Source organism: Rana temporaria, chromosome 6 (genome assembly GCF_905171775.1).
Source record: "Rana temporaria chromosome 6, aRanTem1.1, whole genome shotgun sequence".
NCBI classification, from domain to species: Eukaryota; Metazoa; Chordata; class Amphibia; order Anura; family Ranidae; genus Rana; species Rana temporaria.
The window spans coordinates 223,269,840-223,327,924 of NC_053494.1; the positions used below are offsets into that span (position 1 = coordinate 223,269,840).

Below are 58,085 nucleotides of genomic sequence, written 5' to 3' on the forward strand. Positions count from 1 at the left end.
AGGGTCTGAGGTATGTGAGTGGGAGGGTCTGAGGTCTGTGAGTGGGAGGAGTCTGATTCCTGAATGGGAGGAGTCTGAGGTATGTGAATGGGAGGGGTCTGATTCCTGAATGGGAGGGTCTGTGGTATGTGAATGGGAGGGTCTGATTCCTGAATGGGAAGGTCTGAGTTCATGAATGGGAGGGGTCTGAGGTATGTGAATGGGAGGGTCGGATTCCTGAATGGGAGGGGTCTGAGGTATGTAAATTGGAGGGTGTGATTCCTGAATGGGAGTGTCTTATTTATGTGAATGGGAGGGGTCTGATTCCTGAATGGGAGGGGTCTGATTCTTGAATGGGAGGGTCTGATTCTTGAATGGGAGGGGTCTGATTCCTGAATGGGAGGGGTCTGATTCCTGAATGGGAGGGTCTGAGGTATGTGAGTGGGAGGGTCTGCTTCCTGAATGGGAGGGGTCTGAGGTATGTAAATTGGAGGGTCTGATTCCTAAATGGGAGGGGTCTGATTTCTGAATGGGAGGGGTCTGATTCCTGAATGGGAGGGTCTGATTCTTGAATGGGAGGGGTCTGATTCCTGAATGGGAGGGGTCTGATTCCTGAATGGGAGGGTCTGAGGTATGTGAGTGGGAGGGTCTGCTTCCTGAATGGGAGGGGTCTGAGGTATGTAAATTGGAGGGTCTGATTCCTAAATGGGAGGGGTCTGATTTCTGAATGGGAGGGGTCTGAGATATGTGAATGGGAGGGTCTGATTCCTGAATGGGAAGGTCTAAGGTTCATGAATGGGAGGAGTCTGAGGTATGTGAATGGGAGGGTCTGGTTCCTGAGTGGGAGGGTTGTATTCCTGAATGGGAGTGTCTTATTTATGTGAATGGGAGGGGTCTGAGGTATGTGAATGGAGGGGTCTGATTCCTAAATGGGAGGGGTCTGATTTCTGAATGGGAGGGGTCTGAGATATGTGAATGGGAGGGTCTGGTTCCTGAGTGGGAGGAGTCTGAGGTATGTGAATGGGAGGGGTCTGAGGTATGTGAATGGGAGGGGTCTGAGGTATGTGAATGGGAGGGTCTGGTTCCTGAGTAGGAGGGTTGTATTCCTGAATGGGAGTGTCTTATTTATGTGAATGGGAGGGGTCTGAGGTATGTGAATGGAGGGGTCTGATTCCTAAATGGGAGGGGTCTGATTTCTGAATGGGAGGGGTCTGAGATATGTGAATGGGAGGGTCTGGTTCCTGAGTGGGAGGAGTCTGAGGTATGTGAATGGGAGGGGTCTGAGGTATGTGAATGGGAGGGGTCTGAGGTATGTGAATGGGAGGGTCTGATTCCTGAATGGGAGGAGTCTGAGGTATGTGAATGGGAGGGGTCTGAGGTATGTGAATGGGAGGGTCTGGTTCCTGAGTGGGAGAGTTGTATTCCTGAATGGGAGTGTCTTATGTTTGTGAATGGGAGGGGTTTGAGGTATGTGGATGGGAGGGTCTGATTCTTAAATGGGAGGGGTCTGATGTTTGTGAATGGGAGGAGTCTGAGGTATGTGAATGGGAGGGGTCTGATGTTTGTGAATGGGAGTAACTCCATTTGTGGTGGTCTCTGTACATTGCAGGGATTCTCCCTTTTGTTGCTCTGAAGAAATATCTGCGTCCCTTTAGAAGTATTTAACCCTCGGGGAGAATCTCACCAAAGCTGAACTTCCTATTGCAGGAGATGCCAAAAACCTGAGTTGTGGGAAAATCTGTGAGCCAATCACAGCAGCAGGAAATGACATTTCTGGGGGCGTTCTCTATGCCGATCCTCCTCAGAGCGCCTCCAGGCGGCCATATTTCATTTTACACTGCGGATTGGAAAGGGAATGTTGAGAGAGACCTCCGCCTCTCGGGAATGACCAATAAGAGGCGCTCTCCTCCTGCCCGCCACAGTGCGGCGCTATCGCTTCTCATCCATCCGATCGCCGGACACGTTCTGTCAGAATTCCAGAGAAATCTCTGCGTCTGGATTTCTGTCACCTGCAGACACTTTGGGGACATTTCTGTGGAATAACATTGTGTGTGATGGATGGGTGGGGGAGGGGAGGGGGGGTCATTGTGCAATGTTCCTCCTGGGGAGGCCCCCCCCCGGCATCGTTCTCACGGTGGAGGAATTCTCCGCGTCTCCGCAGGGCCTGGGATCGATAAACCTTCTGCCGTCACAAAAAATCTGACAAATCGCACGCTGGGAGCTGCTGAGGTCATGTGACCGACGCACATTTGGCGACTGGCGTCATCCGGCGAGCGCAGAAAGGGGTCACAGGTCCAGAAAATCGCAGAGAATGTTCCAGTAAAAAAAAAATAAAAAATCTGATGACTCAGAACGATCGTATCCAGGGGTAAGTTGTACTCAGTGTCGCCCCCCCAGGGGTAAGTTGGTCTCAGTGTCGCCCGCCCAGGGGTAAGTTGTACTCAGTGTCGCCCCCCCCCCCCCCCAGGGGTAAGTTGTACTCAATGTCGCCCCCCAGGGGTAAGTTGTACTCAGTGTCCCCCCCCAGGGGTAAGTTGGACTCAGTGTCACCCCCCCAGGGGTAAGTTGGTCTCAGTGTCGCCCCCCAGGGGTAAGTTGGACTCAATGTCGCCCCCCCCAGGGGTAAGTTGTACTCAGTGTCGCCCCCCCAGGGGTAAGTTGGTCTCAGTGTCGCCCCCCCAGGGGTAAGTTGTACTCAATGTCGCCCCCCCCAGGGGTAAGTTGTACTCAATGTCGCCCCCCAGGGGTAAGTTGTACTCAGTGTCCCCCCCCAGGGGTAAGTTGTACTCAGTGTCGCCCCCCCAGGGGTAAGTTGTACTCAGTGTCGCCCCCCCCAGGGGTAAGTTGGTCTTAGTGTCGCCCCCCCAGGGGTAAGTTGTACTCAGTGTCGCCCCCCCAGGGGTAAGTTGGTCTCAGTGTCGCCCGCCCAGGGGTAAGTTGTACTCAGTGTCGCCCCCCCAGGGGTAAGTTGGTCTCAGTGTCGCCCCCCAGGGGTAAGTTGTACTCAGTGTCCCCCCCCAGGGGTAAGTTGTACTCAGTGTCGCCCCCCCAGGGGTAAGTTGTACTCAATGTCGCCCCCCAGGGGTAAGTTGTACTCAGTGTCCCCCCCCAGGGGTAAGTTGTACTCAGTGTCGCCCCCCCAGGGGTAAGTTGTACTCAGTGTCGCCCCCCCCAGGGGTAAGTTGGTCTCAGTGTCGCCCCCCCAGGGGTAAGTTGGTTTCAGTGTCGCCCCCCAGGGGTAAGTTGTACTCAGTGTCACCCCCCAGGGGTAAGTTGGACTCAGTGTCACCCCCCCCAGGGGTAAGTTGGACTCAGTGTCACCCCCCCAGGGGTAAGTTGGACTCAGTGTCACCCCCCCAGGGGTAAGTTGTACTCAGTGTCGCCCCCCCCCAGGGGTAAGTTGGTCTCGGTGTCTCACCCCCAGGGGTAAGTTGGACTCAGTATCGCCCCCCCAGGGGTAAGTTGGACTCAGTGTCACCCCCCAGGGGTAAGTTGGACTCAGTGTCACCCCCCCCAGGGGTAAGTTGGACTCAGTGTCACCCCCCCCCAGGGGTAAGTTGGTCTCAGTGTCTCACCCCAGGGGTAAGTTGGACTCAGTATCGCCCCCCCAGGGGTAAGTTGGACTCAGTGTCACCCCCCAGGGGTAAGTTGGACTCAGTGTCACCCCCCCCCAGGGGTAAGTTGGACTCAGTGTCACCCCCCCCCAGGGGTAAGTTGGACTCAGTGTGGCCCCCCCCCCAGGGGTAAGTTGGACTCAGTGTCTCCCCCCCCAGGGGTAAGTTGGACTCAGTGTCGCCCCCCCCAGGGGTAAGTTGTACTCAGTGTCGCCCCCCAGGGGTAAGTTGGACTCAGTGTCACCCCCCCAGGGGTAAGTTGGACTCAGTGTCACCCCCCCAGGGGTAAGTTGGACTCAGTGTCACCCCCCCCCCAGGGGTAAGTTGGACTCAGTGTCACCCCCCCCCCAGGGGTAAGTTGGACTCAGTGTCGCCCCCCCCAGGGGTAAGTTGTACTCAGTGTCGCCCCCCAGGGGTAAGTTGGACTCAGTGTCACCCCCAGAGGGGTAAGTTGGACTCAGTGTCTCCCCCCAGGGGTAAGTTGGTCTCAGTGTCGCCCCCCCCCAGGGGTAAGTTGGTCTCAGTGTCTCACCCCCAGGGGTAAGTTGGACTCAGTGTCCCCCCCCAGGGGTAAGTTGTACTCAGTGTCGCCCCCCCAGGGGTAAGTTGGACTCAGTGTCCCCCCCCAGGGGTAAGTTGTACTCAGTGTCGCCCCCCCAGGGGTAAGTTGGACTCAGTGTCTCCCCCCAGGGGTAAGTTGGTCTCAGTGTCGCCCCCCCCCAGGGGTAAGTTGGTCTCAGTGTCTCACCCCAGGGGTAAGTTGTACTCAGTGTCGCCCCCCCAGGGGTAAGTTGGACTCAGTGTCACCCCCCCAGGGGTAAGTTGTTCTCAGGAAAGGTGTTTTATTCAGATATTTTCTCAGCAAATTCCAATAAGATAAGAATTAGCAGTGGGTGTGGCCTGTCCAGTGCTGGTTCCGCCTCCTCCCGGCGCACACAGTGACTGTTGTTGGGACACACAAGGCCACCGGCCAATCCCATCAGGAGATAAATGAGCCAATCAATCAGCGGGGTGCCAGGAGACTCTGCGCGGTCCGAATACGCCGAATTCCAGAGAGACGCCGGACACAAAGGGACAGGAGCCACCCCCACCTTCATAGAACAATCCGGGGCCCCACCTTCCCCCTACATAGAACAATCCGGGGCCCCCACCTTCCCCCTACATAGAACAATCCGGGGCCCCCACCTTCCCCCTACATAGAACAATCCGGGGCCTCCACCTTCCTCATACATAGAACAATCCGGGGCCCCCACCTTCCCCCTACATAGAACAATCCGGGGCCCCCACCTTCCTCATACATAGAACAATCCGGGGCCTCCACCTTCCCCCTACATAGAACAATCCGGGGCCCCCACCTTCCCCACACATAGAACAATCCGGGGCCCCCACCTTCCCCCTACATAGAACAATCCGGGGCCCCCACCTTCCCCATACATAGAACAATCCGGGGCCCCCACCTTCCCCCTACATAGAACAATCCGGGGCCCCCACCTTCCCCCTACATAGAACAATCCGGGGCCCCCACCTTCCCCCTACATAGAACAATCCGGTGCCCCCACCTTCTCCCTACATAGAACAATCCGGGGCCCCCACCTTCCCCATACATAGAACAATCCGGGGCCCCCACCTTCCCCCTACATAGAACAATCCGGGGCCCCCACCTTCCCTCTACATAGAACAATCCGGGGCCCCCACTTTCCCCCTACATAGAACAATCCGGGGCCCCCACCTTCCCCCTACATAGAACAATCCGGGGCCCCCACCTTCCCCATACATAGAACAATCCGGGGCCCCCACCTTCCCCCTACATAGAACAATCCGGGGCCCCCACCTTCCCCCTACATAGAACAATCCGGGGCCCCCACCTTCCTCATACATAGAACAATCCGGGGCCCCACCTTCCCCCTACATAGAACAATCCGGGGCCCCCACCTTCCCCCTACATAGAACAATCCGGGGCCTCCACCTTCCTCATACATAGAACAATCCGGGGCCCCCACCTTCCCCCTACATAGAACAATCCGGGGCCCCCACCTTCCTCATACATAGAACAATCCGGGGCCTCCACCTTCCCCCTACATAGAACAATCCGGGGCCCCCACCTTCCCCATACATAGAACAATCCGGGGCCCCCACCTTCCCCCTACATAGAACAATCCGGGGCCCCCACCTTCCCCATACATAGAACAATCCGGGGCCCCCACCTTCCCCATACATAGAACAATCCGGGGCCCCCACCTTCCCCCTACATAGAACAATCCGGGGCCCCCACCTTCCCCCTACATAGAACAATCCGGGGCCCCCACCTTCCTCATACATAGAACAATCCGGGGCCCCACCTTCCCCCTACATAGAACAATCCGGGGCCCCCACCTTCCCCCTACATAGAACAATCCGGGGCCTCCACCTTCCTCATACATAGAACAATCCGGGGCCCCCACCTTCCCCCTACATAGAACAATCCGGGGCCCCCACCTTCCTCATACATAGAACAATCCGGGGCCTCCACCTTCCCCCTACATAGAACAATCCGGGGCCCCCACCTTCCCCATACATAGAACAATCCGGGGCCCCCACCTTCCCCCTACATAGAACAATCCGGGGCCCCCACCTTCCCCCTACATAGAACAATCCGGGGCCCCCACCTTCCCTCTACATAGAACAATCCGGGGCCCCCACTTTCCCCCTACATAGAACAATCCGGGGCCCCCACCTTCCCCATACATAGAACAATCCGGGGCCCCACCTTCCCCCTACATAGAACAATCCGGGGCCCCCACCTTCCCCCTACATAGAACAATCCGGGGCCCCCACCTTCCCCATACATAGAACAATCCGGGGCCCCCACCTTCCCCCTACATAGAACAATCCGGGGCCCCCACCTTCCCCATACATAGAACAATCCGGGGCCCCCACCTTCCCCATACATAGAACAATCCGGGGCCCCCACCTTCCCCATACATAGAACAATCCGGGGCCCCCACCTTCCCCCTACATAGAACAATCCGGGGCCCCCACCTTCCCCCTACATAGAACAATCCGGGGCCCCCCTTCCCCATACATAGAACAATCCGGGGCCCCCACCTTCCTCATACATAGAACAATCCGGGGCCCCACCTTCCCGGGAAATAGAAGATTGTGTGAGGTGCAGGTCCTGAGTTCTGGAATTCTCGCTTCCTCTTGAGCGCAATATTTCCCTTAAAGACCCCGCCCCTTCCGTACACACAATCAGATTTTCCGTCGGAAAAAAGTTGGATGGTTTTTCCGACGGAAAATCTGACTGTGTGTACGGAGGGGGCGGAGAATATTGGATCTCCTCTCTGTACCCTGATTGGTGGATGTGTGGGGGGTTACCGGGCAGAACGACCTTTGTGGGCGGAGACTCTGGCAGCACATATTTTGGGTGAAATGTATTTTTCCTTTTACAATTTGCTCGCCCCGCCCCCATCGCCTCCGTCTGATTCCGCTCTCATCGCCATCGCCGGCGCGGTGAATAAATCTCCCGGCAATTAGCGGGATAATGAAGAGAAAACACTCAATACTCTCCAATTATATCCGTATTTTCCGACTTCACGTCCGCCGGAGCGGGGGTGGCGACATTGCGTGCGATCGGAGCGCTTCATCACCGAGCGCTAATCACATCACAAGTGCTGCGCACACACCCGCCATTGATTGGACTGTCAGCGGTGAAAAATCTGAGAATCACGACCATTAGAAAGAGAAACCGGACCGCAAATTTACCGCTCCCCCACCCAGAACACCATCTCCAGCGCCGGAGCCGAGACGCGGAACATTCGGGGCCCTCAGTGACTGGATCAGGGACCCGACATCTGTCTGCCATCACGTCTCTCAATAAACCCCGCCCCCCTTACTGTATAACCCCACCCACCATGTCTCTGTATAACAGGAGTGTGTAATGTACAGAGTGCAGGGGTCAGGAGTGTGTAATGTACAGAGTACAGGGGTCAGGAGTGTGTAATGTACAGAGTACAGGGGTCAGGAGTGTGTAATGTACAGAGTACAGGGGTCAGGAGTGTGTAATGTACAGAGTACAGGGGTCAGGAGTGTGTAATGCACAGAGTACAGGGGTCAGGAGTGTGTAATGTACAGAGTACAGGGGTCAGGAGTGTGTAATGTACAGGGGTCAGGAGTGTGTAATGTACAGAGTACAGGGGACAGGAGTGTGTAATGTACAGAGTGCAGGGGTCAGGAGTGTGTAATGTACAGGGGTCAGGAGTGTGTAATGTACAGAGTACAGGGGTCAGGAGTGTGTAATGTACAGAGTACAGGGGACAGGAGTGTGTAATGTACAGAGTACAGGGGACAGGAGTGTGTAATGTACAGAGTACAGGGGACAGGAGTGTGTAATGTACAGAGTGCAGGGGTCAGGAGTGTGTAATGTACAGAGTACAGGGGACAGGAGTGTGTAATGTACAGAGTACAGGGGACAGGGGTCAGGGGTGTGTAATGTACAGAGTACAGGGGTCAGGAGTGTGTAATGTACAGAGTACAGGGGTCAGGAGTGTGTAATGTACAGAGTACAGGGGTGAGGAGTGTGTAATGTACAGAGTACAGGGGACAGGAGTGTGTAATGTACAGAGTACAGGGGTCAGGAGTGTGTAATGTACAGAGTACAGGGGTCAGGAGTGTGTAATGTACAGAGTACAGGGGTCAGGAGTGTGTAATGTACAGAGTGCAGGGGTGAGGAGTGTGTAATGTACAGAGTACAGGGGTCAGGAGTGTGTAATGTACAGAGTACAGGGGACAGGAGTGTGTAATGTACAGAGTGCAGGGGTCAGGAGTGTGTAATGTACAGAGTGCAGGGGTCAGGAGTGTGTAATGTACAGAGTACAAGGGACAGGAGTGTGTAATGTACAGAGTACAGGGGTCAGGAGTGTGTAATGTACAGAGTGCAGGGGTCAGGAGTGTGTAATGTACAGAGTGCAGGGGCCAGGAGTGTGTAATGTACAGAGTACAGGGGTCAGGAGTGTGTAATGTACAGAGTACAGGGGACAGGAGTGTGTAATGTACAGAGTACAGGGGTCAGGAGTGTGTAATGTACAGAGTACAGGGGTCAGGAGTGTGTAATGTACAGAGTACAGGGGTCAGGAGTGTGTAATGTACAGAGTACAGGGGTCAGGAGTGTGTAATGTACAGAGTATAGGGGACAGGAGTGTGTAATGTACAGAGTGCAGGGGTCAGGAGTGTGTAATGTACAGAGTACAGGGGTCAGGAGTGTGTAATGTACAGAGTACAGGGGACAGGAGTGTGTAATGTACAGAGTGCAGGGGTCAGGAGTGTGTAATGTACAGAGTACAGGGGACAGGAGTGTGTAATGTACAGAGTACAGGGGTCAGGGGTGTGTGATGTACAGAGTACAGGGGACAGGAGTGTGTAATGTACAGAGTGCAGGGGACAGAAGTGTGTAATGTACAGAGTGCAGGGGACAGGAGTGTGTAATGTACAGAGTGCAGGGGTCAGGAGTGTGTAATGTACAGAGTACAGGAGTCAGGAGTGTGTAATGTACAGAGTACAGGGGTCAGGAGTGTGTAATGTACAGAGTACAGGGGTCAGGAGTGTGTAATGTACAGAGTACAGGGGACAGGAGTGTGTAATGTACAGAGTACAGGGGTCAGGAGTGTGTAATGTACAGAGTACAAGGGACAGGAGTGTGTAATGTACAGAGTACAGGGGTCAGGAGTGTGTAATGTACAGAGTACAGGGGTCAGGAGTGTGTAATGTACAGAGTGCAGGGGACAGGAGTGTGTAATGTACGGAGTAAAGGGTTCAGGAGTGTGTAAGGTACAGAGTGCAGGGGACAGGAGTGTGTAATGTACAGAGTGCAGGGGTCAGGAGTGTGTAATGTACAGAGTACAGGGGTCAGGAGTGTGTAATGTACAGAGTGCAGGGGACAGGAGTGTGTAATGTACGGAGTACAGGGGTCAGGAGTGTGATGCAGAGTGCAGGGGTCAAGAGTGTGTGACGCACAGAGGGCAGGGGTCAGGAGTGTGTGATGCACAGAGGGCAGGGGTCAGGAGTGTGTGACGCACAGAGGGCAGGGGTCAGGAGTGCGTGACGCACAGAGGGCAGGGGTCAGGAGTGTGTGACGCAACGGGGGGCAGGGGTCAGGAGTGTGTGACGCACAGAGAGAAGGGGTCAGGAGTGCGTGACACACAGAGGGCAGGGGTCGGGAGTGTGTGACGCACAGAGAGAAGGGGTCAGGAGTGCGTGACACACAGAGGGCAGGGGTCGGGAGTGTGTGACGCACAGAGGGCAGGGGTCAGGAGTGTGTGACGCACAGAGGGCAGGGGTCAGGAGTGCGTGATGCACAGATGGCAAGGGTCAGGAGTGTGTGACGCACAGAGAGAAGGGGTCAGGAGTGTGTGACGCACAGAGGGCAGGGGTCAGGATTGTGTGACGCACAGAGGGCAGGGGTTAGGAGTGCGTGACGCACAGAGGGCAGGGGTCAGGAGTGTGTGACGCACAGAGAGAAGGGGTCAGGAGTGTGTAACGCACAGAGGGCAGGGGTTAGGATTGTGTGACGCACAGAGGGCAGGGGTCAGGAGTGTGTGACGCACAGAGAGAAGGGGTCGGAGTGTGTGACGCACAGAGGGCAGGGGTCAGGAGTGCGTGACGCACAGAGGGCAGGGGTCAGGAGTGTGTGACGCACAGAGGGCAGGGGTCGGGAGTGTGTGACGCACAGAGAGAAGGGGTCGGAGTGTGTGACGCACAGAGGGCAGGGGTCAGGAGTGCGTGACGCACAGAGGGCAGGGGTCGGGAGTGTGTGACACACAGAGAGAAGGGGTCAGGAGTGTGTGACGCACAGAGAGAAGGGGTCAGGAGTGTGTGACGCACAGAGGGCAGGGGTTAGGAGTGCGTGACACACAGAGGGCAGGGGACAGGAGTGCGTGACGCACAGAGGGCAGGGGTCAGGAGTGCGTGACGCGCAGGGGTCAGGAGTGCGTGACGCACAGAGGGCAGGGGTCAGGAGTGTGTGATGCACAGAGGGCAGGGGTCAGGAGTTTGTAATGCACAGAGTGCAGGGGTCAGGAGTGCGTGACGCACAGAGGGCAGGGGACAGGAGTGTGTAATGTACAGAGTACAGGGGTCAGGAGTGTGTGATGTACAGAGTACAGGGGTCAGGAGTGTGTGACGTACAGAGTACAGGGGACAGGAGTGTGTAATGTACAGAGTGCAGGGGTCAGGAGTGTGATGCAGAGTGCAGGGGTCAAGAGTGCGTGACGCACAGAGGGCAAGGGTCAGGAGTGCGTGACGCACAGAGGGCAGGGGTCAGGAGTGTGTGACGCACAGAGGGCAGGGGTCAGGAGTGTGTGACGCACAGAGGGCAGGGGTCAGGAGTGTGTGACGCACAGAGAGAAGGGGTCAGGAGTTTGTGACGCACAGAGGGCAGGGGTCAGGAGTGTGTGACGCACAGAGAGAAGGGGTCAGGAGTTTGTGACGCACAGAGGGCAGGGGTCAGGAGTGCGTGACACACAGAGGGCAGGGGTCGGGAGTGCGTGACGCACAGAGAGAAGGGGTCAGGAGTGTGTGACGCACAGAGGGCAGGGGTCAGGATTGTGTGACGCACAGAGGGCAGGGGTCAGGATTGTGTGACGCACAGAGGGCAGGGGTCAGGAGTGTGTGACACACAGAGGGCAGGGGTCAGGAGTGTGTGACACACAGAGGGCAGGGGACAGGAGTGCATGGCGCACAGAGGGCAGGGGTCAGGAGTGCGTGACGCACAGAGGGCAGGGGTCAGGAGTGCGTGACGCACAGAGGGCAGGGGTCAGGAGTTTGTAATGCACAGAGGGCAGGGGTCAGGAGTGTGTGACGCACAGAGTACAGGGGCCAGGAGTGTGTAATGTACAGAGTACAGGGGTCAGGAGTGTGTAATGTACAGAGTACAGGGGACAGGAGTGTGTAATGTACAGAGTACAGGGGTCAGGAGTGTGTAATGTACAGAGTACAGGGGTCAGGAGTGTGTAATGTACAGAGTACAGGGGTCAGGAGTGTGTAATGTACAGAGTACAGGGGACAGGAGTGTGTAATGTACAGAGTACAGGGGTCAGGAGTGTGTAATGTACAGAGTACAGGGGTCAGGAGTGTGTAATGTACAGAGTATAGGGGACAGGAGTGTGTAATGTACAGAGTGCAGGGGTCAGGAGTGTGTAATGTACAGAGTACAGGGGTCAGGAGTGTGTAATGTACAGAGTACAGGGGACAGGAGTGTGTAATGTACAGAGTGCAGGGGTCAGGAGTGTGTAATGTACAGAGTACATGGGACAGGAGTGTGTAATGTACAGAGTACAGGGGTCAGGGGTGTGTGATGTACAGAGTGCAGGGGTCAGGAGTGTGTAATGTACAGAGTACAGGGGTCAGGAGTGTGTAATGTACAGAGTACAGGGGTCAGGAGTGTGTAATGTACAGAGTACAGGGGTCAGGGGTGTGTAATGTACAGAGTATAGGGGACAGGAGTGTGTAATGTACAGAGTGCAGGGGTCAGGAGTGTGTAATGTACAGAGTACAGGGGTCAGGAGTGTGTAATGTACAGAGTACAGGGGACAGGAGTGTGTAATGTACAGAGTGCAGGGGTCAGGAGTGTGTAATGTACAGAGTACATGGGACAGGAGTGTGTAATGTACAGAGTACAGGGGTCAGGGGTGTGTGATGTACAGAGTGCAGGGGTCAGGAGTGTGTAATGTACAGAGTACAGGGGTCAGGAGTGTGTAATGTACAGAGTACAGGGGTGAGGAGTGTGTAATGTACAGAGTACAGGGGACAGGAGTGTGTAATGTACAGAGTACAGGGGTCAGGAGTGTGTAATGTACAGAGTGCAGGGGTCAGGAGTGTGTAATGTACAGAGTGCAGGAGTCAGGAGTGTGTAATGTACAGAGTGCAGGGGTCAGGAGTGTGTAATGTACAGAGTACAAGGGACAGGAGTGTGTAATGTACAGAGTACAGGGGTCAGGAGTGTGTAATGTACAGAGTACAGGGGTCAGGAGTGTGTAATGTACAGAGTGCAGGGGTCAGGAGTGTGTAATGTACAGAGTACAAGGGACAGGAGTGTGTAATGTACAGAGTACAGGGGTCAGGGGTGTGTAATGTACAGAGTACAGGGGTCAGGAGTGTGTAATGTACAGAGTGCAGGGGTCAGGAGTGTGTAATGTACAGAGTACAGGGGACAGGGGTGTGTAATGTACAGAGTGCAGGGGTCAGGAGTGTGTAATGTACAGAGTACAGGGGTCAGGAGTGTGTAATGTACAGAGTACAGGGGTCAGGAGTGTGTAATGTACAGAGTACAAGGGACAGGAGGGTGTAATGTACAGAGTACAGGGGTCAGGAGTGTGTAATGTACAGAGTGCAGGGGTCAGGAGTGTGTAATGTACAGAGTGCAGGGGTCAGGAGTGTGTAATGTACAGAGTACAAGGGACAGGAGTGTGTAATGTACAGAGTACAGGGGTCAGGAGTGTGTAATGTACAGAGTGCAGGGGTCAGGAGTGTGTAATGTACAGAGTGCAGGGGTCAGGAGTGTGTAATGTACAGAGTACAGGGGTCAGGAGTGTGTAATGTACAGAGTACAGGGGACAGGAGTGTGTAATGTACAGAGTACAGGGGTCAGGAGTGTGTAATGTACAGAGTACAGGGGTCAGGAGTGTGTAATGTACAGAGTACAGGGGTCAGGAGTGTGTAATGTACAGAGTATAGGGGACAGGAGTGTGTAATGTACAGAGTGCAGGGGTCAGGAGTGTGTAATGTACAGAGTACAGGGGTCAGGAGTGTGTAATGTACAGAGTACAGGGGACAGGAGTGTGTAATGTACAGAGTGCAGGGGTCAGGAGTGTGTAATGTACAGAGTACAGGGGACAGGAGTGTGTAATGTACAGAGTACAGGGGACAGGGGTGTGTAATGTATAGAGTACAGGGGTCAGGGGTCAGGGGTGTGTAATGTACAGAGTACAGGGGTCAGGAGTGTGTAATGTACAGGGGTCAGGAGTGTGTAATGTACAGGGGTCAGGAGTGTGTAATGTACAGAGTACAGAGGTCAGGAGTGTGTAATGTACAGAGTACAGGGGTCAGGAGTGTGTGACGCACAGAGTACAGGGGCCAGGAGTGTGTAATGTACAGAGTACAGGGGTCAGGAGTGTGTAATGTACAGAGTACAGGGGACAGGAGTGTGTAATGTACAGAGTACAGGGGTCAGGAGTGTGTAATGTACAGAGTACAGGGGTCAGGAGTGTGTAATGTACAGAGTACAGGGGTCAGGAGTGTGTAATGTACAGAGTATAGGGGACAGGAGTGTGTAATGTACAGAGTGCAGGGGTCAGGAGTGTGTAATGTACAGAGTACAGGGGTCAGGAGTGTGTAATGTACAGAGTACAGGGGACAGGAGTGTGTAATGTACAGAGTGCAGGGGTCAGGAGTGTGTAATGTACAGAGTACATGGGACAGGAGTGTGTAATGTACAGAGTACAGGGGTCAGGGGTGTGTGATGTACAGAGTGCAGGGGTCAGGAGTGTGTAATGTACAGAGTACAGGGGTCAGGAGTGTGTAATGTACAGAGTACAGGGGTCAGGAGTGTGTAATGTACAGAGTACAGGGGTCAGGGGTGTGTAATGTACAGAGTATAGGGGACAGGAGTGTGTAATGTACAGAGTGCAGGGGTCAGGAGTGTGTAATGTACAGAGTACAGGGGTCAGGAGTGTGTAATGTACAGAGTACAGGGGACAGGAGTGTGTAATGTACAGAGTGCAGGGGTCAGGAGTGTGTAATGTACAGAGTACATGGGACAGGAGTGTGTAATGTACAGAGTACAGGGGTCAGGGGTGTGTGATGTACAGAGTGCAGGGGTCAGGAGTGTGTAATGTACAGAGTACAGGGGTCAGGAGTGTGTAATGTACAGAGTACAGGGGTGAGGAGTGTGTAATGTACAGAGTACAGGGGACAGGAGTGTGTAATGTACAGAGTACAGGGGTCAGGAGTGTGTAATGTACAGAGTGCAGGGGTCAGGAGTGTGTAATGTACAGAGTGCAGGAGTCAGGAGTGTGTAATGTACAGAGTGCAGGGGTCAGGAGTGTGTAATGTACAGAGTACAAGGGACAGGAGTGTGTAATGTACAGAGTACAGGGGTCAGGAGTGTGTAATGTACAGAGTACAGGGGTCAGGAGTGTGTAATGTACAGAGTGCAGGGGTCAGGAGTGTGTAATGTACAGAGTACAAGGGACAGGAGTGTGTAATGTACAGAGTACAGGGGTCAGGGGTGTGTAATGTACAGAGTACAGGGGTCAGGAGTGTGTAATGTACAGAGTGCAGGGGTCAGGAGTGTGTAATGTACAGAGTACAGGGGACAGGGGTGTGTAATGTACAGAGTGCAGGGGTCAGGAGTGTGTAATGTACAGAGTACAGGGGTCAGGAGTGTGTAATGTACAGAGTACAGGGGTCAGGAGTGTGTAATGTACAGAGTACAAGGGACAGGAGTGTGTAATGTACAGAGTACAGGGGTCAGGAGTGTGTAATGTACAGAGTGCAGGGGTCAGGAGTGTGTAATGTACAGAGTGCAGGGGTCAGGAGTGTGTAATGTACAGAGTACAAGGGACAGGAGTGTGTAATGTACAGAGTACAGGGGTCAGGAGTGTGTAATGTACAGAGTGCAGGGGTCAGGAGTGTGTAATGTACAGAGTGCAGGGGTCAGGAGTGTGTAATGTACAGAGTACAGGGGTCAGGAGTGTGTAATGTACAGAGTACAGGGGACAGGAGTGTGTAATGTACAGAGTACAGGGGTCAGGAGTGTGTAATGTACAGAGTACAGGGGTCAGGAGTGTGTAATGTACAGAGTATAGGGGACAGGAGTGTGTAATGTACAGAGTGCAGGGGTCAGGAGTGTGTAATGTACAGAGTACAGGGGTCAGGAGTGTGTAATGTACAGAGTACAGGGGACAGGAGTGTGTAATGTACAGAGTGCAGGGGTCAGGAGTGTGTAATGTACAGAGTACAGGGGTCAGGAGTGTGTAATGTACAGAGTACAGGGGACAGGGGTGTGTAATGTATAGAGTACAGGGGTCAGGGGTCAGGGGTGTGTAATGTACAGAGTACAGGGGTCAGGGGTCAGGGGTGTGTAATGTACAGAGTACAGGGGTCAGGAGTGTGTAATGTACAGGGGTCAGGAGTGTGTAATGTACAGAGTACAGGGGTCAGGAGTGTGTAATGTACAGAGTACAGGGGTCAGGAGTGTGTAATGTACAGGGGTCAGGAGTGTGTAATGTACAGGGGTCAGGAGTGTGTAATGTACAGAGTACAGGGGTCAGGAGTGTGTAATGTACAGAGTACAGGGGTCAGGAGTGTGTAATGTACAGAGTATAGGGGACAGGAGTGTGTAATGTACAGAGTACAGGGGTCAGGAGTGTGTAATGTACAGAGTACAGGGGTCAGGAGTGTGTAATGTACAGGGGTCAGGAGTGTGTAATGTACAGGGGTCAGGAGTGTGTAATGTACAGAGTACAGGGGTCAGGAGTGTGTAATGTACAGAGTACAGGGGTCAGGAGTGTGTAATGTACAGAGTGCAGGGGTCAGGAGTGTGTAATGTACAGAGTGCAGGGGTCAGGAGTGTGTAATGTACAGAGTACAGGGGTCAGGAGTGTGTAATGTACAGAGTACAGGAGTGTGTAATGTACAGAGTACAGGGGTCAGGAGTGTGTGATGTACAGAGTGCAGGGGTCAGGAGTGTGTAATGTACAGAGTACAGGAGTCAGGAGTGTGTAATGTACAGAGTACAGGGGCCAGGAGTGTGTAATGTACAGAGTGCAGGGGACAGGAGTGTGTAATGTACAGAGTGCAGGGGTCAGGAGTGTGTAATGTACAGAGTACAGGAGTGTGTAATGTACAGAGTACAGGGGTCAGGAGTGTGTAATGTACAGAGTGCAGGGGACAGGAGTGTGTAATGTACGGAGTAAAGGGTTCAGGAGTGTGTAAGGTACAGAGTACAGGGGTCAGGAGTGTGATGCAGAGTGCAGGGGTCAAGAGTGTGTGACGCACAGAGGGCAGGGGTCAGGAGTGTGTGATGCACAGAGGGCAGGGGTCAGGAGTGTGATGCAGAGTGCAGGGGTCAAGAGTGTGTGACGCACAGAGGGCAGGGGTCAGGAGTGCGTGACGCACAGAGGGCAGGGGTCAGGAGTGCATGGCGCACAGAGGGCAGGGGTCAGGAGTGTGTGACGCACAGAGAGAAGGGGTCAGGAGTGCGTGATGCACAGAGGGCAGGGGTCAGGAGTGCATGGCGCACAGAGGGCAGGGGTCAGGAGTGTGTGACGCACAGAGAGAAGGGGTCAGGAGTGTGTGACGCACAGAGGGCAGGGGTCGGGAGTGTGTGACGCACAGAGAGAAGGGGTCAGGAGTGTGTGACACACAGAGGGCAGGGGTCAGGAGTGTGTGACGCACAGAGGGCAGGGGTCGGGAGTGTGTGACGCACAGAGAGAAGGGGTCAGGAGTGTGTGACGCACAGAGGGCAGGGGTCAGGAGTGCGTGACACACAGAGGGCAGGGGTCGGGAGTGCGTGATGCACAGATGGCAAGGGTCAGGAGTGTGTGACGCACAGAGAGAAGGGGTCAGGAGTGTGTGACGCACAGAGGGCAGGGGTTAGGAGTGTGTGACGCACAGAGGGCAGGGGTTAGGAGTGCGTGACACACAGAGGGCAGGGGACAGGAGTGCGTGACGCACAGAGGGCAGGGGTCAGGAGTGCGTGACGCGCAGGGGTCAGGAGTGCGTGACGCACAGAGGGCAGGGGTCAGGAGTGTGTGATGCACAGAGGGCAGGGGTCAGGAGTTTGTAATGCACAGAGTGCAGGGGTCAGGAGTGCGTGACGCACAGAGGGCAGGGGTCAGGAGTGTGTAATGTACAGAGTACAGGGGACAGGAGTGTGTAATGTACAGAGTACAGGGGACAGGAGTGTGTAATGTACAGAGTACAGGGGTCAGGAGTGTGTAATGTACAGAGTACAGGGGTCAGGAGTGTGTAATGTACAGAGTGCAGGGGGTCAGGAGTGTGTAATGTACAGAGTACAGGGGTCAGGAGTGTGTAATGTACAGAGTACAGGGGTCAGGAGTGTGTAATGTACAGAGTACAGGGGACAGGAGTGTGTAATGTACAGAGTGCAGGGGTCAGGAGTGTGATGCAGAGTGCAGGGGTCAAGAGTGCGTGACGCACAGAGGGCAAGGGTCAGGAGTGCGTGACGCACAGAGGGCAGGGGTCAGGAGTGTGTGACGCACAGAGAGAAGGGGTCAGGAGTGTGTGACGCACAGAGGGCAGGGGTCAGGATTGTGTGACGCACAGAGGGCAGGGGTCAGGATTGTGTGACGCACAGAGGGCAGGGGTCAGGATTGTGTGACGCACAGAGGGCAGGGGTCAGGATTGTGTGACGCACAGAGGGCAGGGGTCAGGAGTGTGTGACACACAGAGGGCAGGGGACAGGAGTGCATGGCGCACAGAGGGCAGGGGTCAGGAGTGCGTGACACACAGAGGGCAGGGGTCAGGAGTGCGTGACGCACAGAGGGCAGGGGTCAGGAGTGTGTGACGCACAGAGGGCAGGGGTCAGGAGTTTGTAATGCACAGAGGGCAGGGGTCAGGAGTTTGTAATGCACCGAGTACAGGGGTCAGGAGTGTGTGATGCACAGAGGGCAGGAGTTCGTGACGCACAGAGTACAGGGGTCAGGAGTGCGTGATGCAGAGGGCAGGGGTCGGGAGTGCGTGACGCACAGAGTGCAGGGGTCAGGAGCGTGTGACGCACAGAGTGCAGGGGTCGGGAGTGTGTGATGTACAGAGGGCAGGGGTCGGGAGTGTGTGACGCACAAAGTGCAGGGGTCAGGAGCATGTTACAGAAGATAGGAAGGAAGGTAATTCTTTGGCGCGGCGCACAGGAAGTGATGGGACATTTCTGTATTTTCTGTGACATGGTGGGGGAGGGGAGGGGGAGGAGGCGATTGGCATTATAATAAGGGGGAGGTCAGCGATGATGGCCCCTCCCCCGCCCGGGTTTTTTCCTTACTACTTCCTCGGAATGCTCTCACTCCCCTCCATTCGGCGCGGATAATAAGGAAGGAGTCGGCGTCTCCCGGAAGCGGCTCGCTGAATGTTATCACTTTATTTATACAAGGCGGCTGTGTGCAGACTCGTCCCGTCCCGCTATCTCTGTTTACTGAACACTAATATTGATTGGCGAGGTTTACCGTCTACAACGCCGGTCACGTGACACAGAAAACATAACACCGGACTCCACCGCGTCCAGACGACGAAAAATGGCGCAACATGGATGGAGGGGAGAGAGGGAGGGAAACCGCAGAGACGTCGAAAATGGCGCAACATGGATGGAGGAAAGAGAGAGAGGGAAACCGTCGAGACGTCGAAAATGGCGCAACATGTATGGGGGAGAGAGGGAGGGAAACCGCAGAGACGTCGAAAATGGCGCAACATGGATGGAGGAAAGAGAGAGAGGGAAACCGTCGAGACGTCGAAAATGGCGCAACATGGATGGAGGAGAGAGAGGGAAACCGCCGAGACGTCGAAAATGGCGCAACATGGATGGAGGAGAGAGAGAGGGAAACCGTTGAGACGTCGAAAATGGCACAACATGGATGGAGGAGAGAGGAAAACCGTCGAGACGTCGAAAATGGCGCAACATGGATGGAGGAGAGAGAGAGGGAAACCGTCGAGACGTCGAAAATGGCACAACATGGATGGAGGAGAGAGGAAAACCGTCGAGACGTCGAAAATGGCGCAACATGGATGGAGGAGAGAGAGGGAAACCGTCGAGACGTTGAAAATGGCACAACATGGATGGAGGAGAGAGAGAGGGAAACCGTCGAGACGTTGAAAATGGCGCAACGTGGATGGAGGAGAGAGAGAGGGACACTGTCGAGACGTTGAAAATGGCGCAACATGGATGGAGGAGAGAGAGGGAAACCGTCGAGACGTCGAAAATGGCGCAACATGGATGGAGGAGAGAGAGAGAGAAACAGTTGAGACGACGAAAATGGCGCAACATGGATGGAGGAGAGAGGGAAACCGTTGAGACGTCGAAAATGGCGCAACATGGATGGAGGAGAGAGGGAAACAGTTGAGAAGATGAAAATGGCGCAACATGGATGGAGGGGAGAGAGAGAGGGAAACCGCCGAGACGTCGAAATAGGCGCAACATGGATGGAGGAGAGAGAGAGGGAAACCGTCGAGACGTTGAAAATGGCGCAACATGGATGGAGGGGAGAGAGAGGGAAACCGACGAGACGTCAAATGGCGCAACATGGATGGAGGAGAGAGAGAGGGAAACTGGCGAGACGTCAAAAATGGCGCAACATGGATGGAGGGGAGAGAGAGGGAAACCGTCGAGACGTCGAAAATGGCGCAACATGGATGGAGGAGAGAGAGGGAAACCGTCGAGACGTCGAAAATGGCGCAACATGGATGGAGGAGAGAGAGAGAGAGGGAAACTGTCGAGACGTTGAAAATGGCGCAACAGGGATGGAGGAGAGAGAGAGAGGGAAACCGTCGAGACGTCGAAAATGGCGCAACATGGATGGAGGAGAGAGAGGGAAACCGTCGAGACGTCGAAAATGGCGCAACATGGATGGAGGAGAGAGAGAGAGAGGGAAACTGTCGAGACGTCGAAAATGGCGCAACATGGATGGAGGAGAGAGAGAGAGAGAGGGAAACTGTCGAGACGTCGAAAATGGCGCAACATGGATGGAGGGGAGAGAGAGAGAGGGAAACCGTCGAGACGTTGAAAATGGCGCAACATGGATGGAGGAGAGAGAGAGAGGGAAACTGGCGAGAGAACAACAAGTACGTGACAGGGATGGAGGAGCTCTTCTTGCGTCACCCCAGTTCCTATCTCCTCCTGCACAGTCGAGTCGCTTCGCCTGGTTTCCACCTCTTATGCACACAAACCACGAAAACACAGCGGATCCCAATGGATTTGGATTGGAATGAATTTGGATCGGAATGGATTTGGATTTGGATTGGAACGGATTTGGATCGGAATGGATTTGGATCGGAACGGATTTAGATTGGAATGGATTTGGATCGGAATGGATTTGGATCGGAACGGATTTAGATTGGAATGGATTTGGATCGGAGTGGATTTGGATCGGAATGGATTTGGATCGGAGTGGATTTGGATCGGAACGGATTTAGATTGGAATGGATTTGGATCGGAATGGATTTGGATCGGAACGGATTTAGATTGGAATGGATTTGGATCGGAGTGGATTTGGATCGGAATGGATTTGGATCGGAGTGGATTTGGATCGGAATGGATTTGGATCGGAACGGATTTGGATCGGAATGGATTTGGATTGGAATGGATTTGGATCAGAATGGATTTGGATCCCAATGGATTTGGATCCCAATGGATTTGGATTGGAAAGGATTTTTGATTGGAACGGATTTGGATCGGAATGGATTTGGATCGGAATGGATTTGAATCCCAATGGTTTGGATCGGAATGGATTTGAATCCCAATGGATTTGGATCGGAATGGATTTGGATCGGAATGGATTTGGATCGGAACGGATTTAGATTGGAATGGATTTGGATCGGAGTGGATTTGGATCGGAATGGATTTGGATCGGAGTGGATTTGGATCGGAACGGATTTAGATTGGAATGGATTTGGATCGGAATGGATTTGGATCGGAACGGATTTAGATCGGAATGGATTTGGATCGGAGTGGATTTGGATCGGAATGGATTTGGATCGGAGTGGATTTGGATCGGAATGGATTTGGATCGGAATGGATTTGGATCGGAATGGATTTGGATCGGAGTGGATTTGGATCGGAATGGATTTGGATCGGAACGGATTTGGATTGGAGTGGATTTGGATCGGAATGGATTTGGATTGGAATGGATTTGGATCAGAATGGATTTGGATCCCAATGGATTTGGATCGGAATGGATTTGGATTGGAAAGGATTTTTGATTGGAACGGATTTGGATCGGAATGGATTTGGATCGGAATGGATTTGAATCCCAATGGTTTGGATCGGAATGGATTTGAATCCCAATGGATTTGGATCGGAATGGATTTGGATCGGAATGGATTTGGATTGGAATTGGATTGGAATGGATTTGGATCCCAATGGATTTGGATTGGAACGGGTTTGGATTGGAATGGATTTGGATCCCAATGGATTCGGATCGGAATAGATTTGGATCGGAATGGATTTGGATCGGAATGGATTTGGATCGGAATGGATTTGGATTGGAATGAATTTGGATCGGAATGGATTTGGATTTGGATTGGAACGGATTTGGATCGGAATGGATTTGGATCGGAACGGATTTAGATTGGAATGGATTTGGATCGGAGTGGATTTGGATCGGAATGGATTTGGATCGGAGTGGATTTGGATCGGAACGGATTTGGATTGGAATGGATTTGGATCGGAATGGATTTGGATCGGAACGGATTTGGATTGGAATGGATTTGGATCGGAATGGATTTGGATCGGAATGGATTTGGATCGGAGTGGATTTGGATCGGAATGGATTTGGATCGGAACGGATTTGGATCGGAATGGATTTGGATCGGAATGGATTTGGATCGGAATGGATTTGGATCGGAACGGATTTGGATTGGAGTGGATTTGGATCGGAATGGATTTGGATTGGAATGGATTTGGATCAGAATGGATTTGGATCCCAATGGATTTGGATCCCAATGGATTTGGATTGGAAAGGATTTTTGATTGGAACGGATTTGGATCGGAATGGATTTGGATCGGAATGGATTTGAATCCCAATGGTTTGGATCGGAATGGATTTGAATCCCAATGGATTTGGATCGGAATGGATTTGGATCGGAATGGATTTGGATCGGAACGGATTTAGATTGGAATGGATTTGGATCGGAGTGGATTTGGATCGGAATGGATTTGGATCGGAGTGGATTTGGATCGGAACGGATTTGGATTGGAATGGATTTGGATCGGAATGGATTTGGATCGGAACGGATTTAGATTGGAATGGATTTGGATCGGAGTGGATTTGGATCGGAATGGATTTGGATCGGAGTGGATTTGGATCGGAATGGATTTGGATCGGAGTGGATTTGGATCGGAATGGATTTGGATCGGAGTGGATTTGGATCGGAATGGATTTGGATCGGAACGGATTTGGATTGGAGTGGATTTGGATCGGAATGGATTTGGATTGGAATGGATTTGGATCAGAATGGATTTGGATCCCAATGGATTTGGATCGGAATGGATTTGGATCGGAGTGGATTTGGATCGGAATGGATTTGGATCGGAACGGATTTGGATTGGAGTGGATTTGGATCGGAATGGATTTGGATTGGAATGGATTTGGATCAGAATGGATTTGGATCCCAATGGATTTGGATCCCAATGGATTTGGATTGGAAAGGATTTTTGATTGGAACGGATTTGGATCGGAATGGATTTGGATCGGAATGGATTTGAATCCCAATGGTTTGGATCGGAATGGATTTGAATCCCAATGGATTTGGATCGGAATGGATTTGGATCGGAATGGATTTGGATCGGAACGGATTTAGATTGGAATGGATTTGGATCGGAGTGGATTTGGATCGGAATGGATTTGGATCGGAGTGGATTTGGATCGGAACGGATTTAGATTGGAATGGATTTGGATCGGAATGGATTTGGATCGGAACGGATTTAGATTGGAATGGATTTGGATCGGAGTGGATTTGGATCGGAATGGATTTGGATCGGAGTGGATTTGGATCGGAATGGATTTGGATCGGAACGGATTTGGATCGGAATGGATTTGGATCGGAGTGGATTTGGATCGGAATGGATTTGGATCGGAATGGATTTGGATTGGAGTGGATTTGGATCGGAATGGATTTGGATTGGAATGGATTTGGATCAGAATGGATTTGGATCCCAATGGATTTGGATCCCAATGGATTTGGATTGGAAAGGATTTTTGATTGGAACGGATTTGGATCGGAATGGATTTGGATCGGAATGGATTTGAATCCCAATGGTTTGGATCGGAATGGATTTGAATCCCAATGGATTTGGATCGGAATGGATTTGGATCGGAATGGATTTGGATTGGAATTGGATTGGAATGGATTTGGATCCCAATGGATTTGGATTGGAACGGGTTTGGATTGGAATGGATTTGGATCCCAATGGATTCGGATCGGAATAGATTTGGATCGGAATGGATTTGGATCGGAATGGATTTGGATCGGAATGGATTTGGATTGGAATGAATTTGGATCGGAATGGATTTGGATTTGGATTGGAACGGATTTGGATCGGAATGGATTTGGATCGGAACGGATTTAGATTGGAATGGATTTGGATCGGAGTGGATTTGGATCGGAATGGATTTGGATCGGAGTGGATTTGGATCGGAACGGATTTGGATCGGAATGGATTTGGATCGGAATGGATTTGGATCGGAACGGATTTGGATTGGAATGGATTTGGATCGGAGTGGATTTGGATCGGAATGGATTTGGATCGGAATGGATTTGGATCGGAATGGATTTGGATCGGAACGGATTTGGATCGGAATGGATTTGGATCGGAGTGGATTTGGATCGGAATGGATTTGGATCGGAACGGATTTGGATTGGAGTGGATTTGGATCGGAATGGATTTGGATTGGAATGGATTTGGATCAGAATGGATTTGGATCCCAATGGATTTGGATCGGAATGGATTTGGATCGGAGTGGATTTGGATCGGAATGGATTTGGATCGGAACGGATTTGGATTGGAGTGGATTTGGATCGGAATGGATTTGGATTGGAATGGATTTGGATCAGAATGGATTTGGATCCCAATGGATTTGGATCCCAATGGATTTGGATTGGAAAGGATTTTTGATTGGAACGGATTTGGATCGGAATGGATTTGGATCGGAATGGATTTGGATCGGAACGGATTTGGATCGGAATGGATTTGAATCCCAATGGATTTGGATCGGAATGGATTTGGATCGGAATGGATTTGGATCGGAACGGATTTAGATTGGAATGGATTTGGATCGGAGTGGATTTGGATCGGAATGGATTTGGATCGGAATGGATTTGGATCGGAACGGATTTAGATTGGAATGGATTTGGATCGGAATGGATTTGGATCGGAACGGATTTAGATTGGAATGGATTTGGATCGGAGTGGATTTGGATCGGAATGGATTTGGATCGGAGTGGATTTGGATCGGAATGGATTTGGATCGGAACGGATTTGGATCGGAATGGATTTGGATCGGAGTGGATTTGGATCGGAATGGATTTGGATCGGAACGGATTTGGATTGGAGTGGATTTGGATCGGAATGGATTTGGATTGGAATGGATTTGGATCAGAATGGATTTGGATCCCAATGGATTTGGATCCCAATGGATTTGGATTGGAAAGGATTTTTGATTGGAACGGATTTGGATCGGAATGGATTTGGATCGGAATGGATTTGAATCCCAATGGTTTGGATCGGAATGGATTTGAATCCCAATGGATTTGGATCGGAATGGATTTGGATCGGAATGGATTTGGATTGGAATTGGATTGGAATGGATTTGGATCCCAATGGATTTGGATTGGAACGGGTTTGGATTGGAATGGATTTGGATCCCAATGGATTCGGATCGGAATAGATTTGGATCGGAATGGATTTGGATCGGAATGGATTTGGATCCCAATGGATTTGGATCGGAATGGATTTGGATCGGAATGGATTTGGATCCCAATGGATTTGGATCGGAATGGATTTGGATCGGAGTGGATTTGGATCGGAGTGGATTTGGATCGGAATGGATTTGGATCGGAATGGATTCGGATCGGAATGGATTTGGATCCCAATGGATTTGGATCGGAATGGATTTGGATCGGAGTGGATTTGGATCGGAGTGGATTTGGATCGGAGTGGATTTGGATCCCAATGGATTTGGATCGGAGTGGATTTGGATCGGAATGGATTCGGATCGGAATGGATTTGGATCCCAATGGATTTGGATCGGAATGGATTTGGATCGGAGTGGATTTGGATCGGAGTGGATTTGGATCGGAGTGGATTTGGATCCCAATGGATTTGGATCGGAGTGGATTTGGATCGGAATGGATTTGGATTGGAATGGATTTGGATCGGAATGGATTTGGATCGGAATGGATTTGGATCGGAATGGATTTGGATCGGAATGGATTTGGATCGGAGTGGATTTGGATCGAAGTGGATTTGGATCGGAATGGATTTGGATCGGAATGGATTTGGATCGGAGTGGATTTGGATCCCAATGGATTTGGATCGGAATGGATTTGGATCGGAATGGATTTGGATCGGAATGGATTTGGATCGGAATGGATTTGGATCGAAGTGGATTTGGATCGGAATGGATTTGGATCGGAATGGATTTGGATCGGAGTGGATTTGGATCCCAATGGATTTGGATCGGAATGGATTTGGATCGGAACGGATTTGGATTTCTCCTCCATTACTTTCCATTTTGTTAATTGATAAGAATAACCCTCCGGCGTCGATCATCACACACACTGTTCTCCTCGCTCTGTCCTCTGTGAGACGTCCTGTATAGAGGATCGGTGGTCATTATATACAGGGGGAGACCTCGGATAATCCGCTCCAGGAGAATGCTTGCAATCCAAAGTACTTGCATATCAAAGCGAGTTTCCCCATAGAAGTCAATAGAAACTGAAATAATTAGTTCCACATTGACTTCAATTGCATGCAATACCGCATGTGGCCAGAGGTGGGGGGGCACCAGAGAGCCTCGGAAACACTCAGAAAGGCCTGGGGACGGCTCGGCTGACCTCGGAAACACTCAGAAAGGCCTGGGGACGGCTCGGCTGACCTCGGAAACACTCAGAAAGGCCTGGGGACGGCTCGGCTGACCTCGGAAACACTCAGAAAGGCCTGGGGACGGCTCGGCTGACCTCGGAAACACTCAGAAAGGCCTGGGGACACCTCGGCTGACCTCGGAAACACTCAGAAAGGCCTGGGGACACCTCGGCTGACCTCGGAAACACTCAGAAAGGCCTGGGGACACCTCGGCTGACCTCGGAAACACTCAGAAAGGCCTGGGGACACCTCGGCTGACCTCGGAAACACTCAGAAAGGCCTGGGGACACCTCGGCTGACCTCGGAAACACTCAGAAAGGCCTGGGGACACCTCGGCTGACCTCGGAAACACTCAGAAAGGCCTGGGGACACCTCGGCTGACCTCGGAAACACTCAGAAAGGCCTGGGGACACCTCGGCTGACCTCGGAAACACTCAGAAAGGCCTGGGGACGGCTCGGCTGACCTCGGAAACACTCAGAAAGGCCTGGGGACGGCTCGGCTGACCTCGGAAACACCCGGGAATGGAGAATTTCTGAACGGCTTCAGCGCCCCCCCCCACACCTCAGGCCAAATGCAGTACTGCACCCCCCATCAGCTTAAATTCGGCTTGTTTCGGAATTAAAAAAACAAGTTGCCCGTCTTTCGTTAAGTGAAGTTCCCCCATACATCGTTATATGATTCTCATGGGAGATGTATACAGATATATATTTATTGGTGATCCTCATATACATGGCGGACGTACATTATACAGGACTGGAGGTCATTATATTATTCTCATCGCTCTGTCCAATGGGAGGGGCACAGGATATATTCTCATCGCTCTGTCCAATGGGAGACGAGGAGGATATATTCTCATCGCTCTGTCCAATGGGAGGGGCACAGGATATATTCTCATCGCTCTGTCCAATGGGAGACGAGGAGGATATATTCTCATCGCTCTGTCCAATGGGAGGGGCACAGGATATATTCTCATCGCTCTGTCCAATGGGAGACGAGGAGGATATATTCTCATCGCTCTGTCCAATGGGAGGGGCACAGGACATATTCTGGACACAGGATTGGTGGGTCGTCTCTCAGTCCACAATCAGCTTCTTATTGTGTGTCAGCAGCCTGACCCGTCCCAGGTGTCTCTGGATCTTCTGCGCCAGGCTCTCCCCGCCGGCCTCAGGGGTCTGCGGCTCGCTGGTGTCCCTGCGGAGGAGGAGAACCTGTGAGACCGTGTCCCCCATACACCCCAATACTCACACACAGGGGATCAGACACCCTCATACACCCCAATACTCACACACAGGGGATCAGACACCCCCATACACCCCAAGACTCACACACAGGGGATCAGACACCCCAATACTCACACACAGGGGATCAGACACCCCCATACACCCCAAGACTCACACACAGGGGATCAGACACCCCAATACTCACACACAGGGGATCAGACACCCTCATACACCCCAATACTCACACACAGGGGATCAGACACCCCCATACACCCCAAGACTCACACAGGAGATCAGACACCCCAATACTCACACACGGGATCAGACACCCCAATACTCACACACAGGGGATCAGACACCCCAATACTCACACACAGGGGATCAGACACCCCCATACACCCCAAGACTCGCACACAGGGGATCAGACACCCCCATACACCCCAATACTCACACAGGGGATCAGACACCCCAATACACCCCAATACTCACACACAGGGGATCAGACACCCCAATACACCCCAATACTCACACACAGGGGATCAGACACGCCAATACACCCCAATACTCACACACAGGGGATCAGACACCCCAATACTCACACACAGGGGATCAGACACCCCAATACTCACACACAGGGGATCAGACACCCCCATACACCCCAAGACTCGCACACAGGGGATCAGACACCCCCATACACCCCAATACTCACACAGGGGATCAGACACCCCAATACACCCCAATACTCACACACAGGGGATCAGACACCCCAATACACCCCAATACTCACACACAGGGGATCAGACACCCCAATACTCACACACAGGGGATCAGACACCCCCATACACCCCAATACTCACACACAGGGGATCAGACACCCCAATACTCACACACAGGGGATCAGACACCCCAATACTCACACACAGGGGATCAGACACCCCCATACACCCCAAGACTCGCACACAGGGGATCAGACACCCCCATACACCCCAATACTCACACAGGGGATCAGACACCCCAATACACCCCAATACTCACACACAGGGGATCAGACACCCCAATACACCCCAATACTCACACACAGGGGATCAGACACCCCCATACACCCCAATACTCACACACAGGGGATCAGACACCCCAATACTCACACACAGGGGATCAGACACCCCAATACTCACACACAGGGGATCAGACACCCCAATACTCACACACAAGGGATCAGACACCCCCATACACCCCAATACTCACACACAAGGGATCAGACACCCCCATACACCCCAATACTCACAGGGGATCAGACACCCCAATACTCACATGTCACCCCGACCGCCATCTTGTATCAGTGCGAATTCAGCCCTTAGCATTTCTGGTGTCAGCGACACACGGCCCGGGGCCTCCTCCGCCTCCCTGAGGAAACACAAATCCCGGGAAATGTGAGGAGCCGAGGAGAATCTATATCTGGGAACTTCCCATTCAATCCTTCTCTATTGAGGGACGGAGAGGAATTCAGATACTATCGGGTTATACTGCCATCTACAGAAGGAAAATAGGCTCCTCCTTTTCCCAGAATCCCTCAGTTTCTGACAAAGAACATAAACACAGAGGAGTGGGGCCGCCGTCCCTCAATGGACCCCGAGGGAAAGATCTTCTGGTGAGCAGAAAAATCTCGTTATTGGGTCTCTGATCTTTGTGTTTGGGGTCCGGAGAAAGGCTCCTCCATGCAGAAGGTTTGTCAGGTGACTAAGGTGGTCTCTGTCTGAGAGTCGGGGGCCCAGGGGCACCTACCACAGAGGTGGATGAAGGAAAAGGTTGGGGTTCAGCTGACCTCTGCCCTCCCGGGGGATCCATGAAAAGCCAAAGACTTTGCCCTTTGGAAGGGTTGCGGATGTTCCAGCACTTTACCCAGAATGCTCTGCACATAATGGCCCGGATTCACAAAGCACTTGCCCCGACGTATCTCCAGATACGCCGCGTAAGTGCAAATATGCGCCGTCGTATCTGTGCGCCGGGCCACACAAAACTAAGATACGCCTAAATACAGGCTTCATTCCACCGGCGTAACTTGCCTAGGCTGGCGTAGCGTGGGCGCATATTTACGCTGGACGCATTGATTTTCTATTCAAATATGCAAATGAGGGAGATACGGCGATTCACGATCGTACGTGCGCCCGACGCTGGCTACACGATGTGCGCGTAAGTCGTACGTCCGGCGTAAAGTTAAGCCCCATAAAGGAGGTGTAACTCAGCAGCAGACATGCAAATGGCTGCACCAGGGAACAGCCGGCGTATTTTACGTAGTACATGAATAGGGCTGGGCGTAGGTTACGTTCCCGCCGTAGGCAGTGATCCGGCGTATCTTAGGCAGTTGTTCCGACATATTTGTGAGCATGCGCACTGGGATGCGTCCACGGGACAGCGCATGCACCGTTCATAATACGTATCTGTCTGGCGCTCAGCCCATCATTTGCATGACTCACGCCCACTTCCGCTTACGCCTAGGAAACCCAGCGCAGTTTTGGGAGCAAGTGCTTTGTGAATTCCACGCTTGCCTCTCTGCGCTGCATCGGCGTAGCGTACAGGAGATACGCTACACGGCATAAATGTGCGCTGATGTCTGTGAATCCGGGCCATACTGTATACAGCCCTGCAGTGGCCAGCCCGGTGGGGTCAGAGTACGGCCAGCCCGGTGGGGTCAGAGTACGGCCAGCCCCGGTGGGGGTCAGAGCATGGCCAGCCCCGGTGGGGGTCAGAGCATGGCCAGCCCCGGTGGGGTCAGAGCACGGCCAGCCCGGTGGGGTCAGAGCACGGCCAGCCCGGTGGGGTCAGAGCACGGCCAGCCCCGGTGGGGTCAGAGCACGGCCAGCCCGGTGGGGTCAGAGCACGGCCAGCCCGGTGGGGTCAGAGCACGGCCAGCCCGGTGGGGTCAGAGCACGGCCAGCCCGGTAGGGTCAGAGTACGGCCAGCCCGGTGGGGTCAGAGTACGGCCAGCCCGGTGGGGTCAGAGCACGGCCAGCCCGGTGGGGTCAGAGCACGGCCAGCCCGGTGGGGTCAGAGCACGGCCAGCCCGGTGGGGTCAGAGCACGGCCAGCCCCGGTGGGGTCAGAGCACGGCCATCCTGGTAGGGTCAGAGCACGGCCAGCCCTGGTAGGGTCAGAGCACGGCCATCCTGGTAGGGTCAGAGCACGGCCAGCCCGGTAGAGTCAGAGTACGGCTTCCAAAGCCCGGTGGGGAAAGGCCAATCTGGATAGCAGCTATGCAGAGACCAGCATAGAATGGGGAATCTTCAATGAAGAGTCCAGGGAAAAATGAGTGTTGAAGAATATAAAGAAAGACTAAAGAGAGGTGGAAAGATTTTCAGAGCTGAAGAAAAGACGCCCATCCTCCCAGGAAACTAACAAGGCATGCTGGGAGGAGGAGGGGCTATTGCTGGGAGGAGGAGGGGTGTGACGGTATCGGTATGATATCCCCGTCAACGTTCCCTTCTTCCCATAACGAAAATCACCCCAATATTCCACGAGGAGGGATATCCCTGGAATCGCCCAGAAAGCCACACATGAGACCAGCTTACTGCTTGAACAACACAGACTTTAATGTTATAACACACAGCTTATATGTCATTTCCAAAACTGTTACAATGACAAATCTCCGCCCCCCTCACACTGGGGCTTCCATACAGATTATAGGTAGACACGACGGGGCCGATGCTGAAACACATTTTCTTTAGACAATGACATCAATGACGCTGAGCACTAGCTGTACTGAATACATCAACCAGACCGCTCGACCCCGCATATAGAGACATAATTACCACAATGAAGCAATCAGAATAATTAACACAAGCCACTTAAACCCAGCTCTCCTTCACACAACACAATAGATCAATTAACCTTTAGAAATAGTGAGGGGACATTAGCACATCAATAACCTGGCTAGCAGGGAGCAGTAAACTGAGACATATAGGCAAATGTATCACAATGGCCCCCCTTTTGCTCCCTGCTCCGGCAAACCCGGTTGGACCTTCCCTGGTCCAGTAGGGTTGACGGGTTCAGAGCTATTAGTCAGAGGTTAACTCCGTTTGGCATGACTGACCTCCCTTGGCAACTGCTTCAGACTCAGGTATGTCACCGGGTCGTCAGATCACACGCCGGTCAGTCCCCAAGTCTTTGTGCGATCTGCAAAGTCACCAGAAGTCAGTGTGAAGACAGCGAATGGGTCTGTGCGCCGCCGTCTAGGTGTCCCGCTATGGGAGGGGGCAGGTTATGGCTCTGAAGTGACAATCCCAGGAGATTCATAAAAAGAAAAAGTTATATTTGTTGAAATGCTGTAGCACTGGTGCTCAGAGTCCGGGGGGGGGGGAGGGGAATCAGAGCCCCATAAGGTCAGCCACCCCCTGCTCCCTCCGCAGCCGCCGGTTCTCCTCTTGGAGCTTCTCCAGCTCCATCTCCAGTTCATGCTGCTGTGACCTCAGGTGGTTGTTCTCCTCCTCCCTGTGGCTTATGCACTCCTCCAGCTCTATGTACTCACGGATCAGCTCCTGCTTGCTCATGTCCTGCAGGCTCTCCACGTGGTCCTTCATCATCAGGAACTGGGTGGTGGTGTAAGGGGCCACCGGTGGGCCCTTGGCGAACATCTCGGCACGCATCTGGGACGCCCGCTGCGACTCCCTCTCCTCCAGTCGCTTCTTCTCCTCCCAGGTCAGCTTGTTATACGGCTTCCAGGACCTCTTCTTCTTGAAGGGTGGCCGGCGGTGCCTCTTTCTGCCCAGCTCCCTCCAGGGCCCCTCCGGCTCAGGGCTGTCGCCCATGACCAGCTGACAATGGTGTTCCCTGTTGTCCGTAATAACAGATTGTACCATGAGGGCTTCGTAAGGGGTGCCCAATGGTTCTTCCTGACCCAGCTCCTTTGGATCCCAAGCCGAGTCTACACAATGGGCTGCTGCTGGTGGGCGGTACCCAGGTTGAGACCAATTTGACCTGGTGTTGTCATTCATGGGGCAATTCTGCTTGAAGTGACCCAGCTGTTTGCACCGGAAGCAGCGTTGTTCGTTGCCCTCCTGGCGATGATAGCGAGGGCTAGATGTCACCGGTCTGTTAGGAGGTTGGTATCTAGCGGTTGGTGGGTGTGAGGGCACCGTTTGTGGTGGAGGTTGTTCCTGTGGTGTGACCTGGTTCGTCTTGCGAGTATCTGCATATTCATCCGCCAACTTCGCGGCCTCTGGTAGAGTCATGGGCCTGCGATCTCTCACCCAATCCTTGACGTCCGTCTGGATGTGATTGTAAAATTGCTCCAGGAGCATTAGTTGCAAAATGTCCTCTGCGGTGGTGGCCTGGCTGCTGTTAGCCCAGTTAGAGGCCGACCGGGACAATTGGCATGCCCATTCCGCATAAGAGTCTTACGTGGTTTTGCGTGAGTCCCTGAACTTCTGTCGGTGGGACTCTGGGGTTACTGCATAACGAGCCAGGAGCACTTCTTTAACCCGGGCGTAGCTATGGATATCCTGATCTGGCACGGTCCGGAAAGCATCAGAAGCTTTGCCTGACAGTTTGCCTGACAATATTGCAACCCACTCTCCTCTAGCTATTCGGTGCAGGTTACATTGTCGCTCAAAATCTGCCAGGAAGTTATCAATCTCACAGTCTTTTTCATCAAAAGCTTTAAAAGCGCTAAACGGAATCTTCCTTGCGTCTGCTGTGCTGTACTCACTGTTCGTAGAAGGTGCGGCTGCTTGTTGGACTGCTGCCAGTTTTAACTGTAGCTCTGCGTCCCTTATTTGTTTATCCTTCTGTAGTTCTGCGTCTCTTATTTGTTTAGCCTTCTGTAGCTCTGCGTTTACTAACATGTCCATCACTTTCAGTACCACATCTGGCGTTGGGTTCGGGCCGAACCACGCTAGCTTCTCTCTCATTAGCTTGTTGGCTGGCGATTCCTCCTCCTGAATCACTGGTGTCTCCATCTCTTGTACTGCTGGCGTTGCTGCAATCCCGTCCTCCTGGTCTAGCTCCATTGATTCTGCTATGATGACCCGCTTGGTTTTGTTGCTAGCAATCCTTCCACGAACTTCCAGTAGTTCTTCCAGTGTCTGCTTGGAATCCGGGTGTGAAGGGGAATAGAAGGGAAAAATCCCACTGCTACCAACCAATTTGTGACGGTATCGGTATGATATCCCCGTCAACGTTCCCTTCTTCCCATAACGAAAATCACCCCAATATTCCACGAGGAGGGATATCCCTGGAATCGCCCAGAAAGCCACACATGCCAAGCTTACTGCTAGAACAAGACAGACTTTAATGTTATAACACACAGCTTATATGTCATTTCCAAAACTGTTACAATGACAAATCTCCGCCCCCCTCACACTGGGGCTTCCATACAGATGACTAGGTAGACACGACGGGGCCGATGCTGAAACACATTTTCTTTAGACAATGACATCAATGACGCTGAGCACTAGCTGTACTGAATACATCAACCAGACCGCTCGACCCCGCATATAGAGAGATAATTACCACAATGAAGCAATCAGAATAATTAACACAAGCCACTTAAACCCAGCTCTCCTTCACACAACACAATAGATCAATTAACCTTTAGAAATAGTGAGGGGACATTAGCACATCAATAACCTGGCTAGCAGGGAGCAGTAAACTGAGACATATAGGCAAATGTATCACAAGGGGCTATTGCTGGGAGGAGGAGGGGCTATCCCTAAAAAGTGTTTGTTTCCCTGTAGATGGCAGTATAACCCGACAGTACAGAATTCCTGTGTCCCTCAACGGCCAAAAAAGAAAATATAATACAAAACAATAAAGGAGAATCTAATAATACAATGAGGGGAGTCAAGACACACTATATTACCAAAAGTATTGGGACGCCGGCCTTTAAACGCACATGACCTTTAATGACCCCCCCAGTCTTAGTCCGGAGGGTTCAATATGGAGTTGGCTCCGCCCATTGCAGCGATAACACCTTCACCTCTTCTGGGAAGGCCATCCACAAGGTTTAGGGGTGTGTCTATGGGAAGGCGGTCCACAAGGTTTAGGGGTGTGTCTATGGGAAGGCGGTCCACAAGGTTTAGGGGTGTGTCTATGGGAATGTTTGACCGTTCTTCCAGAAGAGTATCGATAAAGTCAGGCGCTGATGTTGGACAAGTATATATTGCCCTCTCTGCGGGTCCTATAGGAGTATATACCGTATCTCTGGTCTGTATGGGTGTATATTGCCCTCTCTGCGGGTCCTATAGGAGTATATACCGTATCTCTGGCCTGTATGGGTATATATTGCCCTCTCCGCGGGTCCTATAGGAGTATATACCGTATCTCTGGTCTGTATGGGTGTATATTGCCCTCTCCGCGGGTCCTATAGGAGTATATACCGTATCTCTGGCCTGTATGGGTATATATTGCCCTCTCTGCGGGTCCTATAGGAGTATATACCGTATCTATGGTCTGTATGGGTATATATTGCCCTCTCTGCGGGTCCTATAGGAGTATATACCGTATCTCTGGTCTGTATGGGTGTATATTGCCTATAGGAGTATATACCGTATCTCTGGCCTGTATGGGTATATATTGCCCTCTCCGCGGGTCCTATAGGAGTATATACCGTATCTCTGGTCTGTACGAGTATATATTGCCCTCTCCGCGGGTCCTATAGGAGTATATAGCGCATCTCTGGTCTGTATGGGTATATATTGCCCTCTCCGCAGGTCCTATATATATATATACAGTGTCTGTCTGGCTCCAGTCTGCAGCTCAGGAAGTGATGAAGACAGAGACAGCCAGGAATTTAGTATTTTCAGAAGGCAGACAGCTCTGGCCGCTCTGTATTCATCACATGACAGGTACACTTGGTAATCCCAGAACGGGGTGACCCTGGAGTGATGAGTGTGTCCCCTGTGATCAGTACAATCCCCTCCCCCTCATGTCGGGATCCAGAGGATCAGATGAAGAATCTGTTGGTGACGTGGTGACGTCATTATGCGGAGGTCTCTCACCTTGGCTCTAGGCTCTCCTTGTCCTCCTCCAGTAAGTGGCTGAGTGTGGGGGGAGCGTCTGTAGGGAGCAAATCCCAACTGAAGGGGTCACACCTGGGGACAGAAATGTAAGCTGCTGATTGGTGGATTGGGAGAAGCTGGGCGGTCATCTCTGGCGCATCACCCACATCACATTTTCAAGCCACACATCATAGATTAAAGGAGGTACATAACGGGGAGCCAATAATGACACTGGGGGGGGGGGGGGGCAGGGAGTAAAGCGGGTACATAACGGGGAGCCAATAATGACACTGGGGGGGGGGGCAGGGAGTAAAGCGGGTACATAACGGGGAGACAGTGATGCCACTGGGGGGGGCAGGGAGTAAAGCGGGTACATAACGGGGAGACAGTGATGCCACTGGGGGGGGCAGGGAGTAAAGCGGGTACATAACGGGGAGACAGTAATGACACTGGGGGGGGGGGTAAAGCGGGTACATAATGGGGAGACAGTAATGACACTGGGGGGGGGGGGCAGGGAGTAAAGCGGGTACATAATGGGGAGACAGTAATGACACTGGGGGGGGGGGTGGGTAAAGCGGGTACATAACAGGGAGACAGTGATGCCACTGGGGGGGGCAGGGAGTAAAGCGGGTACATAACGGGGAGACAGTAATGACACTGGGGGGGGGGGTGGGAGTAAAGCGGGTACATAACGGGGAGACAGTAATGACACAAGGGGGGGGGCAGGGCGTAAAGCGGGTACATAACGGGGAGACAGTAATGACACTGGGGGGGGTGGGTAAAGCGGGTACATAACGGGGAGACAGTGATGCCACTGGGGGGGGCAGGGAGTAAAGCGGGTACATAACGGGGAGACAGTAATGACACTGGGGGGGGGGGTAAAGCGGGTACATAACGGGGAGACAGTGATGCCACTGGGGGGGGCAGGGAGTAAAGCGGGTACATAACGGGGAGACAGTAATGACACTGGGGGGGGGGCGGTAAAGCGGGTACATAACGGGGAGACAGTAATGACACTGGGGGGGGGGGGGCAGGGAGTAAAGCGGGTACATAATGGGGAGACAGTAATGACACTGGGGGGGGGGGCAGGGAGTAAAGCGGGTACATAAGGGGGAGACAGTAATGACACTGGGGGGGGGGGGGGTGGGAGTAAAGCGGGTACATAACGGGGAGACAGTAATGACACTGGGGGGGGGGGCAGGGAGTAAAGCGGGTACATAACGGGGAGACAGTAATGACACTGAGGGGGGGGGGGGCAGGGAGTAAAGCGGGTACATAACGGGGAGACAGTAATGACACTGAGGGGGGGGGGCAGGGAGTAAAGCGGGTACATAACGAGGAGACAGTAATGACCCTGGGGGGGCAGGGAGTAAAATGGGAACATAACAGGGAGACAGTAATGACACTGGGGGGGGGGTAAAGCGGGTACATAACGGGGAGACAGTAATGACACTGGGGGGGGGGGGTGGGAGTAAAGCGGGTACATAACGGGGAGACAGTAATGACACTGGGGGGGGGGGCAGGGAGTAAAGCGGGTACATAACGGGGAGACAGTAATGACACTGGGGGGGGGGGGGAGGGAGTAAAGCGGGTACATAACGGGGAGACAGTAATGACACTGGGGGGGGGGGGCAGGGAGTAAAGCGGGTACATAACAGGGAGACAGTGAGTAAAGCGGGTACATAACGGGGAGACAGTAATGACACTGGGGGGGGGGGGGCAGGGAGTAAAGCGGGTACATAACGAGGAGACAGTAATGACACTGGGGGGGGGGGGGCAGGGAGTAAAGCGGGTACATAACGGGGAGACAGTAATGACACTGGGGGGGGGCAGGGAGTAAAGCGGGTACATAACAGGGAGACAGTGATGGCACTGGGGGGGGGGGCAGGGAGTAAAGCAGAAACATAACGGGGAGACAGTAATGACCCTGGGGGGGCAGGGAGTAAAATGGGAACATAACAGGGAGACAGTAATGACACTGGGGGGGGGGGGGGTAAAGTGAGTACATAACGGGGAAACAGTAATGACACTGAGGGGGGGGGGGGCAGGGAGTAAAGCGGGTACATAACGGGGAGACAGTAATGACACTGGGGGGGGGGGGGGGGGGGAAAGCGGGTACATAACGGGGAGACAGTAATGACACTGGGGGGGGGGGAGGAAGTAAAGCGGGTACATAACGGGGAGACAGTAATGACACTGGGGGGGGGGAGGAAGTAAAGCGGGTACATAACGGGGAGACAGTAATGACACTGGGGGGGGGGTAAAGCGGGGTACATAACGGGGAGACAGTAATGACACTGGGGGGGTAAAGCGGGTACATAACGGGGAGACAGTAATGACACTGGGGGGGGGTAAAGCGGGTACATAACGGGGAGACAGTAATGACACTGGGGGGGGGGGGGGGAAAGCGGGTACATAACGGGGAGACAGTAATGACACTGGGTGGGGGTGGGGAGATGAGGGGCCCTTGATGCAGGCTTTATGGGGCCCCATGATTTCTAATTATTTCGATTTTTTCCCCCCTCCAGGATTCATACTTGGGGGGGGTCCCGGGATCCGGTGGCGATCTTACCAGCGCGGTCTGTGGCCCCCGGCAGTGGGAAGGGACACAGAGAGGGCGACAGACGGGAACTTCTTCCAACTCATCATTCCCCGAATGACTTCCTACCAACAATGAAAAGAGAAAAGCTGAATATCTGGAGCGGACTCCGGCCCGGGGTCCCCCGACAACCTGACTCCATGTGTACCTCGCGGTTCAGGAACTTCCTCTGGGTGGCCCCGGCGGTGTCGCGGGGGGATGGGTACTTTGGCAGGGGGCACAGGTGATATTCCAGATCGATTTCGGAATACGGAAGAGGCCTCTTAAAGGCCACCAAACCAGGAGCCGGGTTCTACGGAAGACACAATATCAGTTACTGATCACATCGTTATAGGCTCTCTCCTCCTATCACCATTCTTCTTGTTAACACATGAACTAATTGGCTCGTTGTGCTGCTTCTCTCTCTCCCACTCTAGCTCTGCTGCACAGGGACTGCAGAGTGCTGATAAACATTTCTCATTAAGCTCCTTACACAGCTCAAAAAATAATGAATGATAAATAGAGAATTGCATTAGAAGGTCCAACCCGACCCGCCTTCCATCTGTATGACCAAGCCCTCTCTGGGTAAAACGCGTCAGAATTAAGAAAGGTCGGGGTGAGGAGGATCTAAGCGAGAAGGGCCAGGGTGAAGAGGGCTGGGGCGAGGAAGGTCGGGGCGAGGAGGGTCGGGGCAAGGAAGGTCGGGGCGAGGAAGGTCGGGGCGAGGAAGGTCAGGGCGAGAAGGGTCGGGCGAGGAAGGTCGGGGCGAGGAGGGTCGGGGCGAGGAAGGTCGGGGCGAGGAGGGTCGGGGAGAGGAGGGTCGGGGCGAGGAAGGTCGGGGAGAGGAAGATCGGGGCGAGGAAGGTCGGGGCGAGGAGGGCCGGGGCGAGGAGGGTCGGGCGAGGAGGGCCGGGGCGAGGAGGGTCGGGGCGAGGAGGGCCGGGGCGAGGAGGGTCGGGGCGAGGAAGATCAGGGGCGAGGAGGGTCGGGGCGAGGAGGGTCGGGGCGAGGAGCTTTGGGGCGAGGAGCGTCGGAGCGAGGAGAGTCGGGCGAGGAGGGCCGGGGCGAGGAGGGTCGGGGCGAGGAGGGCCGGGGCGAGGAGGGTCGGGGCGAGGAGTGTCGGGGTGAGGAAGATCAGGGGCGAGGAGGGTCGGGGCGAGGGGGGTCGGAGCGAGGGGGGTCGGGGCGAGGAGGGTCGGGGCGAGGGGGGTCGGGGCGAGGGGGGTCGGGGCGAGGAGGGTCGGGGCGAGGAGGGTCGGGGCGAGGAAGGTCGGGGCGAGGAGGGTCGGGGCGAGGAGGGTCGGGGCGAGGAAGGTCGGGGCGAGGAAGGTCGGAGCGAGGAGGGTCGGGGCGAGGAGGGTCGGGCGAGGAGGGTCGGGCGAGGAGGGTCGGGCGAGGAGGGTCGGGGCGAGGAGGGTCGGGGCGAAGAGGGTCGGGGCGAGGAGAGTCGGGGCGAGGAGGGTCGGGGCGAGGAGGGTCGGGGCGAAGAGGGTCGGGGCGAGGAAGGTCGGGGCGAGGAGAGTCGGGGCGAGGAGAGTCGGGGCGAGGAGGGTCGGGGCGAGGAAGGTCGGGGCGAGGAGAGTCGGGGCGAGGAAGGTCGGGCGAGGAGGGTCGGGGCGGACCTTTGTCTAGAATGTCATTTCCTCAGTGATGTCATCGGAAGGCAGCCAATCCTCTTCCATGGGGGGAGGAGCTCAGAGGAAGTCTAGGGACTTGAATTTAATGATAGATTTTCTCCACTCACAAAGACATGCATGGGGTGGAAGTCGGGGGGGTTCAGCAGTCTCTCCGGGGGGCTCAGGGTGAGGTAGGTGGTCTCGGAACGTTCCTCTTCTCCGGTATCTGTCCTCGGACTCAGCGCTGGTCCCGGGGGGTCGGGATTGGAGATCGGCACAAGTTCATCCTGCCGGCAGAGAAGAGGAAAAGCTGTACAGACATCGGGGGAGGAGCCTTACAGGTCGGTGTGGCCCCTCTGTAGGTCGGGGGCCCCGATAAGAGATACATTGTGCTGTGAGGGTAAATACTACCTCCGCCCCGCTCCTCAGGGGTCGTGGCAACTGTTGGGATTGGTAGGTGGAGGCCGAGAGCGAACTGATCGGCTGATATCCCATCACTTTATAATGCTGAGGAACCTGATCAGAGGACAGAAGAGCGATCAATAACAGTGATCGGTGGGTACAGTGCAGTGTATAGGATGGGTGACGACTTACCTTTAGGTCATAGAAGGGAAGTTTCACTTTCAGTTGCACAGCGGCTGGTTGCGGAGCGACTCCCCAGAGACCTCCGAGAGTCTGAGTGCAGCAGAAGAAGAGAGACCATTATCAGAGCTCCACCCTCCGATGATCCCGCCCAGTATTTATTACCTCACTTCCTGGTCACAGCGATCATTCCTCCGATGATGGATCTTTTCATGTGATAACACTGAAGAAATTAAACTTCGTGGGCCAGATTCACAGAAGAGATACGATGGAGTATCTCAGATACACCATCGTATCTCGGATTTTTTCTGGTCCTATCTATGCGCCTGATTCATAGAATCAGATACGCATAGATAGGGCTGAGATCCGACAGTGTCACACTGTGTTACACTGTCGGATCTTTTTTTGGATTTAAAAATGGCGCCGGGGGCGTTCCCGCTGATTTACACTGAATAATATGTAAATCAGCGAGATACGCAAATTCACGAACGTACGCGGACCCGACGCTGTGTTCTTACGTCGTTTCCGTAGCGCGGTACCCGTCGTATACTTACCCTTTCTAAAAGCAGGGGTAAGTATTGTTAAGTATGGCCGTCGTTCCCGTGTCGAATTTGAAATTTCCTACGTCGTTTGCGTACGCCGATTCACGAACACGCGCGTCGCAAGTCCCGCTCACGTCGCAACCACTGACGTCCTATTGACGTCAGTGGGAGCAATGCACGCCGGGAAATTCCCCGGACGGCGCATGCGTATTTAAATCGGCGCGGGAACGCGCCTGATTTAAATAGTACACTCCCCCAGCCGCGGAATTTGAATTCCGCTGGGGGAGTTAGGATCCGCCGTCGCAAGTTTGGAGGTAAGTGTGTTGTGAATTTGACACTTTCCTCACAAACTTGCGAGGGCGGATCTTAAAACACATAGGTTACACGGATCTAAAGATCCGCTAACCTTTGTGAATCTGGCCCCGTATCTACAATGTTGTGTAGTGAGTGTACAGGGGGGGGAGGAGTGTACAGGGGGGGAGGAGTGTACAGGGGGGGAGGAGTGTACAGGGGGGGGAGGAGTGTACAGCTTGTATAGCAAATAACTCAACACACAGCCATTCATGTCTAAACCGCTGGCAACAAAAGTCAGGACACCCCCTAAGTGAAAATCTCCAAATTGGGCCCCAATTAGCCCCTCCCCCGGTGTCATGTGACTCGTTAGTGTTACAAGGTCTCAGGTGTGATAAATTTGGTGTTATCGCTCTCACTCTCTCATACTGGTCACTGGAAGGACAACATGGCCCCTCATGGGAAAGAACTCTCTGAGGATCTGATATAAAGAATTGTGTCTCTACATAAAGATGGCCGAGGATATAAGAAGATCGCCGAGACCCTGAAACTGATCTGCAGCGCGGGGGGCGGGACCATCCAGCGGTATAACAGGACGGGTTCCCCTCCCCCGCCTCGCCATGGTCCTCCGAGGAAGGTGAGGTCACGTGATCAGCGTCATATTCAGAGGTTGTCTTTGGGAAATAGACGTATGAGTGCTGCCAGAAGGGGTGGGGGAGGGGTCAGCCTGTCAGTGCTCAGACCATACGCCGCACACTGCATCAAATTGGTCTCCAGAAGGAAGCCTCTTCTAAAGATGATCCACAAGAAAGAGACAAGCAGACTAAGGACATGGATTACTGGAGCCGCGTCCTGTGGTCTGATGAGACAAGATAAAGGTATTTGGTGTCAGATGGTGTCAGGCGTGTGTGGGGGGAGGGGCCAGGTGAGGAGGACAAAGACAAGGTAGTCTTCCCTACAGTCAGGCATGGTGGGGGGAGGGTCATGGTCTGGGGGCTGCCGGCACTGGGGGGCTACAGATCATTGAGGGGACCATGAATGCCAACATGTACTGTGACCTACTGAAGCAGAGCATGATCCCCTCCCTTCAGAGACTGGACCGCAGGGCAGTATTCCATAATGATAACCACCCCAAACACACCTCCAAGACCACCACTGCCTTGCTAAAGAAGCTGAGGGTAAAGGTGATGGACGGGCCAAGCATGTCTCCGGACCTAAACCCTATTGATCATCTGTGGGGGGGAAGGGGGAGGAGCGCAAGGTCTTCAACATCCACCAGCTCTGTGATGTCATCATGGGGGAGGGGAAGAGGACTCCGGTGACAACCTGTGAAGCTCTGGTGACCTCCATGCCCAAGAGGGTTAAGGCAGTGCTGGAAAATAATGGCGGCCACACAAAATATTGACACTTTGGGCCCAATTTGGACTTTTTCACTTAGGGGTGTCCTGACTTTTGTTGCCAGCGGTTTAGACATTAATGGCTGTGTATTGAGTTATTTGTTATACAAGCCATACACTCCTCCCCCCTGTGTACACTCCTCCCCCCCCCTGTACACCCCTCCCCCCCTGTGTACCCCCTCCCCCCCCCTGTACACCCCTCCCCCCCCCTGTACACTCACTACACAACATTGTAGATACAAAGTGTCATTTCTTCAGTGTTGTCACAAGAAATGTCACTGAGGGGTGTACTTACTTTTGTCACATACTGTATATATGAATAGCTGCATTGAAGGGCGGGGGAGACCCCCTATATCTCCATAAAGAGGACCTGTCACATTATAATGCTTGTTAGCCTCCCTGTGATACCAATAAATATCATTTACACAAACAAATAAAATAAAAAATTGATGAACAAAATAAATACAAATTATTTAAGAAAACTTTAAAGCTCCGCCCCCCCATATAAAAAGTGTAGCGTAGGGTGAGCACATCTATGTAAACATCAATGGAAAGTTCTCATTCCCCACCCAATCAGAGTCCTCATTCCCCACCCAATCAGAGTCCTCATTCCCCACCCAATCAGAGTCCTCATTCCCCACCCAGAGTCCTCATACCCCACCCAATCAGAGTCCTCATTCCCCACCCACCCAGAGTCCTCATGCCCCACCCAGAGACAATATTAACCACCCAATCAGAGTCCTCATTCCCCACCCAATCAGAGTCCTCATCCCCCACCCAATCAGAGTCCTCATTCCCCACCCAATCAGAGTCCTCATGCCCCACCCAGAGTCCTCATCCCCCACCCAATCAGAGTCCTCATTCCCCACCCAGAGTCAATATTAACCACCCAGAGTCCTCATTCCCCACCCAGAGTCCTCATTCCCCACCCAGAGTCCTCATCCCCCACCCAGAGTCCTCATCCCCCACCCAGAGTCCTCATTCCCCACCCAGAGTCCTCATTCCCCACCCAGAGTCCTCATCCCCCACCCAGAGTCCTCATCCCCCACCCAATCAGAGTCCTCATTCCCCACCCAGAGTCAATATTAACCACCCAGAGTCCTCATTCCCCACCCAGAGTCCTCATTCCCCACCCAGAGTCCTCATTCCCCACCCAGAGTCCTCATCCCCCACCCAGAGTCCTCATCCCCCACCCAGAGTCCTCATCCCCCACCCAGAGTCCTCATTCCCCACCCAGAGTCCTCATTCCCCACCCAGAGTCCTCATCCCCCACCCAGAGTCCTCATCCCCCACCCAATCAGAGTCCTCATTCCCCACCCAGAGTCAATATTAACCACCCAGAGTCCTCATTCCCCACCCAGAGTCCTCATCCCCCACCCAGAGTCCTCATTCCCCACCAGAGTCCTCATCCCCCACCCAGAGTCCTCATCCCCCACCCAGAGTCCTCATTCCCCACCCAGAGTCCTCATTCCCCACCCAGAGTCCTCATCCCCCACCCAGAGTCCTCATCCCCCACCCAGAGTCCTCATCCCCCACCCAGAGTCCTCATTCCCCACCCAGAGTCCTCATCCCCCACCCAGAGTCCTCATTCCCCACCCAGAGTCCTCATCCCCCACCCAGAGTCCTCATCCCCCACCCAGAGTCCTCATTCCCCACCCAGAGTCCTCATCCCCCACCCAGAGTCCTCATCCCCCACCCAGAGTCCTCATCCCCCACCCAGAGTCCTCATGCCCCAGAGTCCTCATGCCCCACCCAGAGTCAATATTAACCACCCAGAGTCATTCTCCCCCACCGATGTGCAATATTCACAGTTCTGCACTCACCGATCCCTGGGGTTCAGCAGGGTACGGGGGGAAGTCATAGAAGAGGATCGGATTGGTGGGGGCGGGGATCACTTCCTCGCTGTCGCTCTCTGTGTAATATAAAGAGTCACTCCGGACTGATCCGCACAATTCATTATAAACAAGTCACATGACTAATGATGTCTTACCGAACGTCCCATCCCCCGCTGACTCCGCCTGAAGTCGTTGCAGCAATTTCCTCAGACGGCCCAACCTGCGATCAACTCTACAGCGCACCAGGACCTGGAACACGGAGCATGGAGCATGGAACACGGAGCATGGAACACGAAACACGGAGCATGGAACACGGAGCATAGAACACGGAGCATGGAACACGGAGCATGGAACACGAAACACGGAGCATGGAACACGGAGCATGGAACACGGAGCATGGAACACGAAACACGGAGCATGGAACACGGAGCATAGAACACGGAGCATGGAACACGAAACACGGAGCACGGAACACGGAGCATGGAACACGAAACACGGAGCATGGAACACGGAGCATGGAACACGAAACACGGAGCATGGAACACGGAGCATGGAACACGGAGCATGGAACACGGAGCATGGAACACGAAACACGGAGCATGGAACACGGAGCATGGAACACGGAGCATGGAACACGGAGCATGGAACACGGAGCATGGAACACGAAACACGGAGCATGGAACACGGAGCATAGAACACGGAGCATGGAACACGGAGCATGGAACACGAAACACGGAGCATGGAACACGGAGCATGGAACACGGAGCATGGAACACGAAACACGGAGCATGGAACACGGAGCATAGAACACGGAGCATGGAACACGAAACACGGAGCACGGAACACGGAGCATGGAACACGAAACACGGAGCATGGAACACGGAGCATGGAACACGAAACACGGAGCATGGAACACGGAGCATGGAACACGGAGCATGGAACACGGAGCATGGAACACGAAACACGGAGCATGGAACACGGAGCATGGAACACGAAACACGGAGCATGGAACACGGAGCATGGAACACGGAGCATGGAACACGGAGCACGAAACAAGAAACACGGAGCATGGAACACGAAACAAGAAACACGGAGCATGGAACACGAAACACGGAGCATGGAACACGGAGCATGGAACACAGAGCATAGAACACGGAGCATGGAACACGGAGCATGGAACACGGAACACGGAGCATGGAACACGGAGCATGGAACACGAAACACGGAGCATGGAACACAGAGCACGGAGCATGGAACACGGAGCATGGAGCACGGAACACGAAACACGGAGCATGGAGCACAGAACACGGAGCATGGAACACGGAGCATGGAACACGAAACACGGAGCATGGAACACGGAGCATGGAACACGGAGCACAGAGCATGGAACACGGAGCATGGAACACGGAGCATTGAACACGAAACACGGAACACTGAGCATGGAACACGGAGCATGGAACACGGAGCATGGAACACGGAGCATGGAACACGGAACACGGAACACAGAGCATGGAACACGAAACATGGAGCACGGAACACGGAGCACGGAACACGGAGCACGGAACACGGAGCATGGAACACGGAGCACGGAACACGGAGCATGGAACACGGAGCATGGAACACGGAGCATGGAACACGGGGCATGGAACACGGAGCATTGAACACGAAACACGGAACACTGAGCATGGAGCATGGAACACGGAGCATGGAACACGGAGCATGGAACACGGAACACGGAACACAGAGCATGGAACACGAAACATGGAGCACGGAACACGGAGCACGGAACACGGAGCATGGAACACGGAGCATGGAACACGGAGCACGGAGCACGGAACACGGAGCATGGAACACGGAGCATGGAACACAGAGCACGGAACACGGAGCATGGAACACGAAACATGGAGCATGGAACACGGAGCATGGAACACAGAGCACGGAACACAGAGCACGGAACACAGAGCATGGAACACAGAGCACGGAACACGGAGCATGGAACACGAAACATGGAGCATGGAACACGGAGCATGGAACACAGAGCACGGAACACAGAGCACGGAACACAGAGCACGGAACACGAAACATGGAGCATGGAACATGGAGCACGGAGCATGGAACACAGAGCACGGAACACAGAGCACGGAACACAGAGCACGGAACACAGAGCACGGAACACAGAGCACGGAACACAGAGCACGGAACACGAAACATGGAGCATGGAACACAGAGCACGGAACACGGAGCATGGAACACGAAACATGGAGCATGGAACACGGAGCATGGAACACAGAGCACGGAACACGAAACATGGAGCATGGAACACGAAACATGGAGCATGGAACACAGAGCATGGAACACGAAACATGGAACACGGAGCATGGAACACGGAGCATGGAACACGAAACACGGAGCATGGAACACGGAGCATGGAACACGAAACACAGAGCATGGAACACAGAGCATGGAACACAGAGCACGGAACACAGAGCACGGAACACGAAACACGGAGCATGGAACACGGAGCATAGAACACGGAGCATGGAACACGAAACACGGAGCACGGAACACGGAGCATGGAACACGGAGCATGGAACACTGAGCATGGAACACGGAGCACGGAACACGGAGCACGGAACACGGAGCATGGAACACGGAGCACGAAACACGAAACACGGAGCATGGAACACGGAGCACGGAACACAGAGCACGGAACACAGAGCACGGAACACAGAGCACGGAACACGAAACATGGAGCATGGAACACGGAACACAGAGCATGGAACACGGAGCATGGAACACAAAACACGGAGCATGGAACACGAAACACGGAGCATGGAACACGAAACACGGAGCATGGAACACGAAACACGGAGCATGGAACACGGAGCATGGAACACGGAGCATGGAACACGGAGCATGGAACACGGAGCATGGAGCATGGAACACTGAGCATGGAACACGAAACATGGAGCATTGAACACGGAGCATGGAACACGGAGCATGGAACACGGAGCATGGAACACGGAGCATGGAACACGAAACATGGAACATGGAACACGGAGCATGGAACACGGAGCATGGAACACGGAGCATGGAACACGGAGCACGGAACACAGAACACGGAACACAGAGCATGGAACACAGAGCATGGAACACGAAACACGGAGCATGGAACACGGAGCATGGAGCATGGAACACGGAGCATGGAACACGGAGCATGGAACACGGAGCATGGAACACGGAGCATGGAACACGAAACACGGAGCATGGAACACGGAGCATAGAACACGGAGCATGGAACACGGAGCATGGAACACGAAACACGGAGCATGGAACACGGAGCATGGAACACGGAGCATGGAACACGAAACACGGAGCATGGAACACGGAGCATAGAACACGGAGCATGGAACACGAAACACGGAGCACGGAACACGGAGCATGGAACACGAAACACGGAGCATGGAACACGGAGCATGGAACACGAAACACGGAGCATGGAACACGGAGCATGGAACACGGAGCATGGAACACGAAACACGGAACACGAAACACGGAGCATGGAACACAGAGCATGGAACACGAAACACGGAGCATGGAACACGGAGCATGGAACACGGAGCATGGAACACGGAGCATGGAACATGGAACACGAAACAAGAAACACGGAGCATGGAACACGGAGCATGGAACACAGAGCATAGAACACGGAGCATGGAACACGGAGCATGGAACACGGAACACGGAGCATGGAACACGGAGCATGGAACACGAAACACGGAGCATGGAACACAGAGCACGGAGCATGGAACACGGAGCATGGAGCACGGAACACGAAACACGGAGCATGGAGCACAGAACACGGAGCATGGAACACGGAGCATGGAACACGAAACACGGAGCATGGAACACGGAGCATGGAACACGGAGCATAGAACACGGAGCATGGAACACGGAGCATGGAACACGGAACACGGAGCATGGAACACGGAGCATGGAACACGAAACACGGAGCATGGAACACAGAGCACGGAGCATGGAACACGGAGCATGGAGCACGGAACACGAAACACGGAGCATGGAGCACAGAACACGGAGCATGGAACACGGAGCATGGAACACGAAACACGGAGCATGGAACACGGAGCATGGAACACGGAGCACAGAGCATGGAACACGGAGCATGGAACACGGAGCATTGAACACGAAACACGGAACACTGAGCATGGAGCATGGAACACGGAGCATGGAACACGGAGCATGGAACACGGAGCATGGAACACGGAGCATGGAACACGGAACACGGAACACGGAGCATGGAACACGGAGCACGGAGCATGGAGCACGGAACACGGAGCACGGAACACGGAGCATGGAACACGGAGCATGGAACACGGAGCACGGAGCACGGAGCACGGAACACGGAGCATGGAACACGGAGCATGGAACACGGAGCATGGAACACGGGGCATGGAACACGGAGCATTGAACACGAAACACTGAGCATGGAGCATGGAACACGGAGCATGGAACACGGAGCATGGAACACGGAGCATGGAACACGGAACACGGAACACAGAGCATGGAACACGAAACATGGAGCACGGAACACGGAGCACGGAACACGGAGCATGGAACACGGAGCATGGAACACGGAGCACGGAGCACGGAACACGGAGCACGGAACACGGAGCATGGAACACGGAGCATGGAACACGGAGCATGGAACACGGGGCATGGAACACGGAACATGGAACACGGAACACAGAGCACGGAACACAGAGCACGGAACACAGAGCACGGAACACAGAGCACGGAACACGAAACATGGAGCATGGAACACAGAGCACGGAACACGGAGCATGGAACACGAAACATGGAGCATGGAACACGGAGCATGGAACACAGAGCACGGAACACAGAGCACGGAACACAGAGCACGGAACACGAAACATGGAGCATGGAACACGGAGCATGGAACACAGAGCACGGAACACAGAGCACGGAACACAGAGCACGGAACACAGAGCACGGAACACGAAACATGGAGCATGGAACACAGAGCACGGAACACGGAGCATGGAACACGAAACATGGAGCATGGAACACGGAGCATGGAACACAGAGCACGGAACACGAAACATGGAGCATGGAACACGAAACATGGAGCATGGAACACAGAGCATGGAACACGAAACATGGAACACGGAGCATGGAACACGGAGCATGGAACACGAAACACGGAGCATGGAACACGGAGCATGGAACACGGAGCATGGAACACGAAACACGGAGCATGGAACACAGAGCATGGAACACAGAGCACGGAACACAGAGCACGGAACACAGAGCACGGAACACAGAGCACGGAACACAGAGCACGGAACACGAAACATGGAGCATGGAACACAGAGCACGGAACACGGAGCATGGAACACGAAACATGGAGCATGGAACACGGAGCATGGAACACAGAGCACGGAACACGAAACATGGAGCATGGAACACGAAACATGGAGCATGGAACACAGAGCATGGAACACGAAACATGGAACACGGAGCATGGAACACGGAGCATGGAACACGAAACACGGAGCATGGAACACGGAGCATGGAACACGGAGCATGGAACACGAAACACGGAGCATGGAACACAGAGCATGGAACACAGAGCACGGAACACAGAGCACGGAACACAGAGCACGGAACACAGAGCACGGAACACAGAGCACGGAACACAGAGCACGGAACACGAAACATGGAGCATGGAACACAGAGCACGGAACACGGAGCATGGAACACGAAACATGGAGCATGGAACACGGAGCATGGAACACAGAGCACGGAACACGAAACATGGAGCATGGAACACGAAACATGGAGCATGGAACACAGAGCATGGAACACGAAACATGGAACACGGAGCATGGAACACGGAGCATGGAACACGAAACACGGAGCATGGAACACGGAGCATGGAACACGAAACACGGAGCATGGAACACGGAGCATGGAACACAGAGCATGGAACACAGAGCACGGAACACAGAGCACGGAACACGAAACACGGAGCATGGAACACGAAGCATAGAACACGGAGCATGGAACACGAAACACGGAGCACGGAACACGGAGCATGGAACACGGAGCATGGAACACTGAGCATGGAACACGGAGCACGGAACACGGAGCACGGAACACGGAGCATGGAACACGGAGCACGAAACACGAAACACGGAGCATGGAACACGGAGCACGGAACACAGAGCACGGAACACAGAGCACGGAACACAGAGCACGGAACACGAAACATGGAGCATGGAACACGGAACACAGAGCATGGAACACGGAGCATGGAACACGAAACACGGAGCATGGAACACGAAACACGGAGCATGGAACACGAAACACGGAGCATGGAACACGGAGCATGGAACACGGAGCATGGAACACGGAGCATGGAGCATGGAACACTGAGCATGGAACACGAAACATGGAGCATTGAACACGGAGCATGGAACACGGAGCATGGAACACGGAGCATGGAACACGGAGCATGGAACACGGAGCATGGAACACGGAGCATGGAACACGGAGCACGGAACACAGAACACGGAACACAGAGCATGGAACACAGAGCATGGAACACGGAGCATGGAACACGAAACACGGAGCATGGAACACGGAGCTTGAAACACGGAGGATGGAGCACAGAATGCAGGTACACTGGACATAGAGTCTTATATATAAATAAAAATGGGGGCGAGACCTCTCTCTATAACTGGGAGGCGTGTCCTATATATAAATACAAATGGGGGCGAGACCTCTCTATAACTGGGGGCGTGTCCTATATATAAATAAAAATGGGGGCGAGACCTCTCTATAACTGGGGGCGTGTCCTATATATAAATAAAAATGGGGGCGAGACCTCTCTATATAACTGGGGGGCGTGTCCTATATATAAATACAAATGGGGGCGAGACCTCTCTATAACTGGGGGCGTGTCCTATATATAAATAAAAATGGGGGCGAGACCTCTCTATAACTGGGGGCGTGTCCTATATATAAATAAAAATGGGGGCGAGACCTCTCTATATAACTGAGGGGCGTGTCTTAGATATCGGGAGGTGTGGATGATGTCGGATTCCCATCCCTGTGTCCCGGGTGACCCGTGGTGTCAGCACCGGATCGCGGTCTCACCTTGCGGGCAGCCTGCTGGAAACGTCGCAATGCTCGGTTCCTATTGGCCCAGAGCTCGTTCAGGTAAAGGTCAAACTGAGGCTGAAGTGTGGGAAGCTGTGGAGGACACACAATGCGTTATCTTATGTCATGTATGTAGATGGAGGAGATAATACCCGACCTCCGACTCACCGGCTCCGACCTCCGCAGCACCCGCCGGGACACGGCGCTCACACACTGACCTCTGTATTCTCCATGGAAGTCGGGGGTTCCGATCATCACCTGTGTCACAGAAATACCGTGATTGGACCATCGTCATATTTGTGGTAATGATATCACCCCGCCCCCACACACACATAAACCAGATATATGACTATAAATGTTTGGGGTTTGGATGGAGGGAGGATACAAGACTGAAGGGGGGGGATATAAGACTGAAGGGGGGGTGGGGGGGAGTATATAAGACTGAAGGGGGGATGGGGAAGAATACAAGACTGAAGGGGGGCATAAGACTGAAGGGGGGATGGGGGGGAGGATATAAGACTGAAGGGGGGAATATAAGACTGAAGGGGGGATGGGGGGAGGATATAAGACTGAAGGGGGGAATATAAGACCGAAGGGAGGATGGGGGGAGTATAGAATACAAGACTGAAGGGGGGTGGGGGGAGGATATAAGACTGAAGGGGAGGTCGGAGGTCAGATTGGACAGATCTGGTTGGTGAGGTGTAATGATCTCTGACCTGATATTCCTCCTCTGCGCTCAGACGTTCCTCTCGTATGCGCTGACGTTGTCGGGGAGAGGCGGGGTCACTGCCGCGGTGGATCTGCCTGTGAAGTGGAGGAACGGGAGGATTACTGTCTGTGGTTGGCGGAGACGTTCCCAGGCGTGTATCGGACGCTTCCATGGAACACTTTGCGCCAGAAATGACATTTCACAAACCAAAGACTCTGGAATCTCCGGTATAGGGAGCGGGAGGAGGAATGCTGGGAAATCTCACACTCACCCAACCATCCCACTGTCCAGTGCCTCCACCCTCCCAACCACTCCTCTGTCCAGTGCCTCCACCCTCCCAACCACCCCACTGTCCAGTGCATCCACCCTCCCAACCACCCCACTGTCCAGTGCCTCCACCCTCCCAACCACTCCTCTGTCCAGTGCCTCCACCCTCCCAACCACCCCACTGTCCAGTGCATCCACCCTCCCAACCACCCCACTGTCCAGTGCCTCCACCCTCCCAACCACCCCACTGTCCAGTGCCTCCACCCTCCCAACCACCCCACTGTCCAGTGCCTCCACCCTCCCAACCACCCCACTGTCCAGTGCCTCCACCCTCCCAACCACCCCACTGTCCAGTGCCTCCACCCTCCCAACCACCCCACTGTCCAGTGCCTCCACCCTCCCAACCACCCCACTGTCCAGTGCCTCCACCCTCCCAACCACCCCTCTGTCCAGTGCCCCCACCCTCCCAACCACCCCTCTGTCCAGTGCCCCCACCCTCCCAACCACCCCTCTGTCCAGTGTCTCCATCCTCCCAACCACCCCACTGTCCAGTGCCTCCACCCTCCCAACCACCCCTCTGTCCAGTGCCTCCACCCTCCCAACCACCCCTCTGTCCAGTGCCCCCACCCTCCCAACCACCCCTCTGTCCAGTGCCCCCACCCTCCCAACCACCCCTCTGTCCAGTGTCTCCATCCTCCCAACCACTCCTCTGTCCAGTGCCCCCACTCTCCCAACCACCCCTCTGTCCAGTGCCTCCACCCTCCCAACCACTCTCCTGTCCAGTGCCTCCACCCTCCCAACACCCCCACTGTCCAGTGCCTGCCCCCTCCCAACCACTCTTCTGTCCAGTGCCTCCACCCTCCCAACCACTCCTCTGTACAGTGCCTCCACCCTCCCAACCACTCCTCTCTCCAGTGCCTCCACCCTCCCAACCACTCCTCTCTCCAGTGCCTCCACCCTCCCAACCACTCCTCTGTCCAGTGCCTCCACCCTCCCAACCACTCCTCTGTCCAGTGCCTCCACCCTCCCAATCACTCCTCTGTCCAGTGCCCCCACCCTCCCAACCACTCTTCTGTCCAGTGCCTCCATCCTCCCAACCACTCTTCTGTCCAGTGCCTCCACCCTCCCAACCACTCTTCTGTCCAGTGCCTCCACCCTCCCAACCACTCTTCTGGCCAGTGCCTCCACCCTCCCAACCACTCTTCTGGCCAGTGCCTCCACCCTCCCAACAACTCTTCTGGCCAGTGCCTCCACCCTCCCTACCACTCTTTTGGCCAGTGCCTCCACCCTCCCAACCACTCTTCTGTCCAGTGCCTCCACCCTCCCAACCACTCTTCTGTCCAGTGCTCCCACCCTCTCCTCTGACCAGTGCCTCCACCCTCCCAACCACTCCTCTGTCCAGTGCCTCCACCCTCCCAACCACTCCTCTGTCCAGTGCCTCCCTCCACCCTCCCAACCACTCCTCTGTCCAGTGCCTCCACCCTTCCAACCACTCCTCTGTCCAGTGCCTCCACCCTCCCAACCACTCTTCTGTCCAGTGCCTCCACTCTCCCAACCACTCCTCTGGCAAATGCCTCCACCCTCCCAACCACTCTTCTGTCCAGTGCCTCCACCCTCCCAACCACCCCTCTGTCCACTCCCAACCACTCTTTTGTCTAGTGACATCCACCTCCCAACAATTCTCTCCCAACCACTCCTCTATCCAGTGTGCCGACGCTCCCAACCACTCCTCTATCCAGTGTGCCCACCCTCCCAACTGTTGAAGGAATGGTCGGATTTTGCCAATTACATGGATATCAGCAGATGGCATGAAGTTAATGTGTGAATATCAGTGTTCGGAATGCACTAGGAATGGTGGCCTGTATAGGATCACATCTGCCCGGACCTAAACGCAGGAAAACCGCAGGTCTGCGATCACCTCCATTCCCCAATACAGGTAAAGAAAGGAGCACAATATTCACCATCGCAGCTGATTGGCCTCCTCCTCTGCCACATTCTGCTGCACGACTTGCTGGAACAAAGTCTCCTTCTCTTGGCGGCTTTTCTTACCAGGACAGGTGAGGCCTGGTGGAGAGGAGTACAGGTAGATGTGAACATGGATAATATATTATAATCTCCTCTCCCTCATATAATAATAGAGAGGTCCCCTCACCTTCCCGCATCTCCTTCAGTCTGAGTTTCCCCGGCTGCTGGTTCAGGACGGTGGCCACAGCGTGAGGATTGGAGAGATTGAGTGGGAATCGCAGATTCTGGAATTCGATGACCTGAGAGCGGTGAATATAATAACATAATGTGTATAGAATCACATTGTGTTCGGATTGGTTACCATTAGACACATCTGAACGTACAACAATCACGCTACCGACCACGGTTCATGGTGACGTACCCGGGACGCGTTCTGCTGCAGAGACTGTAAATGTCTCTTCTTGCGGGAGATCCTCGGTGCCGCTCTCTCGGGGCCCTTCAGGCTCACCTTGGAGGGAACGTCAACTTTTTCAGACTCTTCCTTCCTTTAGAGACAATAGAGCCGCCATTAGAGGGACCCAACCTACGTCCATAACACACACTTGGCTACGCCGGGGATATACGTACACGGCAGAGAGGTTCGGGGAGCACGTCCCGGTGAAGACACAGCTGTATGGTTTGGCATTGAACTCAGAAATCAGTAATTCCAGGCCGATCTGAGCCGTTCCGTAGCTGGATGGGGTGAATGTGACCTTCACTTCAACTCCACCATTCCTGGAAATAATGCCTGAAACAGATTGGAAACACTTTTGTAACGGTATGGCCCGGGATACCCAGAGACTTTTGAAGGATGCGGGGTACTCCTGTGCCAGCTTCACTAATGACTCTTGTGTCTAGGGTCATCCTATGTCCATTTAGGGGCATAGGATGACTGAGAAATGATATCTCGGATTATATGAGATGGGACAGTAATGATAATTCATGTATTGCAGGAGATCTTGAAATATTACAAGTGGTTTATTCTGACCCCAACAGGTCAATAGGACAGTATTCCTTAATGTGGGGACATAGACTGTTGAGGTGCTAATTAAGTCTACCTGGCTGTCGTGATAAAAGCTTGCTGTGTTTGCATTCTATTGTGCTAATTAAGTCTGCCTCTCAAGAACCTTTCATTGTGTGAAAGTTCTATTGATGATAGATATGTGTTGGCAGTCTGAAAGGTCATGTGACATGTGGATTAGCATGTCAATTATGTTTACTAAAGGAATGTGTATTATGTAGCAGGTGAGAATAACTTATCCCGGAGTCAGAAAGTCTGTCTGTTTGGAACCAGAGAACAGAGCTGTGTCTCATTATTCTGGGGGGAAATCCAATGGATCGTGTCTGCTGGATTGTGGAGTGTCGGAAGCTGTCTTGGGTTGATGGAATGGAATATCGTAACGGCGTTAACCCCTGACCGTTACAACTTTGTATACCGAACAATCACCACATCGACCCCCGCCCACCCCGCGTCCAGCGATATGGCCCCCCTCTGGATGGAGAGGTTACTGCAACCTAGGGTTGCCACCTCATCCCTTTAAACCCAAACACATATGAATTACACGGGTTCTGTGGCTGATTAAGGTGGTAACCACTTAACAGGGCTGTGGAGTCGGTAGATAAATGTTCCGACTCCGACTCCTCAGTTTTATGTACTTCCGACTCCGACTCCCCGACTCCGACTCCTCTGTATTAATATGCGAATGTATTTTATACATTCCTTGAGGGAAAGAAACGCAACCTACCACAGGACTACTGGCTGGGAAGCCAACAGTCTACTGTATTGCACAGTTTAAGCAAAAGACAAACACAATGAAAACAATCAAGTGGCTGGATAGTAGCAGCAGGCATAAACATCAGGAACAGGATCTTTACCAGTTCAAAAATACAAACCACATTATTTGGTTGTTTTAGAACAAAAACAAAGCTTATCTATAATGAACCAAAAACAAAATCTGTAAAACCTAGAAATGGTTTATATTAATCTTGAAATGTAGTTATAGGCTTAGAAAATGCAAATCAGTTCAATGTAGAGTTCTAAGGAAGAGAATTTCCTCTGCCAGATCCTCTTTCATAGAGGCTCTTAAGTCCGACTTTATTATTTTTAGGGCTGAAAATAATCTTTCGACACTGACTTGGGTGGGTGGCATTGCAGTAACTATTCTGGCCACATCACATCACTAACGATCTCTGGATAAACAAGGATGGCTTCTTCAACAGTAAGTTTTCATGAGCGATCATACTTTTCATCTTCTTTTAGTGCTTTATAAAACTCCTGTTGGAATTTTTTTATTTGGACACTTACTGGTTCTCTAACATGCGTTCCCTGTAAAAGCAGAACACAACACTATGGAAAGTAGAAGTATTGCAGCTCCTAATTGTGCGTTGCGTGCCATATAGTGAAGCACATGAAAAGCGCGCTTCTTCACGGTCACTTAAAGCGGGGGTTCACCCTTAGAGGGCACTTTTCCCCCTTAGATTCCTGCTCGTTTTGTCTAGGGGAATCGGCTATTTGTTTTAAAATATGAGCAGTACTTACCCGTTTTCGAGATGCATCTTCTTCCGTCGCTTCCGGGTATGGGTCTTCGGGAGCGGGCGTTCCTTCTTGATTGACAGTCTTCCGAGAGGCTTCCGACGGTCGCATCCATCGCGTCACGATTTTCCGAAAGAAGCCGAACGTCGGTGCGCAGGCGCAGTATAGAGCCGCACCGACGTTCGGCTTCTTTCGGCTACGAGTGACGCGATGGATGCGACCGTCGGAAGCCTCTCGGAAGACTGTCAATCAAGAAGGAACGCCCGCTCCCGAAGATCCATACCCGGAAGCGACGGAAGAAGATGCAGCTCGAAAACGGTAAGTACGGATCATATTTTAATACAAATAGCCGATTCCCCTAGACAAAACGAGCAGGAAGCTAAGGGGAGAAAAAAAAAAAACATAATAAATGGGTGAACTCCCGCTTTAACGTGTTCGTTTTGCGGTTTACGTGAGGCACTGCATGCATTGGTCTTTATTCTTACAGTAGAGAAGTCATTAATTATAACTTTTTGTGAATTGGGACATTTAAACTTGCTTTTTTTTTTTTTTTATTCCAATCTAAATTTAGTAGGAGTCGGAGTCGGAGTCGGTGCATTGTTTGCCGACTCCGACTCCAGGTACCCAAAATTTCCCCCGACTCCGACTCCTCGACTCCGACTCCACAGCCCTGCCACTTAAGCCCCGGACCATTTGGCTGGCCAAAGACCAGGCCACTTTTTGCGATTCGGCACTGCGTTGCTTTAACTGACAATTGCGCGGTCGTGCGACGTGGCTCCCAAACAAATATGACGTTGTTTCTTCCCCACAAATAGAGATTTCTTTTGGTGGTATTTGATCACCTCTGCGGTTTAAATTTTTTGCGCTATAAACAAAAATAGAGC

The 58,085-nt window shown here is 53.3% G+C and overlaps 1 protein-coding gene across 1 annotated transcript; it reads right to left on the reverse strand.

The window, feature by feature from the left end:
* Window positions 1-27,162: 27,162 nt before the first annotated feature.
* On the reverse strand, window positions 27,163-55,416 carry CFAP221 (cilia and flagella associated protein 221; the record flags this gene model as incomplete). Its single annotated transcript, XM_040358356.1, is given in 17 exon segments — window positions 27,163-27,625; window positions 28,966-29,058; window positions 35,645-35,737; window positions 38,217-38,308; window positions 38,392-38,535; window positions 39,967-40,125; window positions 40,250-40,354; window positions 40,433-40,513; window positions 44,474-44,562; window positions 44,641-44,734; window positions 51,686-51,781; window positions 51,857-51,946; window positions 52,405-52,492; window positions 54,626-54,728; window positions 54,817-54,928; window positions 55,051-55,174; window positions 55,257-55,416. Coding segments are annotated over 17 exon segments (1,841 nt in total), but the record flags the coding sequence as incomplete, so codon positions are not given.
* Between the last annotated feature and the right edge of the window lie 2,669 nt (window positions 55,417-58,085).